The sequence below is a fragment of the Musca vetustissima genome, unplaced genomic scaffold, assembly GCF_032173495.1.
Source record: "Musca vetustissima isolate MV318-11 ecotype Yass unplaced genomic scaffold, APGP_CSIRO_Mvet_v1 utg978, whole genome shotgun sequence".
Classification (NCBI taxonomy): Eukaryota; Metazoa; Arthropoda; class Insecta; order Diptera; family Muscidae; genus Musca; species Musca vetustissima.
Window position 1 is genome coordinate 77,031 of NW_026882773.1, and position 72,089 is coordinate 149,119.

A 72,089-nucleotide genomic window follows, 5' to 3' on the forward strand; every position below is an offset into this window, starting at 1 on the left:
CTATCGAAGGAGACGAGCCTATGAAGGAAAATGTACCTTTGAAGGCAGTAATACATTCTCGCATCCTGTATATAAACATTATAAATTTATTTTGATTTTCGCAAAAATTACAATTCCTTCTTAATTGTGGAGATGATATAATAAACGTTGCCTCTCGGAATTCAGCTAGAAAACGCATGGAAAAATAAGAAATTCAACTGTTTGAAAATTAGCAACAGGCCGAAATTGCTTTATAATAATACTAGCAAAGTACCCGCTACTTCGTATGCGGAAAGGGAATAAAAAAATATTTCATATGGAAATCGTGAATACCGTATAATTAGTTGTACTATAGTTCTGAATTCCACCTCTATTCCTACATTTAATATCAAGTTTATTACCATTAAGTACTCTTCATACACATAAGCACTATTTTCCGAAATCCACACTTTAGCAAAAACGTACAGGTTCCACATGTTATTCCATTTAGAACTTATATACATTTTCAAGACTACCTCTATACCGTCACATCCACTAAATTTAGTACCAAAAACCCTTTGGTCCTTCTTTCTAACTCTCTGTCAATGACCAACATTCAAAATTTTAGGTTTCCAGCTCTCTCCGTTACCCAAATTCAAATTATTCCAATTTTAGAGAATTTTCTATTCTATTTACTATTGGTACACATAAATTCGAGTTTCCAAAGTTGACTCGATAGGTCAATACTACACTTCAACAGTAATCTAAGTTCCAAATCTCAAGATTCAACCAAATCCAAATTGTTTCATATTTGGTACCATTTAGTAATTCCCATACTCATTGGTAAGAATTTCTAACACTACATCAATCCTACACTCTAAAAGTAATCTTACTTCCACCAAAGTCCAAATTTTTCCAAATTTAGTGATTTTCGTACTCATAAGTACAAATTTCCAACTGCACCTCAATCCTTCTTTCAAATAGTTCAAATTTAAGAATCTCAGCTCTGTGTGAAACTATTCCGCACTTTTCGTACCCATATACCAAACCAATCTCAATATTCCAAACCTGCTTTCAATTGTAAGTCCAAATTTAAGAATTTCAGCTCTATCTGTTCACTAAACTGTACCATATTTGGTACTATTCTGTACTTTTCCTACACTCCCAGAGTAACCTAAGTTGCAACTTTCAGGATTCGAGTTCTACCCATTCACCAAAGTCCAAATCCAAATTGTACCAAATTTTTTGGTTATCGTACCCAAAGTACAAATTTCCAAAAATACCTAAGTCATGCACTCCAATAACAACCTTAGGTCCACATTTAAAGATTCCAGCTCTATTCGTTCACCAACATCCAAATTGTACCATTTATTACTTTTCGTAGACGTAAGTATGAGTTTCTAAAACTGCCTCAATTTACCACTGAAACAGCAATTTTATTCATTAATTTCAGGATAACAGCACTTTCTCTTCACATAGATCCAAATTGTACCATATTTAGTACTTTTCGTACTCATGAGTTCGAATTTCCAACACTGTCCCAATCCTTTGCTTTAAGACTAATTTTATTTTCAAATCCATCCATCTCTATCCTTTCACTCAAATCTAAATTGTACTACACTTAGCACCATTCAGTACAGATAATTACGTATATTTAAAATTGCCTCATCCTACACTCCACTAGGCTTCCCGAAATTCCAATACTTCCTTAATCTTGTAATTTTAATTCCATATTTACGTTTACTATCTCTATCCGTTAACTCGAATCAAAATTGTACCAAATTTAGTACACATAATGACGAATTTTAAAAAATTACCGACATATCTCAATTCTGCACTCAAACTGTAATATTAATTCAAAATTTCGGAATACAGCCCTATCCGTTCACACATTTGTAAGCTTTTCGGTACCATTTAGTACTTTTTGCTTCTATAATTCAAAATTTCCTTAAACTATGTCAATCCTACACTCCAACAGTAATTTTAATTAAAAAATTCGGGAGTCCAGCTCTATCCGTTCACACGTAATCAAGTTGTACCAAATATAGTACTATTTAGTACACATAGATATACGATATGCTTCCATATCTCAATTCTATATTCAAACATCAACCATTGGTCCAAATTATGGGTTTCCAGCTCTCTCCGTTCACCCAAATCCATCTAGTGCCGTTTAGTACTTTTCGTACACATAAATACGAGTTTCCAAAGATGTCTCTATAGCTCAATCTTCAACAGAAATCTTAATTCCAAATTTCAGGTTTTCAGTTCTATCCTTTCAAGCAACATCCAATTTGTACTAAATTTAGTACCATATATACATTTCGTACCAATAAGTACGAATTTCATAATCTACCTCAGTCCTACACTCCAACAGTCATTTTAATTCCCAATTTGAAGACTTCAGCTCTATCTGTTCACCTAAATCCAACTTCCACCAAATTTAGTACCATTTAGTACTTTTCGTACAAATAAGTACGATTTTTTAAAGCTAATTCCGATTATCATGATTCCATCTCTACACACTCACCTGAAGGTAAATAGTACGGAATTTAGTACCATTTTACACTTTTTATACACATAAGTACGAATGTCTTAAACCATTTCCGTACATCAACACCACTTCCCAACCTGTATTCCATTTAAAATGTCAAGATTCCAGCTATATATGTTCAATATATATACAATAGGAACTAAATTCAGTAAAGTTTAGTACCTTTATTACACTTATAGGTCGAATTTCCAAAAACCCTTTTGCACATCTTTCTAACATTCTATCAGTGACCAACAATCCAAATTTCAGAATTCTAGCTCTTCCCGTTCGCTAATAAAAAGGGTACCATATTTGGTACATTTTAGTACTTTTCGTGCCCTTCTACTTCTACCATAACTTCCTGCATACCCCGATCCTACACCCCCATAATGATTCCAAATTCAAATTTAAATGTACCAAATTTAGTACACAGTAGTACAAATTTCCAATACTTCTTACTAAACCCACACCCCCACAGTTATCCTAAATCCAAGAATTCCAACTCTATCCAAGAATTCCAACACTATCGGTTCATCCACAATTCATTTTGTACACTGTAGTACGAATTTCCAAAACTTCCTACTTAGCCCAAACCTACACTCCACTGTGATCCTAATTCCAAGTTTCAGAATTCCAACGCTATCGGTTCACTCACAATCCAAATTGTACCAAATTTAGTACACAGTAGTATGAATTTCCAAAACCTCCAACTTACCCTAACCCTACAACCCCACAGTGACCCTAAATCCAAGTTTCAGGATTCCAACTCTATCGGTTCACCCTCAATTCAAATTGTACAAAATTTAGTACATAGTAGTACCAATTTCCAAAACTTCCTACATACCCCAATCCTACACCCTCATAGTGATCCTAAATCCAAGTTTCAGGATTCCAACTCTATTGGTTCATCCACAATTAAATTTGTACCAAATTTAGTACACTGTAGTACGAATTTCCAATGCTTCCTAAATACCCCAAACCTACACCCCCACCGTTATCCTAAATCCAAGTTTCAGGATTCCAACTCTATCGGTTCACCTACAAATTGTACGTTATTTAGTACACAGTAGTACGAATTTTGAAAACTTCTTACTTACCCCAAACAGAGATGCTAAATCCAAGATTAAGGATTCCAACTCTATCGGTTCATCCACAATTCAAATTGTACCAAATTTAGTACACATTAGTAATAATTTTTAAAACTTCCTACATATATCGATCTTACACCCCAACAGTGATCCTGACTCCAAATTTAATGATTCTAGCTCTATTGGTTCGCATAAAATTCAAATTGTACCAAATTTAGTACCATTTAGTACCCATGAATATAAATTACTGAAACTGGGTAAAAAGAATTCCAAAACTACGTACATTCCCAATTCTGCACTCCGACGGAAATGTTAATTTCAAATTTCAGGACTCCAGCTCCATTTGTATCTCCAAATTAAATTTGTACCAAATATAGTACCATATAGTACTTTTCGTACACATAAGTACACGCTTTCAAAACCATCTCCTTAAATAGACTCTACATCCCAACCCTAATTCGCATTCCAAATTTCAAGTTTTTAGCTCTATCAATTCAAATGCTACAAAATTGTACCAAATTAAGTACATTTTAGTACTTTTCGGATATATATAGTTCGAATTTCCAAAAACACTTTGGTACATCTATCCTACACTCAGCGACCACCAATCCAAATTTCAGAGTTCTAGCTCTACCGGTTCGCCAAATACAAATGGTATGAAATTTAGTACTTTTTAGTACCTTTCGTACCGTTCTAGTACGAATTTCCAAACACGCTTTTGTACATCTTCCTAACTTTACATCAGTGACCCACATTCCAAATTTCAGAATTCTAGCTCTTCCCGTTCGCCTAATACAAAGGGTACCATATTTGGTACATTTTGGTACTTTTCGTACCCTTCTAGTTCGAATTTCCAAAAACCCAGCCTTATCTCACGCCTACACACCAACACCAACCCACACTCAAAATTTCAAGCTTCTAGCTTTAGCCGTTTCGTCTGGGCGATGATCTGTCAGTCAGTCACTCACTCACTCACTCACTTAACACTAAGCTCTTATATATATATATAGATATTAAAGATGATTTCAGCAGCTGGCAATGCAGAAGGAGTTAAACTGGCGAAAGCAATGATAATTATAGGAGAAGGTCTCAACATTGCAAATTGTATTATAATATATACAGTAGACCACGGATATAAGAACATCCAAAAAAAATCGAGAAATTTGTTCTTATAAGCGGGTTTTTCTTATATGAATGTAATTTATATAACAAACTGTTTTCATTTATGGGTGAAACATTTTCTTATATCCGTTTTTTTTTTCTTATACAAGATGTTCTTATATCCGTGGTTTACTATATATATTTTTTTCTTATTGAATAAAACATTTTCAAAATGTTTTATTAATTTTTGATTTTGTGAAGAATATTGTTGATTTGCAAATGCCAAGCTTTATTAATCGATATCCGATTTCATATTTTTATGTATGCTCTCGTCCTCCGTCCCCTTAAGGTGTTTAGTGTTTCTCAAAAAAAAAAAAAAAAAATGGAGGGGAGATGCTAGAGGATACATGTATACGTTGTTTTTGCGATAAAATGACCAACTATTTGTACAGATTTATTCACAGAAATATAGTATCGACATCATTGAAATTATTACGAAAAAGAAGATAGAAGATGAGGTGAATACCACATCGGTCACCTGTAGTCAAACTTTTCCAATTAACTTCGTTAGTGTTTGTCTGTTAAAGTGTAAGCTTCAAAATTTGACTTCAGTGAATTAGAAGTTTTAAATTATAGTAAAAAATGCCAAAAAATTGTGTTTTCAGTGCAAGTCTTAATTTTTTATATATTTCTTTCCAACCGAAGATCATGAATATCCGTTGAGGCAAATAAAAAAAAATGTGCAAAATAATACAAATATATAATTAAAAAGTTAATAAAAACCTAAGAATTTGTGACAATAATTTTTGTCCGATTGTTGTGGTAAAGTGAGATTGAAATTATCATATCTTATCATTATCTGTTCCGAAATATAGTTCTCTAATTATACATCTGTCAATATACTATGAATTTGTATAAACATTTTGCGGCCAATAAATGTTGATCGTGTTTTTGAAAAAAATAACAGAATCCAACAAAAAGTATTTGTCTATTTTTTATCAAATTTAATTTTTGGATATTCTGGGTGCATTTGTTTTGAAATTATGCTTTCGATTTGACAAACGTTTTGTAATAAAGTTCAGCAATTTAATACTGTTACGAATATAACTTTAGATTTAAGTTAATTTAGATGCATTCCGTTAATTTAAGAATTTGAATTGTAACGTAATTTTCTACTACGCAGTTTATTCCAATAACTTCACAACAACAACTACTGTATAGATTTTTCTACATCCTTCCATTTCCTCTCTCATTTTCTATTTTGTTATTGACGTACAATTCTTGTTAAACATCATCATTGAAGATCGCTTAATTCCTCTTTCTTTGTTACTCCCTCGCCTGTATATGTGTTGTTGTTATTGTTCACTCAATGTAAGTTTGTATGTGTGTGTTGCATTGGTAGATTGTTCGTAATCTAGGTGTAAAATCGTTGTAATATTCGTAATCAGAAAGAACCCGCGTTTTATTTAGTACGAACTGTATTGGGAAATAAAACAACGTCTACACGGGACTAAGTAAAATCCAAGAACGTAACAATACTTTACTAAAAAATTCAGAAGTATCCACTCAGGTGCAATATCAGTACTGAAACCTACATTTAAGAATATGTCCTCAGGAAGCCAGTACCAATAATGTTGTAGGCACTGTTCCTGAAAAAGAAAATTTTTCAATACCATTGAAACTTGAATCCTTGACTTCGTTATTCGATTTCCGTAAGAAAAGTTGGCATCAGCCTTATTGTTTCCATCTCAGGAAAATAATTCACTATTCCGTAAGCCTATAAAGTGTTATGAGAGGAAACGTTGTGATCTGCCATATATCGCAAAGCAACATAAAATCACTAAATAATGACTTATTGGAAATCAACAAGAATTTGAAAAAGGAAATTTAAAAGCATGAAAACAGATTGGAGGATAATAAATAAAACAATTCACTGTTGTAAAAAACGAAAAACTAAAAGAGGTGCTTCAACAAAATATCGATGGCTATGTCTTTGAGGCAATCAATCAGGGTGTGCAAGGTAAGAATTCAGCTTATTTCCCAAAAATAATATGTACATTATTACTAAAAAAATATTGTCCAGTCGCTATACCCTAGTTCCTGAAAGATCTAACATTTTATGAGAAATGAGCTGAATTTTATGCTTCTGCTTCTTGAATGTTTTTTTTTTTAATTGGCGTCTAATAAGAAGGGTAGAGTTGGGTATTAACCACACACTAAAGAAAATTTACCGAAAGTAAATAGAAGTACGCAAAGAATTAGAACTCAACAAACCGAATCTTCCTGTGGATGTTACCAAGATTTTAAAGTCTAGTCTTCATAATAAAATAGTCATAAAAGGGTGCTACAGCAATTGGGAATATGTTTTGTGGTTTTAATCCTTCTCAAATGCCGTACATTCAGACAAACTGAAAATATATTGTTTGAAAACCTATACGCTGCCAACGATATTGGTATTGTGATGTGAGGCATATCATCCAATTTGAAAAGATACGGGAAGATCTGTACGAAGAACGGCCACTTCTTCTACTGTTGTAAAAAAGCACGAAAAACTGAGAGGAGCTTCGAATAAAAATGTATGATATGGCCACATCCCTTTAGGCAATCCAAAGTTTATTGAATTGGTGTCCCATAAAAATAGTAAAGTTGGGCATTGTTCTGCAAGAAAATTTAAGGAAACTTGTCGCAACATGAACGTCGAATAATTATAGACTTTGACGAAATGGAAGTACACAAAGAATAGGAATTCAACAAAGCGGTTGAGATTTTAAAGCATTTAAAGATGGTCACCAAGATAATGGAGCTATTGCTTCAAGAGTAATATGGAACATGCGAAACTTTTAGTGCATTTACATGTGACAATAAGCTGGGAATGTTAAAAATACTTTTAAAGAAAAAAATCTTATATCGGCACAACTATATAATAGACTAGTGGAGCAATGTATCAACATCTCATATAGAAATGAAGCACAACACAAAACAAATGAATTTTCAGCTGCCCTAATAATTATTATTATGCTGAAAATAACCCATATCGCGAGTCATCAATAAGCAATATAGATGGTAAAGTCATTGGACAGCAAATTTTGATTTGAATGTTCCATAATCTCTTCTTAATATTTGGCACACAACCAAGTAAACAGTTTCACAAGAATCTAGCCAACATTGCATGGTATAATAATAGAAGGTAACAGCAAGTGTTGTTGTACAAAAAACGATACAACAACCACATGGAAATTTGTTGTTGTAAGTTCTACTAGTGTCAACTCATTTGACAGAAAAATGTAAATAAACATACAAATTATCATCAAATTATTTTTATTTTGAAAATGAAATATTTTCGAATCCTCAAAATAAAAATTGAAAAACATGAATGAAAATCTATCAAATTTATATTTCTATCGCTTCCACATCTTTCTTATAATTGAGCCATTGCCATATATATGTGTAACACATATGAAAATGCTGGGAATAGCGAGTTATTCCTTGAAGAATGATTTGCTTCCTCAAACTTTCCCAGCAGGCAGATTGAGTAAATTGAATTCAGGAGCACATTTAATAAAGAACAATTTTAAATTGTATGCGTTCCCAATTTTCCTGTTGGGTTATTTTTAAAAACATAATTTGTCAAATTCATATTGACACTAGTACTACGTTGGAATCAAATCAGCTGGGATTTGCTGTTACCTTTTATAATTGTACCATGCCAACATTGTTTGAAAGATATTACTAAAGTGGGTGCTTTGAGAAATAAAAATTATGAATTTGTTTTTTTCAGTTATGAATGAGGACAGTAATATAAATTTCAACAATATAATTTCAAGTACTTATTCGCATAATCTAACTACCTTGCAACCAGTATTTAATAATATGGGTCCCGTATGTCAAATAGGAATGGAAGTAAAGCTTGTGACTCTAGAAGGTAAATATATCGATGGTATAATGGATACTAATTGACAATGTTTTTTTACTTCTTTTTAGGAATGTTGGCAAAGTTTTCAATAGTAATTTAACCCATGTTCATTAGGCTTATTAATGAAGTCGCTTCATTACAAAGTTAAAGAGTTGAAGAAGAAGAAAACGCTTTTTGAGTTTTTGATTCCTGAAAGCCCGTATAAAAATATAGACGAGTTGATGGATTTCGAAAAAAAAATGGCAGGAAGACAACCATTTTTTTAATATACTTGTAACAATGGCGAAGTAACCACAGGCGAGTAATAAGCTATTTTAAAAAGAGCTGTTAATAGTTGCAAAAACTCCAAATGTCCCGAAAAACTGTTGGCGAAAACTACTGGTAGACGAACTGGCGCAAAAGATGTGTTGGAAGTGGACAGAGGAGAAAAAGTGTAGTCATCCTCAGTTCTACAAAAGCAAAAAGAAGCAATTTACACGTGTTCTTAACTCACATACAAATTCACTTGATTTTAAAATTTTATAGATGGTGCAATTTCTATTGGATTGTGAGAGGATAAATATATAAAAAGTGCAAAAAATAGACAAGAGTCGAAACAAAAATATACCCCAAGGTGAAAAATCATAAAATATTTTTTTCTAATATTAATAATACATCTATAGGCCTATTCTGTAACTTTTAACAACATTCGATATGGATAAAATTTCTTTTGTTATTGTAAAAACAAAAGAAACAAATTGTTGTAAAATTAAAAAATCGAATGTTGTTAAAAGTTACAGAATATGTCTACTGATTAAAATATGTACAAAATAAATAATAAACTATAAAAAATAATAAAATTTAAACGCTTATAAAACCATTACGAAGATAATATAATATTATACATTATCAGAAAACTATTTTCCTTGTTGCAAACTATACAGCAATATTTATAAGAATTTAGTACATAAGCACAGACGTAAGAAAACTTAGACTGTGACGTTAAATTAATGTAGACGCTTTTCCTCTACAATAACATAAATGTCAGATTGGTGGATTAAAACAAATTTTCGTTTATCAATTTATAACTAACTGTATTCTTTGTAACAGATTCCTGAAGATGATTGTCGATGACAATCGAAATATTGGAAAAATAAATAAAAAACAAAGCTAAACAGAAACAATTTTTTTTTCATTGGCCTTCAGCCGAACTATCATCAAACAGAATTAACAATTTCCAGGTCAACTATAAACAATAACAGCATTTAAATTTATTTCTATAAATTTAAATGCTCCTGTCAAATATTGGTAGTAAATAATTATTTGCCTGAAATGGGTGAAAATGTGTTGAAGCCAACAAGTTTTCTTTCCTGATTTGTGGCTAAACTACACAATGCACGCACATGTGATCAGTGACTATGTTGAAGAATACCCCTTGGACAATATGGTTCTAATGTATGATATTTCGGTATAATCGCTGCATGTACCCAAAACGGATGCTGACATTTTGAAGCCGAACGCGGAACCAGATAATGGATTAAACTGATTATAGGATTGTAAAACTCTTGATTTTGCTTCGTTTAGTGTATATCTCATGAATGTGCCTACCGTAGCTACTTTGCAATTGGATTCTAAATACGAACATTTTTATAAAAAAAACTTATTTTTTGAGTCTAAATTTAAGAAAGTCCATTCAAATGTCGTGAAAACACACGTAGATTTAGTTTTTTTTTAAGTGCCGAATTTAATGAGCCCAGCCATGTTCAATTCCGCCCAATAAAACTGCGATTATAGGTACCTTGAATGTAGGGAAAACTGCAAAAACTAATTTTGACAAATTCGCGTATATAATCGCGGTTTTCTTCGATTTGTTTTTACATACATTCATGTTTGTATTAGCCTATTCGTGAATCTGTGTGAAAATAGGTCAAAAATACACGGATGCGTATGCGTATTTCATCCAAAATTGAATGTGGCGGCACATCCACCGTTTTTAACCATCGATCGGCACACTTTGGCCGCTAAATGACACATCAAAGAATGAATGATTCTTTGCGTGTACCGCAAATTCTGAACAGGCAAAGTTTTGTTTTTCTTCCTCGCACTCCTCTCGCCTACAAACTCAGAGTTTGCCAAATAAAAATTTGCCTGTGGAAAAGCAGACTTTGTAAAGAAATTCGCGATTTACAACAAATAGAAATTCCTTTAATTTATATTTGAAATACAAGATTTAAAACCGCTATAACTTTTGTGCGCAGCATCCGAATTTGTGAACAGATTTCGAATCAGCATATTTTCCTTCACCTATGTACCAAAAATCATGAATGAATTGAAATTTTCAAAAATTTTTTATGGAATTATAAAAAAAAATTATAATTTCCCATATGTATTTTCGTATTACATAACCAATAAACCAAACGACACCTTAATTTTGTATTTATTTTGCTTATTTCGAATTATATTTTTCAAATTTTTTATGGAATTATAAAAAAAATTTATAATTTTTCCATATGTATTTTCGTATTACATAACCTATAAACCAAACGACACCTTAATTTTTTCAACAACAAAACATACTTTTTTCATTAGACTTCTAAAAATCAATTTATAATTTATTAGTTTTCATCCTTTTCTTTGATTTTCAATTCAAATTTTCAATTTTTCCAGCAACACATTTCTTTCAAACAGCTGATTTCTCTATATTTCAGATACAAAAATAGAGCGGGTCCTATTCGGAAAAAAATACATACAGTATGTCAAGAATGACATTATTAAACATATTCAGATGTAGAAGCTTGAAATAACACTTATTATATTATTTTTAATATTTATTGGTTATTTATAATAATTGTATGCTGCACTTCATCAACGAAATTAAAATTGATTGAAAAATAAAAGAACAGTACAACAAAAACAAATATGGATCTGTTTTACAAGTGTCAAATAACTCTTTACACATCTCGTGCTTTTTTCTTATGGTGAGCACTGTATGAATTTTAACGGTACTCTGCCGTTAGCTTTTGCGTGTTCTACTGTTTTGTTTTATATTGGGAATCATTTGATCACAAAATTTTTAAGTGTGCGCAACATACCTTGAAATATTTTATTAAAAAATGCCAGGCAAAAGGTTATCCTTTGATGTAATTCAATTGGGAAAAGGTGTGATCGAATTGTCCGAAATGTTTTCAGGTACACGAAAGACAATTTACAATGTATTAAATCGAACAGAAAACGAGGGAAGACTGGAGTTAAAGCAATGTGGTGGTCCGAAGCCCAAAATTAATAAGCGTACTGAGCGCATAATTATTAGAAAAATTATGCAAAACGGGAGATCGAGGGAGATCGAAGAAGAGTGTGGTGTTAAAGTTTGTCACGAAACAGTTAGACAGACAATATTAAAAACAAATACTCATCAAGAGTAGCACGCAAAAATCCCTTACTATATAGAAAAAAGATTTTCCTTCTCCAATACGAACGTCTCACACCCGACTGAATATTGGGACAACGTTATATCTTGCGATGAAATTAAAATTATGTTATATTATAACGATGGATCAACCAGAGTATGGCGTAAGCCTTTAACAGCAATAGAAAGGCAGAACATCACTCCAACAGTCAAATTTTGAAAAATGTCAATAATGATTTGGGGTACATATCAAGCAAAGGCGTGTGAGACTTAGCTTTTATTGAAACAACTATGGACGAACAACAATATTTAGATATTTTAAAGAAGCACTTGGTAACCAGTGTTGTGTTCACCAGGGATAACAAGCCACATTTTAAATTTTATCAGGATAATGATCCTAAGCATAATGCAATGTGTGGTAGATGCAAAGGGAGGCCATACAAAATATTAAAACTATGGAAATGTGTGTTCAATAATATTATTATTGACATTTACTTCTTGTGAAAAGTGTTAATTGACAATGTTAAAATTGAATATTTTTTGTTTTTGTTATATTTTTTAATGTTTTTAAACTAAACTTGCTATTTTTTTGCATTTTATCTCTGTACATATGTATACAATTATAAAAAAATAAGTTTAATAAAAAATATTTTATGTTAATTTCTAATTAAGTTGAGAAAATTGTGTATTTATTCAATGCGTAAACTCATTCTTGACATACTGTATGGAATTACATATTACATTGACACGTTGGAATTTCCTTATGTTTCACACAAGTACATATGTAAATAAAGTGACAGCACAAATGTAAAAACATATATGGTCTGTTCCCGTACTGCAAGAATCTACTAATTTTTACTATTTTTTCCGATTTCATAAAGGAAAAATTGTTATCGTAGTAAAAAATTGTACATTATTGCAGTTTCTGGAACAGACCAATAGTATAAAACCATATTTTACTGAGTAAATGCTATTGGCAATTTTTCTATTTGTTGTTGCATTTTATTTGTTGTAGTTTTACTGTTACCTTGTATAATTGCACCATGACTTCTTTTCTGTCTGTCACTTGTCTTATGCTACGTTACGTACATTACGTTGCCAACTAACTGAAAAGACAAGTCGGGTCGGTCGGTTGATGCAATATTAATTATTATTATATATGTATTTATTTTGCTTATTTCGAATTATATAAACGAAAGAAAAACAAAAATACTAAATAAAACGAATATGAGGAGTCATAAAGGCAGTGAATAAAGAGATTTGTGTGTATAATTTGTTGTTGTGCAATTAGAATTGAGTGACAAGCATATGCCGGTTGTGTGGGTTTTCCAATTGGATATTCCTTTTTCTTGTTAGCTTCTTGGGGTTCTTTACGACGGGGAGTTAGGTTACGTGATTTGTGTGCTTAACGATTGACAGAAGCAAAACAAAACATTCGAATGCCTTTTGTCTGTCGATGAGAGGAAGAGAGTAGCCAGAAAGGCACACGCTTAACTCCAGCGATTGCGCAGTACGTGCATGTTCCAATGTTTTGTGCCCGTCGTCCGTCTGTTCATCAGCCACCAGCAAAAACACGCCACAGAGAACAACAACAACGCCAAGCAAGGCAACACAAAATATTTTGACATTAATTGTGGATCTGCTTTTTCGTTTTCCACAAGAGTAGAGAAGAAATATCAGCAGTAGTAGTGAAGTGAATACCTCGAGTACTTGTGAAGAAGAAAAGAAAAAAAAAAATATTGAAGAAAAAATCCAAGCAAGTTAGCCAATTCAACCAGCCAGCCATTGGCTAAGCGAAAAAAGTGAAAATTAGGCAAAAAAGAAGCCTAGAAAAAAGTTATTAAAAAATTATTGTTGTTGTTTTTCTTCTGAGGAAAATACCCATTGCAAAAAAGAAAAAAATCATAGATGCATTGAAAAAATAAATTCTTGTACTTCTATTCTGAAGAAGTATATTATTGATTATTTAATAACGTTACGTGCGTGCGTGTGTGTGTGTGCGTCCGTGTCTCCATAGAAAGAATTCGAAAATTTGTAATAATATTTTGAAGACGTAGTCCTTGTCGCCGTTGTCGTCCTTAGCACCCAGCACCAGCACTTGGTTGCACCATCAAGCAGCAGGTATGGGTGAGACAACTCCTCATACACCAGCTCCTTCTCCAACTGAGGAGCATGCTGCTGCCATGGAAGCAGCAGCAGCTGCGGCCGCTTCCAGCTCTTCTCAGCCTACCAATTTTAAGGTAATCATAATTGGAGCTGGTATGGCTGGTCTATCGGCTGCCAATCATCTATTGCAAAATGGCTGTGACAGTTTTTGCATTTTGGAAGCTCGTGGTCGTATTGGTGGTCGCATTGTATCCATACCATTGGCCCATCAGAAGGTAAGTTCCGTCCCGACGAAGACATCATGTACTTATGTAAGACATCGTAGAATGTTTGTTTTGTTTTTTCATATTTTCTTTTAATTTTCCTCTTCTCTTGAAGCAAGGATGTTGCATAGGAAGAGATGTGGGTGGAAAACAAAATAGAAAAGAAAATACCTACTATATATTTGGATAAATATATATGAAGGAAAAGGAAATGGAATCTGAGTATTGTTGAATTTCAAATCACTAGGGAATAAAATAAATTTATTTGTTCTTTTTTTTTTGTAGTATGGGGGTACACCATATATGACCATTATCAAGTACTACACATGTACCTACATAGATTGATATATGCATACATACTATATAGGGTTAAGATAACGCAAACATTGCAATTATCTACATTGCGATTTGTATAAATGAAAGATAGCAAAACAATTTGTTTACGGCCATTGGCTGCCATATATCGGAATGGAATGCAAAAAAGATTTACAGGTGGTCAAAAGCATGTGGAGGAATTTAAAAATTTCGATAGGTATTAAACTTTGAAATACCATTTATTTTAACTGTTTTAAAAGTTCGTTTCTATTTCAGTTTTGAAGAGTTAATTTTTCATGGGCTGTAATCTCTAGCGTCTTATGCGAATAAATTCCATTTGCATTTCGTTGCAGCAAAAAAAGGCCATGACATCATTATCATTATTTTGCAGGAAGTGCATACAAAAAGGCCTTGCTTGAAAATTATTCTGTCCATTCATTCTATATCGACATGCCCACATTCTTTCAAGTAAATAATTATTAAATACTGTATACCGAAGAGATAAGCTCGAATACACCCACTGGAGAAATGCATATAATGGAATTAAAGACGACTAGAGATTAAAAATTGCATATCAAATTTAAGCTAAGGGGGTTTAAAGCGGGAAATATATAAAAAAATGGATTGTGATCGAAATTTGTGCACCATCGATCATAAGTTTCAATGGTTGTGCAATTTAAGAAAGTAAGAAATTTGAAAGTTTCGGAGATATAATATCTACTTGGGGAACTCCCTTTTTTAATCTACTGGTCTTTGACTTCTGGTTTCTGAATTCCAAATATGACATGCTATCACACATATAATTTCGTTTAGGGTAAAAGTGTTCCTAATGTCGGCATGTACCAATAGTCGGCATCTGTTGCACTAAAAAAATAGGTCGTTTCAACACTAACGATAATTCATATTTTTAAGAAAGATTTGAATCTATATTAAAATTATATATTTTTTATAATAAGAAATTTAACCGGTTCAAATGCTATCTTAGGACTATAGACCCATTAGCCTATTATCATTTGTGCTCATGACTCTCGAGTGACTGATCGACCGAGATTAGGAGTCGTATAGACACCACCTCTCTTAGCAATTCACAACACGCATACATAAAGGGCAAGTCTTTAGAATCTGCACTGCACAAGGTGGTAAGTAATATTGAGAGGAATATGGAAAATTCGAACTTTATGTTGGCCGCCTTCCTAGAAATAGAGGGATCCTTTAACAGCGTTAAACTTGAGTCTGTAAACCACTCACTTAAAAAATTTGGTACTCCTGAAACCCTTACTTGTTGGATAGATAAAATGCTAAACAGTAGAATTATAAATTCAAAAGTGGGGGATACAAAAACAGAAAACAGTAACTAGATGCACCCGTCAGGGAGAGATGCTCTCACCGTTGCTATGGCTATTGGTAATTAATATCATACTGATGGAACTGGACGGAAAATATATCAAAGTCGAACGACGTGATATTTATTTCTGGAAAATTTCCGTCAACAATCTCGGAGCTTATGCAAAGAGCCTTCCTGACACTGTCACGCTGGGCCAAGGCGAACGGCCCTGGTGTAAACCCAACAAAGACGGAACTGGTAATGTTCACTGGGAAGCTCAGCTTCTTTGCTGCAACAACTCTAGATGGAGTGCAGCTTCATCTGGCCCCCGAAGCAAAATACCTTGGCACAATCCTGGACTGTCAATTAGGATGGAACAGGAACGCCTAGGAACGGGTGAAGAGAATTCAAATTGCACTCTATGCATGTAAGAATTCCATTGGGAAAAGTTGGGGGCTAAAACCATCGACTATACACTGGTTTTATAACACCGTGGTAAGGTCCATCCTTTCCTATAGTTCTCTTGTCTGGTGGCACTGCCTGCGCCACAAGTCAACATCCAGCAAACTAGACAAGGTATAAAGAGCCGCCACGGTTCTAATAACTGGAGCACCCCACAAGCAGCTCTGAACGCAATGATGAACTTAAGGCCTCTGGGTCTCAGCATTAAGTGTCAGGCAGCGCGTAGGCTGCATGAACAAAATCTATGGCGAAATTGTACCTACGAGCATGGATGTGCCCTGAACGAATTAGGTATGACATTGGACCAACATGTAAAACTAAGCGACTATATATCACCAGTCCTGAGATTTGACAATTTAGAAGTCGTTATCCCTATTAGAGACGACTGGAAACGTAGCAACCCTCCACTGGATGGTCTGGCTTTCTATACAGACGGATTCAAGATGGAAGAAAGTACGGGGGCAGTCGTCTACTGTGAAAGGCTAGACCTTGAGCTTACATACAAGCTGGCTGGATAGCAACTGTAGTGTTTTGATATCTTCGCGATCTGGAAGGCAGCGGAATTGATAAAAAGCCTGGATGCAGCGATCGTTGAACCGGTGACTATCTTTGTGGACAGTCAAGCGGCTTTTAAAGCCATCAAATCTGAGGTCGTCCTCAAGTGTAGAACAGTTTTAGAAGATCTTACTTACACAGCCGATATCTGTGTTGGGTACCAGGACACCGTGATATCATGGGTAATGAAAAAGCAGACGAATTAACTTGACGCGGATCTCAATCTACAGATCTAGCAATGGATAGCTTAATCAAACCACCCAACTGTCACCTTTTTTGGAACTTTGATGCGTTCTTCGACGAGCGAGCCAATGAACTCTGGCACAACGAACCTAGGTGCAATGTCTGAAGATCTATTTGGCCGAATCTGCCAACCAAGAGAACAAACTCACTGTTGTACATGTTTAAAGCTGAAGTCAGAGTAATGACAGGAGTCATCATTGCAATATCAGGACCTTTACCAGTAAGTGGGACCATGATGTTACTGACTATTGCAGACTCTGTGTTGACGAGAAGGAAGCGGAGACAACTGAGCATCCCCTGTGTCGCTGTTCAGTTCTGGCCTACAGACAGCACAGATTGGTGGGTGCTTTCCACCGTGTCTAAGCTTCTATTCAACTATGGAACCTGCTTTGATCTACAGCATCATTAGAAACCTTAAGAGGTTGGGAAAGTGCAACCTTATGTAATATGTCTTCTGTCCGAATTTCTTTAGCCATCCAAACTACTTACCAACTTCCACATACTCCCTTGGTTCTTAGCTTCTTCTTTTTTTTCTTATCTTTTCTATACCACCCCCTTTTCTTCTCCCCTAAACATATCTCCATATCTTTCGTGCATGATCATAATGGACCAGTTGGTCTCAGAGTGCAGCAGCCACTAATGTGGCTGTGTACGAAGATTGTACGTCTTCTGGTACCTCCAGCAAATCCGAAAATGCGGTCTATAGGGCATCTTCGTCTGTTACTTTTTTTATTACAATTTTCATTAGGAACGATTGGTGAGGAATGTTAGATTATATGGCCACAGAGGTATCTTTGAATTATTATATAGACAATGATGTGTCATAGTAACGTTTTAGAATATTTGTAGTAACGTTTTAGAATACATGTAATCGGAACCGTCTAGCACGCGTGACATATTAACACATCATAATATTTCAGCCACTCTATTTTTGGCACCTTTGTTTATGTTTATTATGTTTCTGTTTTTTCTGTATTTTAACAATGTGTATAGATTTCAATTTCATAATAGAAAATGTTTTTAAAAAAAACATTTACTTTCTGCTTTAATGGATTTTTTATCTCAGTTCAATTGCTGTTTTTTTCTAATTGCCTACATCTTCTATACGGCAGAAAAACAAATTCCCTCCTCCATCATATAATAATATACAAGTGTTACCCACTTGTATATCACAATAACGCAAAGTAATATTCCATTTATGCCGCCTCTTCTCCTATATGTGTGTTTGGGTTTTTTCACTTCGATTATATTGTTGTTTTGGTTTTTTTCTGCCTCTTCTCATTCTGATACCGAAAAATTTCTTTATGCCAAGTTTTTCTATATCAGCGTAAAAATGCCAGTAAACATTTCATAATTGCAATAATTATATAGATGCTATTATTATATACGAAGAAAGATATTGAATTCGAATTCAAAACAACAAGGGGTAAAAGTAAAAAACACGATTAATCTCACTTTACATAGTTGGTAATTTAATTAAACTCGATTCGATTAATCACACTCTTGTTAACAGCGTTTTTAAATTATAATAGGTTTGTGTACGTTTTTTTTGTTACACCTGAGATATTGAAATGGAAAATATTATTATTCTTATTTTTATACCCTTCACCACACTGTGGTACAGGGTATTATGTCTTTGTGCATATGTTTGTAACAGGCAAAAGGAAACGAGATAGACACATGGTTCCTTTTGAGAACATGCATAGAATCACTTTCTAAGTCGATTTATGCATGTCCGTCCGTCCGTCCGTCCGTCTGTCCGTCTGTCCGTCTGTCCGTCTGTCTGTCCATGTTAAATTGTAAACAAAGTACAGGTCGCATTTATGATCCGAATTGGATGAAATTTGGCATAGGTCACTTATTCGGCCCAAGGACGAACCCTATTGAAATTGGGAAAAATCGGTTCAGATTTAGATATAGCTCCCATATATATATTTAACCGATTTAATGTAAACGGTCCCTATATATCTTCCGATTTGCACGAAATTTGGTACAGCCTAATCATTTAGGTCTAGAATGATGTCTGCCAAGTTTCGTGAAAATCGGTCCAGATTTAGATATAGCTCCCATATATAGTTTCGTCCGATTTCATGTAAATGGTGCCCCAAAGTCCCTAGATATCCTTCGATTTGCACGAAATTTGGCATAACGTACTGAATTGAGCCTAGAATAATGTCTGCCAAGTTTCGTAAAAATCGGTCCAGATTTAGATATAGCTCCCATATATAGTTTCGTCCGATTTCATGTAAATGGTGCCCCAAAGTCCCTAGATATCCTTCGATTTGCACGAAATTTGGTACAGCGTAATCATTTAGGTCTAGAATGATGTCTGCCAAGTTTCGTGAAAATCGGTCCAGATTTAGATATAGCTCCCATATATAGTTTCGTCCAATTTCATGTAAATGGTTCCCCAAGGTCCCTAGATATCCTTCGATTTGCATGAAATTTGGCATAACGTACTTAATTGAGCCTAGAATGATGTCTGCCAAGTTTCATGAAGATCGGTCCTGATTTAGATATAGCTCCCATATATAGATTCGTCCGATTTCATGTAAATGGTGCCCCAAAGTCCCTATATATCTTTCGATTTGCACGAAATTCGGCGTAACGTACTGAATTGAGCCTAGAATGATACCCGCCAAGTTTCATGAAAATCGGTCCTGAGTTAGATATAGCTCCCATATATAGTTTCGTCTGATTTCATGTAAATGGTGCCCCAAAGTCCCTACGTATCCTTCGATTTGCACGAAATAGGGTGCAGCCTAATCATTTAGGTCTAGAATGATGTCTGCCAAGTTTCGTGAAAAACGGTCCAGATTTAGATATAGCTCCCATATATAGTTTCGTCCGATTTCATGTAAATGGTGCCCCAAAGTCGCTATATATCTTTCGATTTGCACGAAATTTGGCATAACGTACTGAATTGGGCCTAGAATAATGTCTGCCAAGTTTCGTAAAAATCGGTCCAGATTTAGATATAGCTCCCATATATAGTTTCGTCCGATTTCATGTAAATGGTGCCCCAAAGTCCCTAGATATCCTTCGATTTGCACGAAATTTGGTACAGCGTATTCATTTAGGTCTAGAATGATGTCTGCCAAGTTTCGTGAAAATCGGTCCAGATTTAGATATAGCTCCCATATATAGTTTCGTCCAATTTCATGTAAATGGTTCCCCAAGGTCCCTAGATATCCTTCGATTTGCAGGAAATTTGGCGTAACGTACCTAATTGAGCCTAGAATGATGTCTGACAAGTTTCATGAAAATCGGTCCTGATTTAGGTATAGCTCCCATGTATAGTTTCGTCCGATTTCATGTAAATGGTGCTCCAAAGTCGCTATATATCTTTCGATTTGCACGAAATTTGGCATAACGTACTGAATTGAGCCTAGAATAATGTCTGCCAAGTTTCGTAAAAATCGGTCCAGATTTAGATATAGCTCCCATATATAGTTTCGTCCGATTTCATGTAAATGGTGCCCCAAAGTCCCTAGATATCCTTCGATTTGCACGAAATTTGGTACAGCGTAATCATTTAGGTCTAGAATGATGTCTGCCAAGTTTCGTGAAAATCGGTCCAGATTTAGATATAGCTCCCATATATAGTTTCGTCCAATTTCATGTAAATGGTTCCCCAAGGTCCCTAGATATCCTTCGATTTGCAGGAAATTTGGCGTAACGTACCTAATTGAGCCTAGAATGATGTCTGACAAGTTTCATGAAAATCGGTCCTGATTTAGGTATAGCTCCCATATATAGTTTCGTCCGATTTCATGTAAATGGTGCCCCAAAGTCCCTATATATCTTTCGATTTGCACGAAATTTGGCGTAACGTACTGAATTGAGCCTAGAATGATACCTGCCAAGTTTTGTGGAAATCGGTCCAGATTTAGATATAGCTCCTATATATAGTTTCGACCGATTTCATGTAAATGGTGCACCAAAGTCGCATAACGTACTAAATTAGTGGGTTAACGTACTGAATTAAGCCTAGAGTGATGTCTGCCAAGATTCAAGAAAATCGGTCTAGATTTAGATATAGCTCCCATATATAGTTTCGTCCGATTTCATGTAAATGGTGCCCCAAAGTCCCTATATATCCTTCGATTTGCAGGAAATTTGGCATAACGTACTTAATTGAGCCTAGAAGTACGTTATTGCCAAGTTTTATAAAAACCGGTCCTGATTTAGATATAGCTCCCATATAATGTTTCGTGCGTTTTCTAGAAGTACAGACATAGCCCAACGGATGACCTATTTATATTTGTTTGAAATCGATTTACATACTTTATGGATAGATCTAGGTAGACTCACATTTAGATAAATATCACATATATTATTTCATCCAATTTCATATTAATAGTCCTGTTTATTATACCCATAGTGGTGAAGGGTATCATATAGTCGGCCCCGTCCGACTTTACTACTTTCCTTACTGGTTTAATTTTACTTTTTAATGTACAGTGGTTGTTGTGAAAATTGGTTTTGATCAAGGTTGTTGTAAATGCATATACATATGCTAAATATGTTGGTAGTATTTTTTATTTACTCGGGGTTTACACATGCAACTTTTGTAAACAACTCGGTCCAGTTCTTAGGAGAGAGAGGTATGAAAAGTGACAAAGAAGGAGAAATTCAAAATAGAATCGTAAAGACATGCCCTTATTTGAAGTGGAATCGTTTAACAATGGTTTTAATTTTTTAAAGTTTTCGAAAAATGGTCCAAGATTTTGAAGACATTCCCTACGATGATATCTGGGACCATCCAACTCTATACGACGAGAAAATTGCTATCACATCGTTCACAAAAATAACATTCCAGAGGTTTCTTAAGAACCACAAGAAGTAAAAAACCGCAGAAAGTCATGTATTCAAAACAATAATAACTGGCAGACGTTTAACCATTGCCAGACTTTATTTTTCCCCCACCTGGTTGAGAGAAACGGAGCTGACCTAACCACAGATGGCGTTTTGGGCTCTTATGGTTGAAGGTTGAGCAGCTCTAATGATTGGTTTCGTTTCGTTTGGTACAGCTGTCGCTGAGTTGACAATCCCTGGATGAGTCGAACTCGGGTCGCTCCGAAGTGTAGATCCGATTGTCGTGGGAACGCTAAGGATTTGTTATTGTTGCACCCCAATGCATTTACACAATGGTCGGAGGTGACCGACGTTTCCGTCGTTGTTTCCGATCGTAGTCCCTTCAGTTTTTGGAGTAACTGAAATACATGAAGGGAATTAATTACGTATTGTCATGTTCTGGCTCCTCTGTATCAACATTCAGGAAGGTTGCAACCTGTATATTCCATTCGATAGGGAATTCTGAGACTGGTGAGTGCGCTTAGCTGGTCTGTAGAAATTGAGGAGGTTCCAACATCATAATCTTAGCTGTCTGAGCCTACTTGTGTCTGTCTACGCAGATGCTGTATGGTCGGGATTCTCTGTACCAAAATTCAGAAAGGTTGCGACCTATATGGCTTGTTTCGATAGGGAATTCTGAAACAAGTGAGTGGGCTTAGAAATTGAGGAGGCTGTATTAACTTGATCTTAGCTGTGTAAGTCTGCTTGTGTCCGTCTAGGCAGCTCCGAGTATAGTATTCGGAGGACCTTGTTCCTGGTTTTCGCAGACCACTTCAAAGGCTTCTATGTTTAGCGGTAACTGCATTTCAGTCGTCCAAGTTGCGAACAGTGCGATTGTGTATTTGGTGACGGATATTTTCATATTTCTCAAATGGAAGCAAAGTACGTTTACTCTCTCACATATATCATCAATAATAGGACCCGACTCCATGTGCTATCATCAGCTTACATCGAAGATAAGTAATGTTAAAATCTATGCCGTCCGGTGATTGTGGAATATCAGAAAGGTAGATATTGAACTGTTAAAGAGAAATTATCCCATATTGGGGAACTACCTATTTCTCTCTACGGATCTTCGACTTCCGGTTTCTGAATTTCATATATGACAGGCGTCCACACCTGTAGTTGATTATCCAATGTTTCAAACTATGCAGGGCGTTGGTCTTCTCTATGTCCTCGAACAGTTTGGTATGTTGAACGTTATTGAAGGCCTTCGATAATTCGAGGGCCACTATGACTGTACGATCCTCTACTACTTATCTCGTCGATGGGAGGAGGAGTAGCGACCAAGTGTCTTTGCTACTGACAACTTAAAAGAAATATCCAACCTTCCTTGCCAGGATATAGTTGCGGGACCACCCTGCCTATTTCCCAGGCCTAAGGAAAAATGTGAGTGGCTAGCGACAAATTTGATGTTCTTTACTAGATTAATGTTGCTAAGGCATTACCATGGAAATTCCGTCCTAGCCGAATACTTGATGACATCTGCAACATCTTGCTTTGTTAATTGTGGTGGAACTCTTATCTGACGTAGCACAATCCCCTTCGCCCCGTCACTCTTAGTATAATCTATTAACTGCCGGATAAAATAACAGGGGCACATTTACTTTGTTAAATGTGCCAGCCGTCCTCCATTCCAGCGCTCTAGACTGACTACCGGTTGCCCACAAATTACTTGTTCCAGACACAATGTTGCACTGTTCCGACCACAATGTTTGGCTAAATAATCATTTCCGACCCTATAAAGTATTTATATTCTTGATCAGGGTACAATTATATGTCGATCCAGGTCCGCCCGTCTGTCGTAATCACTCTAGCCAAAATTTAGCATACAGTCGTCTTTTGTCTGCGGGCAGGCCTATATCGCTCCAGTTTTAGGCATAGCTCCCATATGAGGGTACACCCAAATTTTCGGTATTTTGGGCTTCTTTAGCGTATTTTTGATCCGAAATCGGTGAAATTTAGTACATTGGATTCTTATTGAATACCAAATTTTCCCAATAAAATGTATAAATATAGGTCCACTTTTTCTGGTAACCCCCATATAACGGTAGTCCCAATTTTCAGAATTTTTGGGATTTTTTAATGTATTTTTCGATTGAATTGGTATAATAAATTCCACGCACTTGCACTTAGGTATCAGCTTTTTTTTTATAAAATGTAACAAATCTATGTTCGAATAATGTTTAACATAATTTACATTTGTTAAGCAATAATTTATGAGTCACAATTTCTATGCTATTATCGGCCGACAATCAACATTTGCCACTTCCTCTTATGGTGGTGGTAGCCTCTTTCTGTCGTTCCCTGAAAAATGCATTGCATGTTTTGGCTTTTGCCTTAGCTATCCCGAATGGTTATTTTTACACAGCTGTCATACACAGACACTTATCACTTTCACCAAAACCGAACCAGACCGAAATTGGGGACATCAGTGGTCCCTAGCGAAGAACCACAAAAAATGCATAATCATGCAAAAGGCTGTTTTTTGCTTTTGTTTTGCAAAACAACTGACCACAGTCCCAAACCAAAAAATAAATGATAAGCAGAGGCAGCAACAGGCATGCATACAGGCTCTCTCTGTCAAGAATCATATGTTGCATTTAGCCAGCCAGTCAGTCAACCAAGCAGAACGCCAGTTGTATGACGTGTTTATTTGGTGCCAACATAAACATTTACCTTGTAATCTTTAGCTTCCGCATGGTGAGTTAATCGTCTTTGTAATGTTTTTTATTTGTTTATTTATCATTTCTTTTGTTTATTTCATTCTAGATCAGGGGTGTAGCTAGCCTTTGAAAATACTGAAGGAACTCCATGCAAATTTTCGGTCGATCGCATATAAATTAACGAGTCACCACATAAAGTCTTTGAAAGTGTTTCAAAAATGAAATTAGTCAACCCAGTACGAACCCCTGCTTTTTCTACGCCCCTGCTGACCCCCAATCAATATACTTTGCTTTCTCATTTCATGTTTTGTTGCCATGTTATTGGGGGCTTGATTTCCTTCTCAGAACATCCATCTGACCATCACATGTTATTTGTTTGGTGGCTGCCTTCAATGCGTACGAACTTTGCCAACATCATCATTCATCCATCTATCGCAATGGGATGATGATGAAGTGGAGGTGTGTGTGTGCGTGTTCGTTTTTAAACGTCCTTGTGGTAGGTTATTTTACATTGTTGCCTGCAGTCGCAACATTTCGCGAGTGAAATAATATGTGTGCAAATTTCATTTTTGATATTGCGTATTTTGTAACTGACAGCTGATGATGTTAACACCCTACTTAATGCTTTGTGGATCAGACAGGTTTTTGTGTTTTGCTCCTTATTTGTTTAGTATGGGGGACGGGTCAGACAGGTTCATCAACCTACCTTGAAGTGAAATTTTAATTTGCTTAAATAAGTTGACATTTTTATTGTTTTTCTTTTTAACTGCTGTTGTTGTTGTTAATTGTTTTAAATTGTGTTTCTAAGCATTTTATTAAATTACACAGGTCTACAGGGATTTTGAAAATGTAGATAGATTGGATATGGGTATGGGTCCCTGGGGAATACATAGTTTTATGGCTTACACGTGTCACAATATGTGAAATGACAAATTTCTGATAGTTGCAGTGTTGGTGCCATCAAATTGCAACAGCAGTAAAGTTGAAATTGCTAAGACAAATTCTAGCGTGAATCGCAATACATGCGGTAGGAAATTTTAACAAGTACGTGGGATGTATGTAAATATTTTCCATTGCTCCCAAACAGATTCCTTTTTTATACCCTTCACCACACTGTACGTGGTGAAGGTACGTTGTAACAGGCAAAAGGAATAGAGATAGATAGACCCATGGTTCCTTTTGAGAATATGTATATGCCCGTCTGTCCGTCGTCCAAGTATTTTTGTGAACAAAGTATTTATGATCCGATTTTGATGAAATTTGTCACATGTTACTTATTTGGCCCAAGGTCGAACCCTATTGAAATTTGTTCAGATGTAGATATATCTCCGATATATAGTTTCGTCCGATTTTATGTAAATGGAGCACCATACTGTCAATATTGGTCCGATTGAGACAGAGTACAGACTTGAGTCCAAATTGATGTATGCGAAGTTTTGTTGAAATCGGTTCAGATTTAGATAAAGCTCCCATATATATGTTCGTCCGGTTTTATGTAAATGGAGCACCAAAGAGTCAAATTTAGGCCGATTGGCACAAAATTTCGCACAGCGTACTGAATTAGGTCCAAATTTATGTATGCGAAGTTTCGATGGAATCGGTTCAGATTTAGATATAGCTCACATATAAAATATTGCTGGGTTTCATACAAATGTTACACCAAAAATTCAAGTATGCCCGATTGACATGCATTTTTTTATAGATTTCAGAATGGTATGTGTATGGTTTTTTATTGGTTCAAATATCTATGTATTGGTTCAAACATCACATTTGTTTTCATCCGTTTTCATGTCAATGACCTACAGAGAGAATTTTATTCAAAGGACATAATTACGACCCATTTTGATTTTCTTGGATGCTGGAATTTTATCCATAATACAATGGCAAGCACTATCCTGGGTAGAGCACCCATGCAGCATATTGGGCGATCATTGCCCACATGCTGGGAATGTGTCAAGAATCCGCATCAATTCGTACTAAATACGATCTAAGGCCACAACGCTATCCACTATGCTGGCCTCCTGTTCGGAGCACAGCATTCACATATGCAGTCTTTTCTTTAGAGATTCCACCGGTAATGAAATTTTATAAATCAAGTTTTAACAATCTTCCATTTCTGCGATACGCTTGATTGACCATTGTTTGTTTTGCTTTGGCAATTTTAGTAGTTAGATTTCGGTGAGGTATCTACTTTTGATTGAGGAATCCCATCCGATATCATCTTCTCCATCTATCTGCCCGGAATACAATGGAGTTTCGCTGTCTATATGTGATATATCCTTTGACTAGAGTGCTAGTCAATAATTAATAGTACTAAGTAGCAAACTAGTCCCCCGTTTAAAGCTTTCGTTTATAGTGTAACAGAAGGTAGGAGAACAATAGTTTCTACCTACCTCGCGTACTGTGGTTATCTCAGCCGGAATCTCCGCCAAGGTGGTGGTAAAGGATATCCACTGTTAAATAGGGGACGGAAGTCAGGAGTTAAACAAGATTGCGAAACTGTATTCAATAGGAATAGAACCACTTGCGAATAAAACTTTTTTCAGGCTTCGGTACGTCTGGTAGTTGTGAAGTCTTCTCCATAACCTTCAAGGTTTTCTACGAAGGAAACGACAACACGGCAGATGGTCTCAGATAACCAAAAAGTGGCCATGTCAAAGCTGACCCCTATGGGAGTATAAACGGGAGTCAACGGCTACACTTCGGTGGTAGTTTATAAGCTTGAAGCTATCGGCTGCATTCTTTGATGTAATCCCGTGCGGAATTATGATCTTTGTATTGTTTTTATTTCCTCTCTTCGAACTGGAGTTAATTCAGAGGTTAGACGAAAAGCAGAGCACCAGTCTTCATATGGATATTTGGTGCAATCTCAATACTTGAAAGAAGAACGGTTGTAAATATTTCACAAATAAGGCGGGAGAGGATTTTTCGAGGAGTAATAGCGGTTGTGTTATGGATTGGGATGGATTCATTCCACCTCACCTCTCTCCATCAATACAAAGACAAGGTAAATTAATTCCAACAGTTTTTGTTACTGACGACCGAAGTAAAATTGTCTTGGTTTTAATACGGATCAACCCCGACGATTTTCCACATTAGGGAACTATGACGGTGGTAATAGGGAGGATGATGTCATTTAACGACAGAACTGTGTAGACACTAGTATTATAACGGGCAGTTTAAGTCTACCAAAGCATTGGACACGAACGGAATATCTATGTTAATACTAAATAACAGGATGAGACTGGAACTTAATATCGGCCCTCAATGTGTCGTTAGACACGTACATTGTTTCTGAAACCTGGAAACTAAGCATGCTGGTATCGCATCTGAATTCTGCCAACAATGCCTGCAAAGACCGATTTAATTTCTATCGCCAGTTGCAAAACATTCCAACATCAAAATATATTCCGTAAGGCGGTATACTCTCTATAAAAAATTTGACAGTCCGAAATCCTGCATCCCGGTTCTGGTGATCATCTGTTGCCGACTTCCTCGCAGTAGCTCAAACGGATTTTGCCAATAATGTAGTTAATAGGAGGTTGTAGAGATATCTCAAATGGTAGATTTGATGACTGCGACCCCCCTCGAGCAAGCTCATCGGTTATCTCATCCCATTCTATATTACTATGTCCTGGAACCCAACATAATTTAATTATCTGTCGTATATCTTGAAGAGCATCCTTGCATCCTTGAGTGCCTCAAGGACCGCCTGACCATCCACATATAGTCACGGCCCTATGTTGTCGGCAGTAAGTGTTTTGACTGTCTCCGCCGCTTTTATGATTGCCAGGATTTCTGCCTGCCCGGTATATACAAATTCGGCTCTATGGAAAGGACTCGGAAACTAAGCCTGAACAACTTGTTGAGGTGCCCAGTTATCAACAAGACCCCTGACTGCAAACCGTATACACTGATGGACACGAGGTCGCCTAACCGTTGATTATGACTACCCTCATCAGGAACCACCTGATCGATTTCAAATATTTAAAAGATTTTAGTTATCCTCATACTGGGCGATATAACACATTCGACCTGATTGAACTTAAAATACAATTTTTTTACTTGTTCGTGCTTGCACATGCTGCATAAAATCTACTTTTTTGTGCTTGACCGGCATTTTAACCTCACATGTGTCTGCTGTCATTTAGTTATGGTCTCATGATCGATTAGTTTTCATTATTAATATGGATCGTTCGTTCGTTTTTTGGTTTCTTTGTAATGGTTTTTCTTTTTTGTTGTAGTTGTTTTCTTGACCAGACTTTTTAAAAGGCTTTTACACATATCAAACATAACACCTTTAAAGACATTTACTTTGTAATGTCATTGTAAACGGTGCACCAAACATTTGATTTTCTCATTAACGCTTTTGTTTTCCATTACTTGGTGCGCTGAGTTGCGCTGCGCTTCGCTTTAAAAAATATGACTATTTAATTGAAACCAGCAACAACAAACACTATTGTGTTGTGTCATATTTAGAGGTGGAGGAGAAACTGACATAGGCCGTTGTCTGCAGGTTTTTTCTTTTCTTTTTTAAATTTATGTTGTCTTCAAAATTTTTTATTTGCTCTGAGGCTAAGTGCATTTTAATTTGTGGTTAATGAATGAATGGCTGACTGACGAATGGTGTGTGGCTTTTCGTTGATAACGAACATACAAACAATATGTTTATTCAGAAGACAGAAAAAATTTTCATTTCGAAACCCTTTTGGGATTTACTTGGGTTTTCGTATTTTCGGAAAACAATTGTTGGGAATTTCAAAGTAATGATGTATCGCGTTTTAAACACACATGTGAATAGACGACAGACAGGTTTTTGTTTGTTTTCGCCGGGTGTCAAAACGAATTAGAAGTAGTTTAAAAATAACCCAAGTAGAAAATAATAATAATGTAGGTTATAAAAATACTAATTTTTTAATTAAACAAAAAGAAAACTACTGATGGCTTGAAATATTTCGTAGAATGTGTTAGATCAACTGGAAAATAAGAAAAAAAAACCAGTAAGGAAAGTAGTAAAGTCGGACGGGGCCGACTATATGATACCCTTCACCACTATGGGTATAATAAACAGGACTATTAATATGAAATTGGATGAAATAATATATGTGATATTTATCTAAATGTGAGTCTACCTAGATCTATCCATAAAGTATGTAAATCGATTTCAAACAAATATAAATAGGTCATCCGTTGGGCTATGTCTGTACTTCTAGAAAACGCACGAAACATTATATGGGAGCTATATCTAAATCAGGACCGGTTTTTATAAAACTTGGCAATAACGTACTTCTAGGCTCAATTAAGTACGTTATGCCAAATTTCCTGCAAATCGAAGGATATATAGGGACTTTGGGGCACCATTTACATGAAATCGGACGAAACTATATATGGGAGCTATATCTAAATCTAGACCGATTTTCTTGAATCTTGGCAGACATCACTCTAGGCTTAATTCAGTACGTTAACCCACTAATTTAGTACGTTATGCGACTTTGGTGCACCATTTACATGAAATCGGTCGAAACTATATATAGGAGCTATATCTAAATCTGGACCGATTTCCACAAAACTTGGCAGGTATCATTCTAGGCTCAATTCAGTACGTTACGCCAAATTTCGTGCAAATCGAAAGATATATAGGGACTTTGGGGCACCATTTACATGAAATCGGACGAAACTATATATGGGAGCTATACCTAAATCAGGACCGATTTTCATGAAACTTGTCAGACATCATTCTAGGCTCAATTAGGTACGTTACGCCAAATTTCCTGCAAATCGAAGGATATCTAGGGACCTTGGGGAACCATTTACATGAAATTGGACGAAACTATATATGGGAGATATATCTACCTCTGGACCGATTTTCACGAAACTTGGCAGACATCATTCTAGACCTAAATGATTACGCTGTACCAAATTTCGTGCAAATCGAAGGATATCTAGGGACTTTGGGGCACCATTTACATGAAATCGGACGAAACTATATATGGGAGCTATATCTAAATCTGGACCGATTTTTACGAAACTTGGCAGACATTATTCTAGGCTCAATTCAGTACGTTATGCCAAATTTCGTGCAAATCGAAAGATATATAGCGACTTTGGAGCACCATTTACATGAAATCGGACGAAACTATACATGGGAGCTATACCTAAATCAGGACCGATTTTCATGAAACTTGTCAGACATCATTCTAGGCTCAATTAGGTACGTTACGCCAAATTTCCTGCAAATCGAAGGATATCTAGGGACCTTGGGGAACCATTTACATGAAATTGGACGAAACTATATATGGGAGCTATATCTAAATCTGGACCGATTTTCACGAAACTTGGCAGACATCATTCTAGACCTAAATGAATACGCTGTACCAAATTTCGTGCAAATCGAAGGATATCTAGGGACTTTGGGGCACCATTTACATGAAATCGGACGAAACTATATATGGGAGCTATATCTAAATCTGGACCGATTTTTACGAAACTTGGCAGACATTATTCTAGGCCCAATTCAGTACGTTATGCCAAATTTCGTGCAAATCGAAAGATATATAGCGACTTTGGGGCACCATTTACATGAAATCGGACGAAACTATATATGGGAGCTATATCTAAATCTGGACCGTTTTTCACGAAACTTGGCAGACATCATTCTAGACCTAAATGATTAGGCTGCACCCTATTTCGTGCAAATCGAAGGATACGTAGGGACTTTGGGGCACCATTTACATGAAATCAGACGAAACTATATATGGGAGCTATATCTAACTCAGGACCGATTTTCATGAAACTTGGCGGGTATCATTCTAGGCTCAATTCAGTACGTTACGCCGAATTTCGTGCAAATCGAAAGATATATAGGGACTTTGGGGCACCATTTACATGAAATCGGACGAATCTATATATGGGAGCTATATCTAAATCAGGACCGATCTTCATGAAACTTGGCAGACATCATTCTAGGCTCAATTAAGTACGTTATGCCAAATTTCATGCAAATCGAAGGATATCTAGGGACCTTGGGGAACCATTTACATGAAATTGGACGAAACTATATATGGGAGCTATATCTAAATCTGGACCGATTTTCACGAAACTTGGCAGACATCATTCTAGACCTAAATGATTACGCTGTACCAAATTTCGTGCAAATCGAAGGATATCTAGGGACTTTGGGGCACCATTTACATGAAATCGGACGAAACTATATATGGGAGCTATATCTAAATCTGGACCGATTTTCACGAAACTTGGCAGACATTATTCTAGGCTCAATTCAGTACGTTATGCCAAATTTCGTGCAAATCGAAGGATATCTAGGGACTTTGGGGCACCATTTACATGAAATCGGACGAAACTATATATGGGAGCTATATCTAAATCTGGACCGATTTTCACGAAACTTGGCAGACATCATTCTAGACCTAAATGATTAGGCTGTACCAAATTTCGTGCAAATCGGAAGATATATAGGGACCGTTTACATTAAATCGGTTAAATATATATATGGGAGCTATATCTAAATCTGAACCGATTTTTCCCAATTTCAATAGGGTTCGTCCTTGGGCCGAATAAGTGACCTATGCCAAATTTCATCCAATTCGGATCATAAATGCGACCTGTACTTTGTTTACAATTTAACATGGACAGACAGACGGACAGACGGACAGACGGACAGACGGACAGACGGACGGACGGACGGACGGACATGCATAAATCGACTTAGAAAGTGATTCTATGCATGTTCTCAAAAGGAACCATGTGTCTATCTCGTTTCCTTTTGCCTGTTACAAACATATGCACAAAGACATAATACCCTGTACCACAGTGTGGTGAAGGGTATAACAAGATTTTAACCCGAAAAACACTTGGGGAAAATTGAAAGTTATGACCACCATGGTAGTCGATCTGAATACAGGTTTCTATAATCTCCACTATAAGGTGTAGTGTATATTAAATGTATCCTTATATTTGCTACACCTCGAAATACGCTATTAGGATGAAATATATCAGTTCATGTTTTAATTTTGGCTTCTCGTATTTTACCCACAAACTTTTCAATAAATCTTTAATATTTTAACATTTGATGGAAAAATACTAATCAGACATTATAATCTGGCTGCCACCTACTTTTATTAGTAAAGGTCAAGTAATAAAAATCTCCAAGGATTGGTTGGCAATGAAATTTCAGTCGTTTGTACGCCAAAATTTCAAGGCCAAATCAATTTGTGTTCTTATTGATTTCACTACACCCATAGTTCCAACAGACAGTTAGTAGATAGAGGTTGACTACACCTCGGTATCTACATATATGGATGAGTAATACATTGTTTTACCATTTAGCAATGGAAAGGAAGTAATAATGTAGACAAAGAAAAACAAATAAACCATTTTTGTTGTAAAATAAAGAAAATCTGAACTAAAGCAATGGAGAAGAAAACAAATAGAAGGTGTGGGATTTGTAGTTGTTTTTGATTTAATGTTCAACGTTAGTCAGAAGACTGTTTTAAAGAGTGAGAAGTGAAAAGGGTGTTAAGTTTAACCGGACTGAACTTTGGATGAAATGAAAATATAGGGAACATACCAAAAGTATACCTATAACAACAATTGTTTTTGTAAACCATAATGTATAAAAAATACAAATTTCAGCAATTTTTTATGGAGATTTTTCCTAAAACGCAAAATCTCAATTGTTACCTTATACGGCTAAAAAATACCAAATTACAGCGAATTCGTTTGAAAACACTTTCAAAGAACCCCAAGATAACAAATTGGAGAGATTTGTTACCCAATAAGAACTGAAAGTACTAGATTACAGCCAATTCGATTGAAAAATATGTTCAAATCCCCAAAATACCTAAAATTGGGCGTTATATGGGGGCTACCAGAAAAAGTGGACCTATATTTATAATTTTTAGTCGTTGTTATTGTAGCAGTTTATATGGATATAGTTTTCCTGTTTAAATTCAATCTGGTTCTATCTCCATGTTAAGAAATGCAACTACTTTCACTGGCTGCAACCACAGATCTTCAGGATTAAGATGAGTAGATTTGGCTGGGCAATTGAATAAGTGCAGAGTGGTATGAGGCCCGTATAACATGCTGGGCAGACATTCTGCACCTGGTCATCAATCCGTGTCCAATACGAATTGGGACGACTGCACGCACCATCCTGAACGTAATTGGCCCAAAACTACTGTGGTTTGTCTTTGCAGCTCCGAGGACGGCATTCATTCTGTATCGTTTAGCGCTGCGGCAAGTGCATCAATATGAATGCTATTCTCCATCTAGATCATGCAGATTCTTCCTGACACGACTGGGTGGGGAAGTCTTATCCACCATGGTTGGGATAATTGTCCCTGAAGCACCCGAGCAGGTACTGCAACGAAAGCATATTGCTATGCTGACGTAATGATCTTCGTCTCCTCATGAAGATGGTCCACTGGTGTCATGAGGAGGCACCATGTCGCAATTCTCAGGTCGGCGTTCTGACAGGTCTGAATACTTCTCCATTGCGTATTACTACTGTTCGCACACCACACTGGAACCACATAGCTTACCACAGACCGACCTATCGCTTTGTAAGAGACTTCAAACCGTATAACACTGATGGGCAAGAGGTCACCTAATACCCAGTGTTATGATATTACATTACGAATAAAGCCTCGTCAATCTTCAGATCATATGCACTTGGCCATTTCCTCCGAGGCTCCCCCCAAGACCCACTGATTGTCTGTGACTGTTTATTTAAATTCACAGCTATTCAATGAATGTTATTATACTATCCGCAAGTAAGGTTAAAAATAATCTTCTCCATCCGATGGTTTAGAATGCTCAACAGTTTTCGGAAGTGGTTGAAGAAAACGGGAACACAAGATCTGGAAATGTTGCCTGTATGAAACAGGGGTGCTCGTATCAATTCTACTGATGTAATAGTATGAATAATGAGATATACTGAAATTTATGTAGAGGTATCCATATTATAATATGGTTTAAGGGAACCCCCCACCATTCTCGATTTTAATTTTTCAAGATTTTCAATGGGCTGGTATATCAATACCAATGCTTGTTAAGGTTTGTAACTTTGCACATATATATTAAAAGATTTAAAAGAGAAGAAAAATAATTTACAAAACAGAAAAACGTGTACAAATTTGGAATCGATTAGGTTATTAGTTTTTGAGTTACCGTGCCCGCCATTCGCAAAAGAGAAAAACGCGTTTAAAGTTTGAGAAGCCCTTTAGCCGTCACTTGATGCTGACACAATAAATCGGCTATATCTTCAAGAGTTCTTGAGATTTTCACTTGAAATTTTGTAGGGACATTCTTGAATTAGTGTAGATTCGAATTTAATCAAAAAAAATTTTGACCCCGAGAATGGGGGGTCCCCTTAATATTACCACGCTAGATCACGAAACTTTGCCCAAATTCCGTCAAATTCTTTGTTGTTGTAGCAGCTTATACTGCTGTGTATTTTCTCTTTAATTTTTAATCTTGTTATACTTCTAACTCCAAAGGCTGCGACCTGTATAGGTTGTGTCCAAAGTGAAGATGGGGTTAGATGAGCGGGTTTGATTGGACAATTGAAAAGGTGAAGCGTGTCATGTCGGGCAGATATTTTTCACTGTGGCATCAATTCGTGCACAATATGAATTGAGGCGGTTACACCATCCAGATCTCACTTTCGCCAAGACAACTCTGGTTTGTCGCGTTAGCTGCTGCTATCTTAGGTGGGTGATCTCCGAGGATAGTATTCACTATATTTTCTTGAATTGCTTCCTCAACTGCATCCGTGTGAATAAAATTCAATCCTGCTTGATAGACTTGTTATACCTTTGGTCATCTCTCTCCAGATCATGAAGAGATGCCTAAGTGGTGAGTGCCTGACATGCCTAGGCGTATGGATGAGGAAAATTATGATAAGGTTATGGTTTGGGTGGCAAAATGTTCTGCTGTAGTTGTGTAGAGTATCATATGGTCGACAACGTCCTACTATACTAATCGTCTTACTGGTATATACATTTATTTTGAAAAACCAATTTTTATTATGTTACTGTGTATTAAACATAACATCAGGAAAAGATTCATTATACTGCAGTTCAAAATTACCATCTATAAAACGAAAAATTACCCGCACAAATAGAAAACGTATGGATGAGGAAAATTATGATTATTTATCTTTCCAAAAATGTTTATATAACAGCAACAGCAAAGAGTTCATGAAACTTATTTCACCCATTTATATTCAGTTACTGTTCCCCACTGTTTGCCTCCACTGCCACCTCCAACCATTCAGAACATTAGCAAATAATTAAAGTCATTAGAATTCTAATTGTTGTTGTCGCTGTTGCTCTGCTCTCTTTAATTCATTTCTATGTCAAAGAAACGGTTTCTTGTTTTGTTTGTTTTGTTTGTTTTGTTGACGATGTCGTTCATTATTCCATGACATTTGACTGAGAACAAGCAGACAGACAGTGAGATGAAAAGAAGATGAATGTGTAACCAGGTTGGCCTAACCCAACAAGCATCATTGTAATTATTGTAAAATTGTTTTAGAAAAAAAAATTCAAATGCGAAATGAAAACACACATAAGAATAAAAGTGGCAGTAGGGCATTCCAAGCCAAGAGATCACCTGTTATCATCTTGAATGGGAAACCTTCCCTAACATGATTACAACGAAATGCCTGAACAGAAAAAATAATTATAAAGCCAAGAAAAAAATCCAAGTCAAAGATCACACGAACAAATATCACCTGTTATCTTTTTGGGACCGGAAAACACAGATCATGTTTATAAAGAAAAAGAAATAATAAGTAATTACAAAGGGCAAACATGTTACGCATTTTAAACATTTAGGTCTGGAGAAACTTTATTACTTAGTCCCAAATGAAAAAAATCAATTTACCTCTAACACTTCGTGTAACAGCTTACAATGTAATCTGTAACACCACGAATGTTTACACGATCACGTTCGTGAACACAATATCGACATTGACCCAATTTCTGAAAAACAATTGAGAATACCTTTTTTGATTTGAAATTATGCTTGTCATTTTCAATTATAGAGGGATTGATTAGGTTGAAAATGTTGTATGCCAATTATAACAGACTCGTTTGCCTTATAAAGATTGAAGAATAACTTACGAATTTCCAGAAATGCAATTATTGTAGTAGTATATATATTATGTAGTATTATGTATATTATGTCTGACAAAATTAAATATGAGAGCTGTATGTAAATCTGTAAGAGCTATGTATATCTAAATCGTTAATATTGAATCTATATATAAATCTGAACCGAGTCTACTACCTGAGCGACTCAGTCCTGCTTGATAGGCTTCTTGATCTACGGGTTCACACTTATACCTTTGGACCTCTCTCTATCTAGATCATGAAGATCTTCCCTGATGTGCCTGGGCGGAGGAGTCCTGTGCATAAGACTATGGCAGGGGTGTTCCTGGCGATAGCACCCTTGCAAGTACTTCATCGATAACATGTAATTGTGTCGATGGACGGGTAAGATATTCGTTCCTCATGAAGATGGTCCACAGGAGTCATGAGGAGACACCCTGTTACAGTTCTCAGGGCAACATTCCGGCAGGTCTGGATATTCTTCCCCTGCATATCACTAACATTCGCGAATCACACTGGCGCCGTAAAACTTACCACTGACCGCCTATTGCTTTATATGAGGTCAACAAGGTTTCTTTGTCAGCGCCCCAAGTGCTGCCGGCTAGCGACTTGAGCACCTTGTCCCTACTTCTCAGCCTGCGTGGCTTGCGCTGGCGACTTGAAAAGGCTTTCGAACGTTATTTCCAGTATCTTGGGGTAGTTGGTGATCGGAATCAGTTTTCCATCGACCAGCATGTTCAGTGGGAGCTTCAATTCAGCCGCCCATGTGGTGAACAGTGTGACTGTTGATTTTGTGGCGATTTCCATATTCCTCAGATGGAAGAAATTTACAAGATCAGCTATGTAGTTTAACCTCTCATATATGTCATCAATAATGGGACCCGACGCCATGATCGTACAATCATCCGCATACATTACGATCTCTGCGCCGTCCGTTGGTTGTGGAATATCAGAAAGGTAGAGATGTTTCTGAATTCCACATACGACTGGCGACCTCACATATAGTTGATTATCCAACGTTTCATACACGGTCTTCTCTATATCTTCGATAGGTCAAGTGCCACCATAACTGTTCGGTTGCACGACCTAAGTCGTCGGATATTCCGTCCGAGCCCAACGCTTTGGATGACTTAGAGTTATTAATGACATCCGCAACGTCCTCCTTCGTAAATTGTGGTGGTACCTCCTCGGCTCGGAGTGCTCTTATGCGACGTAGTACACTTCTTTTCGGCTTGTCACTCTCATGGTGCTCTATGAATTGCCGGTTAAAATAACTCGGGTTTGTCACAGTTACGTCCTTAAATGTGATAACCGTCCTATCGTCCTTCCTTCCAGGATTCGAGAGTGACTTAACCGTTTCCCACAATTTACTTGTTCCAGTGCCAATGTTGCATTGCTTTAGGTGGTCTAGCCACTTTTTCCTTTTGTGCTTGACTTCAAGGGTAAGTTCTCGCACCCTTGGGTCTTCAGGGGTCTTACGACGGAGCTCATCACGCTTATTACCAAATACCTTTGCTTCTCCTGGGAAGTTTGGTCTCACTTTGGGTATTATAGCAGGTTTGAAGCAAGCGGCAGCAGTAGCGATGACTTTACGGATATTCCTCTCAGCTACCCGCGGTAAACACTCTGTAAGTTGGTAAACAATCTCACGGCGGTTGGTTCTATGTACCGGACCAGAGGCTGCCATCTCAACAAATACATCTTCGTGTACGTCATTTTTGTCATCGGAGCGTCATTATATCCCGGAATTCCTGCTCCGAACCCTACTGGTCCGTGCAGGGATCCACCATAGATCAATCTCGGTGAGATGCAATGGATGTAGAGATGGGTGCATTTCGAGATTGCTCTGGACCGGATCCTGGAGTATTGCGAAAGGAATCGCTCCATGCCGCGCTAGCACGTCTCCCAATGTGTCACAGGAGTCGTCGTCCGATTCGTCATCTGAATCGTCGTCATCGAAATACAAGACACCTCCGCAGTCTCCTCGACAAGATCATCGAAATTGTGGAGTTTATGAGTCGAAGAAGAATAATGGTCGGTGCCTAGCCGTTGCAAACAGTTTTCTTCACACCGGTTCCAATATTGCAACACTTCAGATTCTCTATCCATTTATCCCAATTTCAATTTATTTGCTTTCAATATAAAGAAAACCATTTTAGGTTAATTATACATGCATTGGGAAAATATAATAAAATAAAGCTCCGAGATCAATCTATCGACCTCAAACTTGAATCTAAGATCTCTTATGGGTTTGATTGACGTAGCTCATCACGCTTACTTGCTGAACAACTGGCTCTCATCTTGGGTATTCTAGATCAGCATTATAGTTCCCTAGTACTCTAAGGAAAATTACCACCGATTTAAAATCTTGTTGCTCCGTCTTATTTTAACTCAATTTAAATTTATTTTCTTTCAATCCAAAGACAACAAAATAAAATGATGATCAAGAGAATGTTACATACAAAAAATGTTTAGCCCTCGAAAAAATATAATAACTAGTATCAAATAGAGGTTAAGGTATTAACGAAATAACGATCATTTTATACGATTATTTTGCAATTAATTATGCAGTTGCGGCAAGAATTAAATACAAAATAAATACAACAACAGAATGCAAATTAATTGCTACGACTAACAAAAACTCGAAAGAGAACCAGTAAGGAAAGTAGTAAAGTCGGACGGGGCCGACTATATGATACCCTTCACCACTATGGGTATAATAAACAGGACTATTAATATGAAATTGGATGAAATAATATATGTGATATTTATCTAAATGTGAGTCTACCTAGATCTATCCATAAAGTATGTAAATCGATTTCAAACAAATATAAATAGGTCATCCGTTGGGCTATGTCTGTACTTCTAGAAAACGCACGAAACATTATATGGGAGCTATATCTAAATCAGGACCGGTTTTTATAAAACTTGGCAATAACGTACTTCTAGGCTCAATTAAGTACGTTATGCCAAATTTCCTGCAAATCGAAGGATATATAGGGACTTTGGGGCACCATTTACATGAAATCGGACGAAACTATATATGGGAGCTATATCTAAATCTAGACCGATTTTCTTGAATCTTGGCAGACATCACTCTAGGCTTAATTCAGTACGTTAACCCACTAATTTAGTACGTTATGCGACTTTGGTGCACCATTTACATGAAATCGGTCGAAACTATATATAGGAGCTATATCTAAATCTGGACCGATTTCCACAAAACTTGGCAGGTATCATTCTAGGCTCAATTCAGTACGTTACGCCAAATTTCGTGCAAATCGAAAGATATATAGGGACTTTGGGGCACCATTTACATGAAATCGGACGAAACTATATATGGGAGCTATACCTAAATCAGGACCGATTTTCATGAAACTTGTCAGACATCATTCTAGGCTCAATTAGGTACGTTACGCCAAATTTCCTGCAAATCGAAGGATATCTAGGGACCTTGGGGAACCATTTACATGAAATTGGACGAAACTATATATGGGAGCTATATCTAAATCTGGACCGATTTTCACGAAACTTGGCAGACATCATTCTAGACCTAAATGATTACGCTGTACCAAATTTCGTGCAAATCGAAGGATATCTAGGGACTTTGGGGCACCATTTACATGAAATCGGACGAAACTATATATGGGAGCTATATCTAAATCTGGACCGATTTTTACGAAACTTGGCAGACATTATTCTAGGCTCAATTCAGTACGTTATGCCAAATTTCGTGCAAATCGAAAGATATATAGCGACTTTGGAGCACCATTTACATGAAATCGGACGAAACTATACATGGGAGCTATACCTAAATCAGGACCGATTTTCATGAAACTTGTCAGACATCATTCTAGGCTCAATTAGGTACGTTACGCCAAATTTCCTGCAAATCGAAGGATATCTAGGGACCTTGGGGAACCATTTACATGAAATTGGACGAAACTATATATGGGAGCTATATCTAAATCTGGACCGATTTTCACGAAACTTGGCAGACATCATTCTAGACCTAAATGAATACGCTGTACCAAATTTCGTGCAAATCGAAGGATATCTAGGGACTTTGGGGCACCATTTACATGAAATCGGACGAAACTATATATGGGAGCTATATCTAAATCTGGACCGATTTTTACGAAACTTGGCAGACATTATTCTAGGCCCAATTCAGTACGTTATGCCAAATTTCGTGCAAATCGAAAGATATATAGCGACTTTGGGGCACCATTTACATGAAATCGGACGAAACTATATATGGGAGCTATATCTAAATCTGGACCGTTTTTCACGAAACTTGGCAGACATCATTCTAGACCTAAATGATTAGGCTGCACCCTATTTCGTGCAAATCGAAGGATACGTAGGGACTTTGGGGCACCATTTACATGAAATCAGACGAAACTATATATGGGAGCTATATCTAACTCAGGACCGATTTTCATGAAACTTGGCGGGTATCATTCTAGGCTCAATTCAGTACGTTACGCCGAATTTCGTGCAAATCGAAAGATATATAGGGACTTTGGGGCACCATTTACATGAAATCGGACGAATCTATATATGGGAGCTATATCTAAATCAGGACCGATCTTCATGAAACTTGGCAGACATCATTCTAGGCTCAATTAAGTACGTTATGCCAAATTTCATGCAAATCGAAGGATATCTAGGGACCTTGGGGAACCATTTACATGAAATTGGACGAAACTATATATGGGAGCTATATCTAAATCTGGACCGATTTTCACGAAACTTGGCAGACATCATTCTAGACCTAAATGATTACGCTGTACCAAATTTCGTGCAAATCGAAGGATATCTAGGGACTTTGGGGCACCATTTACATGAAATCGGACGAAACTATATATGGGAGCTATATCTAAATCTGGACCGATTTTCACGAAACTTGGCAGACATTATTCTAGGCTCAATTCAGTACGTTATGCCAAATTTCGTGCAAATCGAAGGATATCTAGGGACTTTGGGGCACCATTTACATGAAATCGGACGAAACTATATATGGGAGCTATATCTAAATCTGGACCGATTTTCACGAAACTTGGCAGACATCATTCTAGACCTAAATGATTAGGCTGTACCAAATTTCGTGCAAATCGGAAGATATATAGGGACCGTTTACATTAAATCGGTTAAATATATATATGGGAGCTATATCTAAATCTGAACCGATTTTTCCCAATTTCAATAGGGTTCGTCCTTGGGCCGAATAAGTGACCTATGCCAAATTTCATCCAATTCGGATCATAAATGCGACCTGTACTTTGTTTACAATTTAACATGGACAGACAGACGGACAGACGGACAGACGGACAGACGGACGGACGGACGGACGGACATGCATAAATCGACTTAGAAAGTGATTCTATGCATGTTCTCAAAAGGAACCATGTGTCTATCTCGTTTCCTTTTGCCTGTTACAAACATATGCACAAAGACATAATACCCTGTACCACAGTGTGGTGAAGGGTATAAAAACAGAATTTATTCGACATCACGCAATTTTCAAATCAGCAAAGATAAACAAGAAACAACTGCTGACACCAAATATAGATCGCACAAGCTTCATTTTTTTTCTTTATATAATTTAAATTTTATAGAACAAAAAAAAAACAGATTTTTTGTTTGTTGTTTGAATTTTTTATCGATTGCACTGCATGGAAGCTCTACAACCAGAATAACTATTCTATGCAAAAAAGAAAGAGAACAGAGTAAAAAGAAACGCGGCAACCTACATTCTGTGCATAATATATGGATACAAAATACAAAAATTATATAAAAAAATGCATTTGTCGATCTGCACAGCGGCAGCTGTTTATTTTATGGACTCGGTTTGATGTTGTAATGTAGAGCGCAACAGCAACAGAAACAAAACACGTCTCATTTAAAATCACTGAAGCGATTACAAATTCAATGTAATATGCATTGTGGTGTCACTTGCAAAGGTGACTTCATTATGCCACTGCATGAGATGCGCTCTAATGCATGTGGGCGGAGGTGTTGTTTACAATGGTTGCAATCACTGATATTTAACGAACGATAAGATCTAAAATTTCATTTACTTGTTTGTTGTTCGGAAATGTGATCATGACAGTGATCATTTATCCATGCTGAACGTCAACAGAAAAAAATTCCTTAATGCAAATGTCAACGTTTCAAGAGCACCGAGTGGAAAACCAGAATATATGATAGCCTACACCATTTTGGTTACAGTAGATGTTTCTTAGATTCTTATTTTAAACTAGCATAAAATTTTCATCTATAATGTGTTTGATGGTGTGTGTATAATGTCCTGTCGATCGGACATCTTTGCTTTTGGTGCACCATTTACATAAAATCGGACGAAACTATATATGGTAGCTATATGTAAATCTTGACCGATTCCAACAAAACTTGACACACGTTAGACCACATTGACTTCAGTAAGTTGTGTAAAATTTTTCGACAATCGTCCTAACTTTGGATCTTTTTTTGCACCATTTACTTAAAATCGAACGAAACTATATATGGTTGACCGATTTGATTTAGGCTATACTATTTGGGTCTTCGGTGCACCATTTTATTAAAATCAGGCGAAACTATATATGGGAGCAATATGTAAATCTGAACCGATTTCAATAGCGTTCGTCCTTGGGCCAAATAAATGATATGTGCTAAATTTCATCCAATTCGGATAAAAAATGCGACAGATGGCGGTACGAACATACATAAATCGACTCAGAAAGTGATTCTATGCATATTCTCGAAAGGAAACATGTGTCCATCACAAGACATAATACCCTGTACCAAAGTGTGGTGAAAGCTATAACAATGTTTAGCGTAAAACACGTTTAAAGTTTAATAAACACTTCATTCGGATCATAGTTACGACCTGTATATTGTTATACCCTTCACCACACTGTGGTACAGGGTATTATGTCTTTGTGCATATGTTTGTAACAGGCAAAAGGAAACGAGATAGACACATGGTTCCTTTTGAGAACATGCATAGAATCACTTTCTAAGTCGATTTATGCATGTCCGTCCGTCCGTCCGTCCGTCTGTCCGTCTGTCCGTCTGTCCGTCTGTCTGTCCATGTTAAATTGTAAACAAAGTACAGGTCGCATTTATGATCCGAATTGGATGAAATTTGGCATAGGTCACTTATTCGGCCCAAGGACGAACCCTATTGAAATTGGGAAAAATCGGTTCAGATTTAGATATAGCTCCCATATATATATTTAACCGATTTAATGTAAACGGTCCCTATATATCTTCCGATTTGCACGAAATTTGGTACAGCCTAATCATTTAGGTCTAGAATGATGTCTGCCAAGTTTCGTGAAAATCGGTCCAGATTTAGATATAGCTCCCATATATAGTTTCGTCCGATTTCATGTAAATGGTGCCCCAAAGTCCCTAGATATCCTTCGATTTGCACGAAATTTGGCATAACGTACTGAATTGAGCCTAGAATAATGTCTGCCAAGTTTCGTAAAAATCGGTCCAGATTTAGATATAGCTCCCATATATAGTTTCGTCCGATTTCATGTAAATGGTGCCCCAAAGTCCCTAGATATCCTTCGATTTGCACGAAATTTGGTACAGCGTAATCATTTAGGTCTAGAATGATGTCTGCCAAGTTTCGTGAAAATCGGTCCAGATTTAGATATAGCTCCCATATATAGTTTCGTCCAATTTCATGTAAATGGTTCCCCAAGGTCCCTAGATATCCTTCGATTTGCATGAAATTTGGCATAACGTACTTAATTGAGCCTAGAATGATGTCTGCCAAGTTTCATGAAGATCGGTCCTGATTTAGATATAGCTCCCATATATAGATTCGTCCGATTTCATGTAAATGGTGCCCCAAAGTCCCTATATATCTTTCGATTTGCACGAAATTCGGCGTAACGTACTGAATTGAGCCTAGAATGATACCCGCCAAGTTTCATGAAAATCGGTCCTGAGTTAGATATAGCTCCCATATATAGTTTCGTCTGATTTCATGTAAATGGTGCCCCAAAGTCCCTACGTATCCTTCGATTTGCACGAAATAGGGTGCAGCCTAATCATTTAGGTCTAGAATGATGTCTGCCAAGTTTCGTGAAAAACGGTCCAGATTTAGATATAGCTCCCATATATAGTTTCGTCCGATTTCATGTAAATGGTGCCCCAAAGTCGCTATATATCTTTCGATTTGCACGAAATTTGGCATAACGTACTGAATTGGGCCTAGAATAATGTCTGCCAAGTTTCGTAAAAATCGGTCCAGATTTAGATATAGCTCCCATATATAGTTTCGTCCGATTTCATGTAAATGGTGCCCCAAAGTCCCTAGATATCCTTCGATTTGCACGAAATTTGGTACAGCGTATTCATTTAGGTCTAGAATGATGTCTGCCAAGTTTCGTGAAAATCGGTCCAGATTTAGATATAGCTCCCATATATAGTTTCGTCCAATTTCATGTAAATGGTTCCCCAAGGTCCCTAGATATCCTTCGATTTGCAGGAAATTTGGCGTAACGTACCTAATTGAGCCTAGAATGATGTCTGACAAGTTTCATGAAAATCGGTCCTGATTTAGGTATAGCTCCCATGTATAGTTTCGTCCGATTTCATGTAAATGGTGCTCCAAAGTCGCTATATATCTTTCGATTTGCACGAAATTTGGCATAACGTACTGAATTGAGCCTAGAATAATGTCTGCCAAGTTTCGTAAAAATCGGTCCAGATTTAGATATAGCTCCCATATATAGTTTCGTCCGATTTCATGTAAATGGTGCCCCAAAGTCCCTAGATATCCTTCGATTTGCACGAAATTTGGTACAGCGTAATCATTTAGGTCTAGAATGATGTCTGCCAAGTTTCGTGAAAATCGGTCCAGATTTAGATATAGCTCCCATATATAGTTTCGTCCAATTTCATGTAAATGGTTCCCCAAGGTCCCTAGATATCCTTCGATTTGCAGGAAATTTGGCGTAACGTACCTAATTGAGCCTAGAATGATGTCTGACAAGTTTCATGAAAATCGGTCCTGATTTAGGTATAGCTCCCATATATAGTTTCGTCCGATTTCATGTAAATGGTGCCCCAAAGTCCCTATATATCTTTCGATTTGCACGAAATTTGGCGTAACGTACTGAATTGAGCCTAGAATGATACCTGCCAAGTTTTGTGGAAATCGGTCCAGATTTAGATATAGCTCCTATATATAGTTTCGACCGATTTCATGTAAATGGTGCACCAAAGTCGCATAACGTACTAAATTAGTGGGTTAACGTACTGAATTAAGCCTAGAGTGATGTCTGCCAAGATTCAAGAAAATCGGTCTAGATTTAGATATAGCTCCCATATATAGTTTCGTCCGATTTCATGTAAATGGTGCCCCAAAGTCCCTATATATCCTTCGATTTGCAGGAAATTTGGCATAACGTACTTAATTGAGCCTAGAAGTACGTTATTGCCAAGTTTTATAAAAACCGGTCCTGATTTAGATATAGCTCCCATATAATGTTTCGTGCGTTTTCTAGAAGTACAGACATAGCCCAACGGATGACCTATTTATATTTGTTTGAAATCGATTTACATACTTTATGGATAGATCTAGGTAGACTCACATTTAGATAAATATCACATATATTATTTCATCCAATTTCATATTAATAGTCCTGTTTATTATACCCATAGTGGTGAAGGGTATCATATAGTCGGCCCCGTCCGACTTTACTACTTTCCTTACTGGTTTACATTAAATACATGAACACACGGACATGTATAAATCGACTCTTTCGTTTCCTCGATATTTATGACCTCATAAAGTTCCTATGCTTTGGGATGCCCTTTGTCTCGAAATGACATCCTCCTCAATATCAGAATTGTCAATAACTGCAATCAAAAGTCCTGGGATGTTCTCTTTTTGTTTTTCAAAATTCCAATTTTAACTGATTTCTCCTCATTGTCCGAACCTCTGAGACTCTCTTATTGTTACCAGTTAAAGTGCGTAGTTATCTCCGAGCGGTTTTTTCAAACCCTTCTCAAAGACTGTCTCCCAACAGATAAGTTTGGCCCTTTTAAAGAGTTTCTGCACTTATGGCAAAATTTCTTAAATTTTTTTAGCCAATCTACCTTAAGATATAGCGCCGGTAACTCGCATTGGGGATTATGATAACGATTTTCAATTGATATATTTTCCGTAACATAATATTTTGGAATTTCATTGGATAGAAAATCTTCTTCCTTTAGGTATAGTGGCTCCTAATTTTCTGTATTTGAAGGATATTGTGTGAGGGTGAGGTTATATACTTCATTTCAAATATATGTCTGCAATCCCATAATGGAGGGCATAAGAAGTTCGACACGATCCGAAATAACGACTCTTCACTAAAAACCTTTCTAAATTTCCAAGACCCAATCACCAAGTTTTAACTTCAAATACAATGTCAAGAACTCTAGGAAAAAAGTTTGGGGAATTGGCATGCGGCTGTATTTAATCAAACCACAAGTTCTACACTCACTGCCACTTACTTCAGACTGTTTGAAATTTTAATACCTGTTTACTTTAAACTTGTCCTGATAAGAATTATTTGTGATAAACATAACGTACCGCCAATAACATTATAGATACTACAAGTATAGCGAAAAAAACATTTAGTTTATGCGCACAAGAATTCCCAACTACTTGTCGTTCAACATTCTTGGCTATCTGCCCGATAGTTCTTGTTGACAATAAAAAACAGTTTGTTTACGGATATTGTTGCAATTATAAAAACATTTTGCGTAGGCTTTATCAATGTCAGTGCGTAATAAAATGCAATATTTGTTTTATATATCTTACTCTCTCTCTCTCTCTCTCTCTATAACATTTTTTATTTGCACTTATATCTCTTTACTTTTTTCTCCTTTCCAGGTTGAACTTGGCGCTAATTGGATACACGGCGTTTTGGGTAACCCGATATTCGAAATAGCGGTACAGCATGGTCTAGTCAGTGTTGTTAATATACCAAAACCCCATAAAGTGGTGGCCACCACCGAAGATGGCCAGCAGGTTCCTTTTAATATACTACAGGAAATCTACGAGGCGTATGTATGTTTTTTACGCCGCTGTGATGAGTATTTCCTTTGTCAGTATAGTCCACCGCCGGACATTAATAGTGTTGGAGAACACATCAATTTCGAAATACAAATCTATTTGAGTTCTGTCGAGGATCCCAAAGAGAAACGCTTGAAGCAATTGATTTTCAATTGTTTGTTGAAGCGTGAAACATGTATTACCGGCTGCACAGATATGAATGAAGTAGATCTCTTAGAATTAGGTGAGTCGGATGGGAACAATAAATATAATGTGATATTAACATAATAGTTGTTTTATTTGTATTTACAGGTAGTTATACAGAATTACAAGGTGGCAATATTGTATTGCCGGCCGGTTATAGTTCGATTTTAAGACCCCTTACAGCACAAATACCCAAAGAGGCTATCATTACCAAATGTCCCGTCAAGAAAATCCATTGGAAACGAAAAAAGACTTTAACAGGCCTCGACACTGTGGATGAGAATGATGAAAACGATTCGGATGATTCCGAAAAAACCGTTACAGAATTTCCCACAGCTGGTGGAGGAGGGGTGTCAGCCGGCCCCGGTAGTAGAGAAAGTACACCCTCATCTAGCAAAAATAACTCACGTTGTGGTTCTGTTGAATCAGACACCGCCGCTGTAAACAGTGACTATCCTGTACGTGTAACGTGTGAGGATGGTCGTGTTTTTAATGCTGAACATGTGATATGTACCATACCGTTGGGCGTTCTTAAATCATGCCATAAAAATCTATTCGATCCGGAGTTGCCCCACTACAAACAGGAATCCATTGAACATTTAATGTTTGGGACAGTGGATAAAATCTATTTGGAATATGATCGACCGTTTTTAAGTGCTGATATATCGGAAATTATGTTACTTTGGGATGATGATAAATACGAAGAACATGCGTCCGATGAAGAACGTGCTACACCTGAATATTTAAGTAAACATTGGTATAAGAAAATCTATTCATTTGCAAAAATTTCCGATACTCTACTGTTGGCATGGGTATCGGGTTTAGAGGCTGAATTTATGGAAACCCTGCCATCGGATGTTGTGGCGGAAAAATGTACAGAAATCTTAAGAAATTTCCTGCAAGATCCGTATGTGCCGAAACCGAAAAGATGTGTGTGGTAAGTGAAAAAACCATTAGTAAAAACGTCCTTAAGTTCGGACAGCATGGATTAAATCCTGTACTAATTTATTTTTATATTACAGCACAAGTTGGAAATCTCAAACATATACTATGGGATCATATACCTCAATACCAGTGGGTGCTTTACAAGAAGATATAGAGAATTTGGCTCAACCACTCTATGCAACTCCTCATGCCTTCAAGGTAAGTTTGTAATTACAAAAATATAATAATGAATTGGAAAAATAAAATACAAAATTGGGACAAACACATAATTTTAAAATACAGTAGCGAGCCATAAAAATGCAACGCTTTGGTCAAATTCCGCATTAGTTTTTCAATTTATTTTACTCTTCGAAGCCTACAAACGGCATGATTGTGTTGTTCAATCATCATAAAACTTTTCAACACACACACACATAACTTTCTGACGAAAATCCCCAGAGATCTAATTACGACATTTAACATTAAGCTTCTCAAAAGACAAATAGCCAGACAGTCTGGCATGCTAGCATCTAATAATTAGGTAAGAGGGTGAAGGAACTATGTATAAATTTAGAAACAAATGTTCATTTGAGTATTTGATGCCATATGTTTATTTTGAAAACATGTTCGAATTTATTTATAGCACATCACATTATTAATCGATTTCAATGTCATGGATTTAATTTTTTTTTTAAATTTTAAAGCAAAATAGACATTTAGCGGAAGTCAGGGAGATGAACTTTTCAATTAGCAGCTAATTTTGTCATAAATGTTTTAAAAGTGATAATATGTGGTAATAGCAAGGTGCAAAAAGAAAAAAAATTCTAAATAGAAAAATTAATTTAATTCTTCGGGACAGAACGCTATAAATTTGAAAGATGCTCTCAAAGCACACGATTGTAGCTTTAAGAGAATCGATAGCTGGTATAATGAAAATCCAAAATTCCATTGAGATTATTACAAACGGTAAAACGCATGCAAAGTGTGAAACAAGAGTCGGCTATAACAGTAGAATCAAAGTGTCTATTAATAACGATCGTTCGTCGAAGGACAAAATTGCAAAATAGAAGGACACGCATTTTAAAGTAAAAAAGTGCCTTTTCTCAAGAACAGTATAATGAATCTAGTCATTTATTTAATTCATTCATTGGGTTTCTGCGGCCACGGACAATCAGCGGGTTTTGGGGGAGAGTGTCGAAGAAAATGACTGAGTCTATGATCCCTAGATAGGTGCCCCTAAATAATAATTTCCAACACAACTATATGTTGTATATACGGTCCACATGACAGTTTTAGGTTAGGTTAAGGGATGTACGGCTGTCGTTCACAGCCGTTCACTCAGATGCGTTTGTTCATTGTTCTCATCCTTATTACCTGAAAAGAAAGGCTTAGAGGAAAGTGGAAAAGAGGGAAGGTAGAAAGTGGAAAGAGGTACTGCTTATTTTAGTTATGTCAAAATCTTAACAAAGCTTAGGATCTAATTGGGGTTTATTCCGGAGAACAATGCTAGATTATCAATTGCATATTTGCCGAACTGTCTGTGCCTTCTGCCACTAAGCGATGGGTGGACCTACAGAGTATATGTTCAATTGTTTCCAGCTCTTCGTAATCTTCACATAATCAACTCCGTTAATGTCCCATTTGGAAATGAGAAATCTAATCATGCAGTGACCTGTTATGACGACCACAACGATTTTTATCTCCCTCTTACTATGAGAGAACATCGAAGAAGTTCTACGGCGAGAGAATTCCGGGCAGATGGTTTTTGCAATCCTGCATCCAGGTTCTGTTGACATTCTGTTGCCAACTACCTCGCTCATACGGATTTTGGCAATAAAGTAGCCAATAGGAGGTTGTACAGATCCCTCAATTGGTAGATTGACTGCTTCTCTAAAAAGTCACAAATTGGCGCCGTGTTAAGGATACTAGCGTGGCCAAAATTCCAATTCAAGACTGCATTTAAGGCTGCCTGTGGTGTGTTTCTTAGCGCTCCGGTAGTCAGGATCAACGCCGATCGCTGTACCCATTTTAGCCAGCAGTGTCTTCTTGTTGACTCCTTGCCGCCATACAAGGCAACCATATTTAAGTATGGGGAGTACAATCGTTACAGTCAGTGTATGATATCTCGTTTTAGTCCCCAACTCTTACCTATAGAGTTCTTGCAGGAGTACAGTCCTATTAGACCTTTATTAGCGCGTTCCTCAACATTCCTTTTCACCTTAGTTTGTGGTCAAGGACTCTATCAAGGTATTTTGCTTCCAAAGAACCCTGCATGATGTCAGAAATAGTCGGCAGAAACTTCCCTCCGGCTAGCAAGACTACATCATCGGCATAGGCTACAACCTTTATACTAAGGTGGTCGAATTTCTGCTGCATCTCATTTATCACCAGTAGCCATAGTAGAGCAGATAGTACTCCTCCCTGTGATGTGCCTCTGTTGACAGATTTCCTTAATGAACTCTCTCCAAGGGAATAATTAATATTTCTAGGATGGTTGGCACTGAAAATGGGATCGATAATCCACGTTAAGCAATATCCCCACTTAAAGGTACCCCCAAATGTTCATAATTTTGGAGATTTTTGGCAGGTTTTTTATAACTTTGAGTTAATTTAAAACTTTGAGTTTCCATTTAGTAACAGATCTCCCTACCAAAAATTATAAATATTGGTTCACTTTTTAGGATGGAGTGTTCGGGCAAGTTTTTCACCAAATTGGCATTAATTTATTATTTTGAATTATCATTGATTAGCAAATCCCTCTACCAAAAATAACGGTAACCCCATTATTCGGTATTTTGAAGAGTTTGGACATGTTTTTAATTGAATTGACTGCAATTTGGTACTTTGAGTTGCCATTCGGTAGCAAATTATAAATATCGGACCATATTTTTGGTAATTCGAAATTTTGTGGGCACTTCTTTTAGCCGAATTGGCTCTAATTTGGTTACCATTGATGGTCAATTTTCATAAAATTGGCATGGCTTGGCGCCCCATTTATAACGGTCTCGAACGCGAATACAGGTATCTTAAATGACAACCTAATAGTGAATGGTAGAAAAAGTTTGTTCTGGCCGAATTTAATGCCGTTTTTGCTTGTTTATTCTAAAAATTTTTAATGTTATATTTTAATTCATAATTTCTTCATTTTCATTTCAGCCTGTTGTTCTATTTGCCGGCGAACACACCCATTCCAATTTCTATTCAACTGTACATGGTGCCTATTTGAGTGGTCGTACTGCTGCCCAATATTTGGTGGGCAATGATGAACCCGATGAGATTACCCTAGAATCGGATGGAAGTGATTTAAGCGCATGGATACAAGGCATAGCTTTAGATTAAGTGTTGTTGCTTGTTTTTCAACTTTGTTTTTGTACAAAAAAGACACAACACACGTACTCATTCACAAAATTCTATTAAGATACAGCGAATGTGGCGATAAACCAAAAAAACAACAACTCTTTAACAACGTCAAAATGTAGCACAAAATACAAAAAAGAAAACACAATTGGATGTGCTGTGTGAAATCACTGGCAGCAGCCTATTTTTCAGCTACCACGCCCAAGCCCATGAGACCATGCTCCTCCTCTGCCTTCTACCCCCTTTTAAATGAAATATTAGATTTTTATTTTTTTATTAAGAAAAAAACTTAAGTAGTGGCTATTTTTATATTTTATAAAACAAAATATTTGTTAGTATATTCCCAAAAAAACTGCAACAACAAAAAAGGGGAGCAAAAGTTAATTTTATTAATGTTAAACGAATTTTGTTTTTTGTTTAAAAAAAAATTAAAGTTAAAAATAAAAAAATGTTTCATTATCATGACATGTATAATAGTTATGTGTATTTAACAAAAAAATAAGCAACTATACAAATTGTACGTATGTATGTATTTTTTGAGAAAACCCTTAAAAATTATTGTTAAAATATTTCACATTAAAAAAACTTAAATCTCCATTTTTAAAAATTATGCGAAAGAAAAAGTCACTATTTTTTAGAAGAAACGAAACAAAACACAACTAAATTTGTTTTATATAAACTAAACGAAAATCTAGTTAGTTATGCTAAGCGAATGAAATTATATTAGTTTTTCTTTTTTAAGCAATCATCGAAATTTTTTGTATTTTCAAAGTTTTCTATTTGTCATGTGAAATTAAAAAACACACACATTTGTTTTGTAATATTTATTAGTGCTTTTATAAAGTGCATTTTTTCTTCTTGTGGAACGACATACATATGTTTATTCAATTTCAAATCTTGTCAATTTACCAATTTGTATTCTCTTATCACTTTTGTATTTTTCTGCAATATTATTATTTTTTTTATTTTATTTATAACATTGTGTTATTAAACTTAGGCCTAATTATTTCACTTAAAAATGCAATGCAACTAATATCCACAAAACTCAATTTACAGTATAATATTTTTAATTTTGCCAAAAATATTGTCTCCTTCTATTTAAATATAGACACTCATACCATTAATTATACCCTTCACCACACTGTGGTACAGGGTATTATGTCTTTGTGCATATGTTTGTAACAGGCAAAAGGAAACGAGATAGACACATGGTTCCTTTTGAGAACATGCATAGAATCACTTTCTAAGTCGATTTATGCATGTCCGTCCGTCCGTCCGTCCGTCTGTCCGTCTGTCCGTCTGTCCGTCTGTCTGTCCATGTTAAATTGTAAACAAAGTACAGGTCGCATTTATGATCCGAATTGGATGAAATTTGGCATAGGTCACTTATTCGGCCCAAGGACGAACCCTATTGAAATTGGGAAAAATCGGTTCAGATTTAGATATAGCTCCCATATATATATTTAACCGATTTAATGTAAACGGTCCCTATATATCTTCCGATTTGCACGAAATTTGGTACAGCCTAATCATTTAGGTCTAGAATGATGTCTGCCAAGTTTCGTGAAAATCGGTCCAGATTTAGATATAGCTCCCATATATAGTTTCGTCCGATTTCATGTAAATGGTGCCCCAAAGTCCCTAGATATCCTTCGATTTGCACGAAATTTGGCATAACGTACTGAATTGAGCCTAGAATAATGTCTGCCAAGTTTCGTAAAAATCGGTCCAGATTTAGATATAGCTCCCATATATAGTTTCGTCCGATTTCATGTAAATGGTGCCCCAAAGTCCCTAGATATCCTTCGATTTGCACGAAATTTGGTACAGCGTAATCATTTAGGTCTAGAATGATGTCTGCCAAGTTTCGTGAAAATCGGTCCAGATTTAGATATAGCTCCCATATATAGTTTCGTCCAATTTCATGTAAATGGTTCCCCAAGGTCCCTAGATATCCTTCGATTTGCATGAAATTTGGCATAACGTACTTAATTGAGCCTAGAATGATGTCTGCCAAGTTTCATGAAGATCGGTCCTGATTTAGATATAGCTCCCATATATAGATTCGTCCGATTTCATGTAAATGGTGCCCCAAAGTCCCTATATATCTTTCGATTTGCACGAAATTCGGCGTAACGTACTGAATTGAGCCTAGAATGATACCCGCCAAGTTTCATGAAAATCGGTCCTGAGTTAGATATAGCTCCCATATATAGTTTCGTCTGATTTCATGTAAATGGTGCCCCAAAGTCCCTACGTATCCTTCGATTTGCACGAAATAGGGTGCAGCCTAATCATTTAGGTCTAGAATGATGTCTGCCAAGTTTCGTGAAAAACGGTCCAGATTTAGATATAGCTCCCATATATAGTTTCGTCCGATTTCATGTAAATGGTGCCCCAAAGTCGCTATATATCTTTCGATTTGCACGAAATTTGGCATAACGTACTGAATTGGGCCTAGAATAATGTCTGCCAAGTTTCGTAAAAATCGGTCCAGATTTAGATATAGCTCCCATATATAGTTTCGTCCGATTTCATGTAAATGGTGCCCCAAAGTCCCTAGATATCCTTCGATTTGCACGAAATTTGGTACAGCGTATTCATTTAGGTCTAGAATGATGTCTGCCAAGTTTCGTGAAAATCGGTCCAGATTTAGATATAGCTCCCATATATAGTTTCGTCCAATTTCATGTAAATGGTTCCCCAAGGTCCCTAGATATCCTTCGATTTGCAGGAAATTTGGCGTAACGTACCTAATTGAGCCTAGAATGATGTCTGACAAGTTTCATGAAAATCGGTCCTGATTTAGGTATAGCTCCCATGTATAGTTTCGTCCGATTTCATGTAAATGGTGCTCCAAAGTCGCTATATATCTTTCGATTTGCACGAAATTTGGCATAACGTACTGAATTGAGCCTAGAATAATGTCTGCCAAGTTTCGTAAAAATCGGTCCAGATTTAGATATAGCTCCCATATATAGTTTCGTCCGATTTCATGTAAATGGTGCCCCAAAGTCCCTAGATATCCTTCGATTTGCACGAAATTTGGTACAGCGTAATCATTTAGGTCTAGAATGATGTCTGCCAAGTTTCGTGAAAATCGGTCCAGATTTAGATATAGCTCCCATATATAGTTTCGTCCAATTTCATGTAAATGGTTCCCCAAGGTCCCTAGATATCCTTCGATTTGCAGGAAATTTGGCGTAACGTACCTAATTGAGCCTAGAATGATGTCTGACAAGTTTCATGAAAATCGGTCCTGATTTAGGTATAGCTCCCATATATAGTTTCGTCCGATTTCATGTAAATGGTGCCCCAAAGTCCCTATATATCTTTCGATTTGCACGAAATTTGGCGTAACGTACTGAATTGAGCCTAGAATGATACCTGCCAAGTTTTGTGGAAATCGGTCCAGATTTAGATATAGCTCCTATATATAGTTTCGACCGATTTCATGTAAATGGTGCACCAAAGTCGCATAACGTACTAAATTAGTGGGTTAACGTACTGAATTAAGCCTAGAGTGATGTCTGCCAAGATTCAAGAAAATCGGTCTAGATTTAGATATAGCTCCCATATATAGTTTCGTCCGATTTCATGTAAATGGTGCCCCAAAGTCCCTATATATCCTTCGATTTGCAGGAAATTTGGCATAACGTACTTAATTGAGCCTAGAAGTACGTTATTGCCAAGTTTTATAAAAACCGGTCCTGATTTAGATATAGCTCCCATATAATGTTTCGTGCGTTTTCTAGAAGTACAGACATAGCCCAACGGATGACCTATTTATATTTGTTTGAAATCGATTTACATACTTTATGGATAGATCTAGGTAGACTCACATTTAGATAAATATCACATATATTATTTCATCCAATTTCATATTAATAGTCCTGTTTATTATACCCATAGTGGTGAAGGGTATCATATAGTCGGCCCCGTCCGACTTTACTACTTTTTTTTTTTTGTCTTTAAGGGTTAAAACAACTCTCTCTTTCTCTTATAGTCACTATTATTTTAAAGTCTGTATCTAATTTGTTTATGCAAGTTTTTTTTGTAATATTCTCAAACAACAACAACAAAGTTCTAATCATACATCTGATGTAAAATCTGTTAAGAAAATTTATAAAATATATAAAACAAATAATAAAAATAAAAGAAATTAAAATGCATAAAATTTATATAAGACAATTATTTTATTTTAATTTGTGAACAAATTTTTATAACCTCCACCATAGTATGGATGGTATATTAAGTCATCGAAATAATCTCATTTCTAACCCTATGAAGTATATATATTCTTTATCAACGCAAAATTCTATGTCCATGTAGGCATTTTTAGCAGGCTGATCAAGTTCGAAGATGGCCTATATTCGTCCACGTTTAGGCATTGCCCCCATATAGCTAAACTGAATTAGCTGTAATTTTGTATTTTGGGTTCGTATTGGATAGGAATTATTCCTGCCAAAAAATATACTTATTTTAGGGAGATTGGTTCCATGAATATGTAACACTGTGAAGTGTTTAGTGTATATCAATTAACTGAGTCGATGTAGTCATGTGTGTCCGACAGTCCATTACTATTTGTAAACAAAGTACAAGCTATAGTTATGGACCCATGGTAACGAAATTTTGCATGGTAGTCCGGTTCTAGCCAAAGGACAGCGATATGTTAGTGCTTAGGTCGCTCTAGATGCCATAATTATGACCCGAACTTCTTGAAGTTTACGTGGGGAAGGGGTTTTCGTCAAATAGTAAGTATGAATGATTTGATCAGGAAAAATTGCCAGTGTGAAAAGAGGAACTGGGTGGGAGTAACACTGTTTAATCCAACCTTTTGCAGTAATTGCTAGCCAAGGATTGTAACCAAATAATTGACTTTCGAAAGAAAAGTTAAAATATTACGCCATTGAAAAATTATAGAGGGAAAATAAGCTAATTGATCAGTTTTTACAAGGTCTGATAAATTTCACAACAATTTTCTTTATCAGCTGGAACCACGGCAGATGTGAGAGTGTTCTATCGTCTAGGACACAAACATTTATTGTGCTAATCCTAAGTTCAGTCAATTTGTAAATGTTCGGCCTCCTCCATGTTGTCATCTGGTAGACGAACTTGATCAGAACTTTTTTATATGTGGCTATAAAATTAGAAATTGTTGCCAGGAGAAAATGCCATACACTAAAGTTGGAAAATTGGACAATTTACCGAAAATTACTATCGAGCTTTGTATTGCGGCTATGATGAAAAAAAGATTTGAACATTTTATGGAAAAAATTTGTTTACCCAACAAGATCTTGGAATGTCCAATTATAGCTGCATTGTAGTGCTAAATTATAGTACCTTTAGTGGGAAAATGCGACCAGGACCACCAAAATGCCAAAGCTACCGACATATATTTATTATTTTTGATAGGTAGATTTGGCACCAAATGAGATCTCAAAATTTAAAACGCGAGCCTACTCGGCTGAAAAATATGTCAGAAATTCACCAATCCATAGTAACGACATGTGAATGCGTAGTTTAGTACCGTTGAATCCAATTGTTTATACCGTAAACCATGAGGACAGGGACATTCAAAGTACCCAAAATCGATCGGAGTTTTCAGTGGAACTTAAACATACGCCTGACCGTTTAAAAATTGGTCAAAATACCGACTATATTAAGGATTTTGCCATACTAAAACAAAGATCGATATTGGTAATTTTTGGTAGGAATATTTGAGACCCAAGGGAAAACGAAAAAAAAATTATAGCAAATTTGCTTGATAGACGTGCCCAAACCAATCAAATACCGACATTAAAGAGGTACCGGTATTGAGGGCCACCCTATAACTGATAATGTTTAGTAAGAAGATTTGCTACTCAATATTATCCTATTTGGAGGTATATCGTAATTTCAACAAATCGATTAGTTCATTTTTTCATAAATGGAAGAAGGTTTTGACGGTTCAGTTGTTTTTGTTTTGTACTTTGGTAAAACATTTAAATAGCTTTTTAAATTGTAATATATTTAAGTTTTCTTATCAATAAGAAATATTTAAATTTAATATGAATATTTGATATTTTAAATTTAATAATAAATTACAGAAATTGTTGCCTTTATACAATGTCTAGATAATTCCGTTATTAGAGAATATTTAAAATATAGTTGCAAAAAATTGTATTTTATAGATTTTCAATGTTCAAATATAACTTATAGCACTTTAGACGATGAACATTTCGGGTCTAGATTTTGCTTGGAAGTTTTCATGTTTAAACCTTTTAGAAATCGTTTTAAATAAAATAAAATATTTTCACAGCTATTAAGGCCATGTGAACATACATTTTCGTTTATATATTTTTTACGAGTTAAAAAAAAAAACTGTATATTCAATTTAAAAATAAGTAACAACTACGCTGGTTACATATGCCATTCTTTGCTACCTATGAAATAAGGTGTCTCGAGAATAAGTTCTAATAACTTCCCCAATAATGCGACAGACAGCTTTTGAATGTCTTCTTCATTGCACCATAAACCCTAAGTACTGTATAGTAATACATAAATATCTAAAATATATTTTATATAATATTTGTTAAATAAAAATAAAAAATTATATATGATTTTGTTGAATGCTTAACAATTTTTAATGGTGATATTCGAACAAATACAATTTTATATAGAAACTAGTATTTAACACATGCATACTTTATTTGTTTATTCAAAACACAAAAGATATGTATTATTTATGTATGTACAAAAAATACAAATATTTATTTTAATTAAAAAAAAACATAATTATTTTAACTAGCAGTAAACTTTACCAAAGACAAATTCTGCAGCTAATCAAATAAAGGAAGAAAAAAACGAAATACACGCTGATAAATTATAGTAATTATTATTATTATTATTACAAACAAATATTGACAAGTTTACATGCAGAACTAAAAAAAACAAATCAAATACAATTTAATATTTTTATTCGTTGAACAAAATAAAAAATAAATAAGAAATGTGGGCATTGTTGTTTGATTTCATGTTAACGCCCTAAGGTATGCTACATTTTTGAACATTTCAATGTGAGAGGTGCCAGATTTGACAGCAAAAATTATTTTAAAGTTTTGGGATCAAATTCGATTTTGGGTCAAATATTAATCGCAATTATGGATTCTTGACCTAACAAGGCTCGGATTTTTTAAGAATATTTTTCCAAGACCTATAAAGGCGTGTATTGTTTAAAGACCTGACAAGGCGTGCATTTTTTAAAGAATATTTTTTCATAGACTAACAAGGCGTGGATTTTTTAAAGAATATTTTTTCATAGACTAACAAGGCGTGGATTTTTTAAAGAATATTTTTTCATAGACTAACAAGGCGTGGATTTTTTAAAGAATATTTTTTCATAGACTAACAAGGCGTAGATTTTTTAAAGAATATTTTTTCATAGACTAATAAGGCGTGGATTTTTTAAAGAATATTTTTTTCATAGACTAACAAGGCGTGGATTTTTTAAAGAATTTTTTTTTCATAGACTAACAAGGCGTGGATTTTTTAAAGAATTTTTTTTTCATAGACTAACAAGGCGTGGATTTTTTAAAGAATATTTTTCAACAACCTAAAAAGGAGTGGATTTTTTAAAGAATATTTTTTCAACAACCTTACAAGACATTAATTTTTTAAAGAATATTTTTCAACAACCTAAAAAGGAGTGGGTTTTTTAAAGAATATTTTTTCAAAGACAATGTTTTGCATATAATCATTTTATTTATTTACATTTTATAAAAAAAATAGTAATTATATTTTTTTTGTTTACTAACTTAAAGACAATTTTAATCATTATACATTGGCATATCACGTATGCCCAGTTGTTTTTTTTTTTTTTTTTTTTTTTTTGAATATTGAGAAAAAATATATTATATAATACATATGAAAATAATAAAGCTATAATCACAATGACCAATTAGGACCAAACAGACTACAAATAAAAATAATTTCCGCACAACATTTATCAAAAAATTGTTAAATTTTGTTAATTTTTTAATTTGCTTCTTCTTCGTAAGTGTGTATTTTTACACGGGGAACAATTCATTGTATGTGAAATTTTCAATAATTTTACGTGATATAGCTAAGAATTTCTTCTCTAAAGCCCGTTCAATGGGTCCAATCAGCTCATTTGTAAATACTTCGAAATTTTGATTGATGGTATCGTTGACAACATCACCCAAGGCCTTGTCACCATTGAAGAGATTCTCCAGACGGATACGTCCCTTGCCGGTGCGGATTTTCACTTCCAAATTATTGATTTGTAGATATTCTTCACCATTCACTACCTTGACATCGAAAAGGATTTTCACAAAGGCATAAAAGTTGGCTAAATTAAAAAAAAAAAAAAATTTTATAATTTCAGAATTTTAAATTTGAGGCTCCAAACATACTGAAATTGCCGGTAAAAGGTCCATTGCCTCGCAGTGGTAGTGTTAAAATTTGACCATTGATGTCGTAATTGCCTTCTCCCTGCAAACGTGGTAGATTTATTTCGAAATCGTAGCGCATGCCATTATTGGAGTTTCTGGAATAAGAAAAATAATTCAAGGCGTAAATTTCTGTTCTGAATTTATAAAAAATATTTTTTGAGATACTAAGATGCCAATATTTTTTCAAAGAATACCAAGTCCTGGATTTAAAAAAAAATTTTTTTGAAAGAATACAAAGGAGTGGATTTTTAAAAAGTATTTTTTAAAAAAATATATAAAGTCGTGGATTTCTTAAAAATTCTGTTTTTCAACGAATACCAATGCGTCTTTTAAAAAATACTTTTTTTCAAAGAATACCAAGGCGTGGTTTTTTTTGAAATATATTTTTTCAGAGGATTTTTAAAAATATTATTTTTTCAAAGAATAGCAAAACGTGGATGTACTGCTTTTTTTAAAAAAATATTTTTTTTAAAGAATAGCAAGGCGTGGATGCACTGATTTAAAAAAATATATTTTTTCGAAGAATAGCAATTCGTGGAGACACTGATTTTTTCAAAAAATATTTTTCCAAATAATACCAGGGCGTGATTTTTTAGATTTTATTTTTTTCAGAGAATACCAAGGCGTGAATTTTTTAAAAAATATTTTTTCGAAGAATATCAAGGCGTGGATTCACTGCTTTTTTTAAAAAAATATATTTTTTCAAAGAATATCTAGGCATGGATGCACTGATTTTTAAAAAAAATATTTTTCAAAGAATACCTAGGCGTGGATGCACTGATTTTTAAAAAAGAAATATTTTTTAAAGAATACCTAGGCGTAGATGCACTGATTACAAAAAAAAAAAAACCAGTAAGGAAAGTAGTAAAGTCCGACGGGGCCGACTATATGATACCCTTCACCACTATGGGTATATTAAACAGGACTATTAACATGAAATTGGATGAAATAAAATATGTGATATTTATCTAAATGTGAATCTACCTAGATCAATCCATAAATTACGTAAATCGACTTCAAACAAATATAAATAGGTCATCCGTTGGGCTAAGTCTGTACTTCTACAAAACGCAACTACGTAATTCTATGCTCAATTTTGTACGTTGTGCAAAATTTGATGTCAATTTGACTAACATGAGCACTTTGATGCCAAATTTACTTAAAATCGGGGGAAAATATATATGGAAGCTATATCCAAATATTAAGCGATTTCAAACAAACTTGTCCCAGGTTAGGTTATACTAATTTAAGAACGTTTTGTTCCTATCAGCCTATTGGTTCCTTGGTGCGTCAATTACTTAAAATCAATATATAATAAAAGGGAGCTATATCTAAATTTGGACCGATTTTCTCGAAACAAGGCAGTACGTTATGCCAAATTTCGTGCAAATCGAAAGATATATAGGGACTTTGGGGCACCATTTACATGAAATCGGACGAAACTATATATGGAAGCTATATCTAAATCTGGACCGATTTGCTCGAAACTTGGCAGACATCAGTATAGGCTTAATTCAGTACGATATGCCAAATTTCGTGCAAATCGAAAGATACATAGGGACTTTGGGGCACAATTTACAAGAAATCGGACGAAACTATATATGGGAGCTGTAACTAAATCTGGACCGATTTTCTCGGCACACATCATTCTGGACCTAATTCAGTACTCTGTGCCAAATTTTATGCAAATCGAAAGATATAGAGGGACTTTGGTGCCCCATTTACCTTAAATCGGACGAAAGAATATATGGGAACTAAATCTGAACCGATTTTCTCGAAACTTGGCACACATCATTCTTGACCTAATTCAGGACTCTGTGTCAAATTTCATGCAAATCGAATGATATATAGGGACTTTGGTGCACCATTTACCTTAAATCGGACGAAACTATATATGGGAGCTATATCTAAATCTGAACCGATTTTCTCGAAACTTGGCACACATCATTCTGGACCTAATTCAGTACTCTGTGCTAAATTTCATGCAAATCGAAAGATATAGAGGGACTTTGGTGCCCCATTTACCTTAAATCGGACGAAAATATATATGGGAGCTATATCTAAATCTGAACCGATTTTTCCCAATTTCAATAGGGTTCGTCCTTGGGCCAATAAGTGACTTGTGCCAAATTTCATCCAAATCGGATTATAAATGCGACCTGTACTTTGTTTACAATCTAACATCTACAGACGGACAGACGGACGGACGGACATGCATAAATCGACTCAGAAAGTGATTCTATGCATATTCTCAAAAGGAACCATGTGTCTATCTCGTTTCCTTTTGCCTGTTACAAACATATGCACAAAGACATAATACCCTGTACCACAGAGTGGTGAAGGGTATAATAATTTTCAACCTATGGTGGAGATTATACAAAGTTTGTCCCGCCAGAACTTAATGACTTTTTACTTGTTCAGTTATTAGATCTCCATAATGATGGTGGCCGACTGTTAAATATTAAGATCTGATAGGTTTAGATATTATTACCAATCGGATTATATTCGATACTTAATAATCTTCATATGAAATGAGGGTCATGGCGGGTTATTTGGGATACCATCTGTATTTTGTTTTTGCAAAATAGTCAGGCTGAATTCCAGGCGTGGATGCACTGATTTTTTTAAAAGAATACCTAGGCGTGCGACAAAATTAAATGTAAATATTTTTTCAACAAATATCATTGCGAAGAATTTTTTAAAATCAGTATAGTGTGTGGGGCCATAACAAGGCTTTCATTTTTTAAGGATTAATTTGTCGACAACTATAAATTGAGGACTTTTAGAAAAACATTTTTAAAATCGATGACTTTTAATTTTTTTTTTAATAATGGACTTTTAATAGTTTTTTTAAATCGTAGACATAAAAAAAATCTTGGATATTTGAAAAATATTTCTATGTGGCTTACTTCAGTTTCTTAATTTCAAAATTCGATGCTCCATAGATGTTCAAATCTTTCGCCTTAACATTAATACCCGCACTGCCACCTTCCAAGATATTGAGATCACCGATGAATAGCGGCTCCATGGCGGGGACATTCAATTCTTTGATACCATCCTTGAGGTAGGGTCGCATATCGTGAACAGTATTCTTAATACATTCGTTTATCTTTGGATCATTGCGAGAGCAAACCTTAATGTAGTCAGCTGGAGAAGGAAAATAAAACAACAACAAAATTCAGTTAATACAAATATTATTTAAAAATATAAATAATATTATGATGTTAAAAAAATAATTAGGATGTTAGCTCTTCGAAAAAATTTAAATAAATTGAAATTTGAAAATAATTGAGATTTGTTTTTTTTTCTAAAAATTACCCGATGTGAATATTTACTATTACCTTTTTCACCGCAGATGCTTTTTTTTTAATTACGATGCTTATAATTCTATATTATTAAAACTTACGCATTGTGACAGCACAAATAGTTGTCGTCATTTGGGCAATGATCAGAAACAATGCAACGGTTGCTAGTGTTGACTTCATCTTGACTTAGTGTTGAGGAGTGGCGTTTCGTGTGACTATAATTAAAAAAAAATTTTTGTAAAATATAGAATTATTATCTTAATTATTTTTTTATCGATTAGATTTTCATCACTCTTTATAAAGTGTTAATTTGAAATGGGCAACAAACTTCTATTCAAATTAATGTCAGATTATTACTATCATCCATTTATCGGTTTAATGGGAAAACGAACGAACGAACGAACACTGGCAGTCATTAAATTTAATTACTTTTGTTTCATTACTATTCACAATTGTAGTAGAACACTGAATTGAGCTTGCAAAACACTTCCCAGTACAATAAACGTGATAAGCATGTGAATTTTCCCATCAACACTTTCTTTAATTGTTTTCTTTTGTTGGTTTTGGTTTACTGAATTGTTAGAATTTGATTTACTGAATTTTTTGATTTTGTGCCAATTTTTATATTCACTTCCTTTCTAATAGAGGAGAATTATAATTTATTTATACTGAATATTTATTATTAATAATAAGCATATAATTTATATGAGAAATTTGTTGTGAAACAAAAGACTTAAGAAACAAACATTTCTACCGAAAGTGAAAGGGAGGTATCAAGAAAATTTACTCCACAAACATAATAAAGTTTCGGAGATATTGAAGTAGGCTACAATCCATATTTTATGCCAATAATATTATGTTACACATTTCATAGCCACCGCGAAGCAAGTTCAAGACTAATTAGGTAAAGTTCGAAACTGGCATCACAACTATGACATTCTAAATACTGAAGACATAGACAAGAATACCAACAAACTAACGGAGACAATAGTCAAAAAGTTGCCCTCTTCGATAGAGGAAATCTGCCTTTGAAATATCCTGGCTTTACAATAGAGCACTCAGCGAAGAATAAACGTAGGGTCTTTGGCGCACCATTACATAAAATCAGATGAAAATATATTTTTTTTTCATCCTCGAGCGGAATGCATTCAAAAATGCCTTAAATCTCCTGGATGTTTATATGTAATAAGTTCTTTAGGCTCTGAGAAAATAAAATACAAAATGACAAAGACTCAGGTTGGAAAACTGGGCTAGAAACGTCAACGTAGCGAAAATAAGTGTGACCATTATACGGGCTCTATTAAATAACAAGGATCTGTATTGGTATAGGAAATTCAAAATTGCGGTCACATCGGTGGGAAATTCGGTTAAAGCTTTCAAAATACCGAAAATATGGCGGATACTATGCCAAAAACGAATGTATATTGGATTTTTTAAAGCTTAGGTTGGGAAATTCGACTAAAACTTTCAAAATACCGAAAATGGACGGGGCCTTTATAGGTCTATGTAAAAATGTGGATCTATATTGAAAGATGTTGCAAAGATGTTTATACCTCTCCGAAAACCCGATCGCTACAAGCGATATTAAATGTATGGCACACATTTTTTATTCGTAATTTTTGGATATCGTCGATGACTCTACTTTGATTGGAAAATGCTGCCAAAAAACGCTAAAATACCGAAAATTGCCTTGGATTACGCATAGGAGCTATGTCAAAACGTAGAGCGATTCTTCTGCGGTTAAAACCTTCATAATACCTAACATGTCGTGGTACAATTATAAACATGGACCTATATTGCTATTTTTCAGCATAAATGTATAGCCTGATATTGGATTTATAAATATTGAAAATTTTGACCCTCTGTGGGGGAGGTACCACAAGAAGTGGACCAATAGATTCCATCTTCAAACTTGATGTAAGTTTGATAAAGGTAAGAGCTTGTGCAAAGTTTGGTTCAAATCATTTCATTCGCTTGATTTTGGATTTATAAATATTGAAAATATTGTGGGAATATCGGTCTACTCCTTCTGGTAACCCCCTTAGAAGGAGTGGACCGTTATTTCCCATCTTCGAACTTAAATTAAGTTTGGGAGAAATATCAAAATGTGCAAGGTTTGGATGAAATCGATTATTCCCTTCAAGAGTTATCGAAATTTTCTGAAACGGAATTGGTCCAAAGAAACACGTGGTCTAAAACCAATATGTATTTCGAGGAGGCACATTCACACCGTATCAAAGTGTATATACCCTCATTAGCCATAAGGCAACATGATTTCCTGGAGTTTTTAATTTAAATATTAGTTGATCAGATGACATTCTACATAGAAAATTTGTAATGTTCGACTTATCATTGTGGCGTTTAGAGCGACCAGAAAACCAGACAAAAAGAACATTTTCAGCTCTCTAGTGCGGTAATGGTAATACTTCAGGAGTAAACACAAAATTCTGGATCGATAACTATAACTTTCACATCTAAGCACAATAAAATTGGTATCAATTGAAAGATCAGTAATTCCTCTTGGATATACCAACAACTTCTACGGTATATGTTCTACAGGTGTAAATATATGCGCCAGGGAATGTAAATTTTGTCGTTCACACAAAAAATCTTCGCCCATTTGACCCACTAAATATCCGATCTCCATCAAAACGATCATGCGTATCCTTTGGCTAAATCCTCTTCCCATGTAAAATTTCGCGGTGCTCGGTTCCTCTAGATCGACCAAAAAACCACTTCAACCATTCATCTAAATATTAACGGATGGGTGCCACAACAATACCTCATTCATCGTGACGATTCGTCTATAACTGTGGCCTATATCGTGCCGGACACACATGTCTAGATCGACTCAGCTCGTTGAGATATGACAATCGGTATACTAAAAGGAGGGTCTAGCACCAATATTTCGCGAAATTACAAACTCTTGGGCCATGTATATTTTGCGAAATTTAATTTGACTCATAAAAGGCGAATAATTTCCAAAAAGTGCATACGATTTTAACCCGCATCTGATTTCGGTGTACACCCTTAAAAATACATTCATATATACCTATTTAAATGCGTAACATCAGGAACCGTGGATGTAGTAACGCACACTATATTTGTAATGAATTGGATACCGCTCGCTTGTGGCTAAATATTTTGAAGTTCTGTTTTCACAAAAGTTAAAAATCCATATCAGGTTATTTATTGAAGATCGAATGATCCACAGAGACAGCAAATTTATCCGCGATATTTTAGAAACATTTTTCTCTAATTTAGTGTTTCTAGCAGGCTAGTTCCCACCGATCGAGTAGGAGGAAAAGTCGAATGAAAACAGATATAATTTGGTTGTCCGGTTATGATACCAGGGATCTTTGTAAATGTTTATACCCTACACAACTATGTTGTCAGGGTATTATAGCTTTGTACAGTACCAAGAGTTTGTAACGCCGCGAAATATTGGTCCTAGATCCACCTTTAAATATACCGATCATATCTCGACTAGCTGAGTCGATCTAGACATGTTTGTCCGTCCGTCCGTCTGTCCATTATAATTTGTAAACACGATACAGTCCACAGTTATGGACCAATCTTCACGAAATTTTGCATGTAGGATGGGTTCTGTCCAATGAAGACCCCTATTGTTTATGGTAAAGATGGGTTAATATTTAGGGGATGAAATGGACAAAATACTTAATTTTTGTCGGTTTTTCTGGTCGCTCCAGAGACCGTAATTATGATCCAAACATCGCGAATTTTTACATGGAGAAGGGGATTGGGCCAAAGAATAAGTATGCCAGTTTTGATAAAGATTGGTTAATATTTAGCGGGTCAAATGGACCCCAACTTTTGTGTGAGAAAATACAAATTTTGTATTCTATGGCGTATATATTTGCCCCTGAAGGACATTGACCCGAGAAGTTGATAGTATGTTCAAGAGGAGTGGTTGACATTTAAATTGACACCAATTATATGGTCGTATGTTATATGGTCGTATGTACTCAGATGTGGGAGTTACACTTAAATATTTACAGGTGCTTACGTACTGAGATATTTTTGGTACCACACTAGAGGGCGGAAATATAGCGCAGATTGCTTTGAAAATTTCCATGAGATTCCAGTTGTGGTCAAGGACAACGCCTATAATTTACGGTGATGATCAGATAATAATATTGGGATGAAGTGGACTGAAAACATATTTTTTTTCCAGTTGATCTATAAGCCACAATTGAAAGCCGAACATCACAAAACAACCAATTGTGAAGGGAAACTGGACAAGTAATTACAAGGACTGTACTGAATATTAATAATATTTGCAAAATTTGCCAGTGTAAGGAAGAGGTTCTATTGACCTCTAATCGGGCATTGGAGTGCAAATATCACGAAATATTGGAATAAACAAATGCAAAGAAATAGAATTCCGTGGTACTTGTGTAGGCTATCCTATGGTCGGCCCCGTCCGACTATACTGCTCCGCTCACTATTTTTTTTTTAATTTCTTAAAATCGAATTCTTCAATCACTTCAGTCGTCAACAAAATTATGACGAATAAATCTTCGACATCGTCGTCGTCACACTTTGTTAACTTTGTCAATAATGTTTCAATAGTTCTCGATAAATGTCGATAACGACATGGGGAATACAAATTTGCAAAATACGACTCTTTACGACGTCGTTTTGTGTCGACGACGACATACGGAATAGGGGTGTATATTTCATATAAAAGCCAGTAAGGAAAGTAGCAAAATCGGACGTGGCCGACTATATGATACCCTTCACCACTTTGGGTATATTCAACAGATTACTCCTAATAGACGTCGCATTTTTAAAGGACCAGAAAAATGAAATTGGATCAATAAACATATCATTCTGCAACCGATACTAAATTTTTCATTTGGTCAGATAGAGAAGCTATATCTAAATCTGAACCGATTTCAGGAAACTTAATACACATCATTCTAGACCTAGTTCATTACGCTGTGCCAAATATCGTGCAAACCGAATGATATTAAGGGACTTTGGTACACCATTTACCTTAAATCGGACGAAAATATATATGGGAGCTATATCTAAATCTGGACCGATTTTCAGGAAAATTAACACACATCATTCTAGATCTAGTTCATTACGCTGTACCAAATTTCGTGCAAATCTAAAGATACATAGGGAGTTTGGTGCACCAAATACATTAAATCGGACGAAAATATATATGAGAGCTATATTTAAATCTGAACCGATTTCCACGAAACTTTGCACACATCAATCTAGACCTAAGTCATTACGCTGTGCCAAATTTCGTGCAAATCAAGAGATATATAGGGACTTTGGTGCACCATTTACATTAAATCGGACGAAAATATATATAGGAGCTATATCTAAATCTGAATCGATTTTTTCCCAATTTCAATGGGGTTCGTCCTTGGGCCAAATAAGTTACCTATGCCAAATTTCATCTGAATCGGATCTTTTATGCGACCTGTACATTGTTCACAAAATACATGGATGGACAGACCGACATGCGTACATCGACACAGAAAGTGGTTCTATGCATATTCTCAAAAGAAACCATGTGCCTATTTCGTTTACTTTTGCCTGTTACAAATATATGCGCACAAAGACATAATACCCTATACCACAATGTGGTGAATGGTATAATAAATTCCTAAGTTATTATGAAATGAAACCATGAGGCCTTCTTTTTAAATATTTTTGTTCCAAACAGAAGAAGTAAGCCGAAAGAATACACATTCGCAATCAATTAAAGTTTTGGCAGAAATATTACTATGTTAAAAGTTTGGAACAAATCACATACTCATATATGATTTGAAAATTTTTAAACATTCCTCTTTTATAATGATAAGTAAGTTTCCACAAATTGTTTTTCAACCAGTTGGATTGAACCCATACACTTCATCTTTAATCTATGTTTGAAATAAATATTGCAATATAACAAGTTTGATTAAAATGAGTACCGGCTACCCATAAAGGACTAAATCAACTACTAAATGTCCTAATAGTCCAAGGACACATGGTGTCTAAAACCAAAAATTAGTTGAGGCACATTTTAAATTGAGTTTTTTTACGATTCGTTTCGAACTGATTCAAATAACATTTTAGACAAAATTAAATAAATAACAATATAATTTTACTGCAATCACAATATGTCACTATTGAATAAGACAAACTATTAAATTTTCTCAAAATATTGTGTTTAGCACAATATTATCCTTTTGGTTTAGTAAATCGAATATGCTTTTGCATAAATTCAGGATATATCCGTTATATACCATTTTTCATATACAAGTTATTCACTTCACTAATTTCAGTACATTATTTATACTTTTTATTTTTATTTATATAAATGTAATTATTTTTTTATTAATTTTAAATAATCAATATTAAGTTTTTTTTTTCAAATCTTAATTTCATATATTTCATTTAACAAACAACATTCATTTCGACTTCACTCACTTTAAAACAAATGTAATCCTTGAATACAATTTAAATTATAAGCCGAAAGTTATTTAATTTTGTTATCCTTGAACCAAAAAAGTATTTTTTTTTTCTTTTTAGTTTTTTATCAATTTAAAGTTGTTTCTTGTCCGTTGATCGAAATCACATCGAAAGCCGAAGTTGTTAAAACGATAGAATAGAATACCGTAACGAACTGCAATGTAACGCAGAATTTCAAATCAATTTATAGAATTTTCCAAACCATTCGTTCTAAGTGATGTTGTACGTTCGGGCAATTGTAGTTGTGCAGCTGCAGTCGCGAATGAACAGTAGCCGTAATGTGTGGTGGCAGCAAGTTGGTAGTAGCAGCAACAGCTTCCAACTAATAGGTATTAATGGTGGGCCACCCAATTGGAAATTTTTGCAAAGTGAAATAAAATGTTGAAAGATTTTTGTAGTTTTTAGAAGCGTTATCTGATTGGTTACATGGTGGTGCATATCCGTCATCGGACGAACCAAGTGTAGGCGTACAACATGGTACAAGGACTTAAAAAGTAGTAAACATTTTTTCCTAATGATGAACACAGTGAAGAGAGTGTAGATTATCAGATTTGAGTACCTTGTGTTCACATTTTGGGCTGGCGCCCAACATGGGCGTTGTGCATTGATGGGTACAATGCAGGCTTTATTTGCTTTCCACTCACCTACGAGAACGAATTGCAGATACATGCACCTGTTTTTTTCATTTAGAACAGCTTTTTTCTATGTTTAGAGAACATAGAAGTCAGATAATAGAATACAACTTTAATTGAATGGCGCCCAACATGAGGAGGATCTTGAAATACAACTCGCATACACTATCTACTGATCTAACCCAATCGGATGGTAGTCCTCTCTGGATGAAGATAAACAGGAGTAGTTTGGACGATAACAGAAATTTAAAGAACATAGTGGAACTTCTATTTAAAATGAAGTTGCTCATGTGCGGCAGTTTATACAGATCCATTTCATCTGGTGCCTTCCATAAAAATTTTATAAATCATCAAATTTATTTCCGATATGATTTACCGCTACACATAATATTTTAAAATAAGGTGCAGAGAGGACGTGGCAACAAAAAACTCTGGAAAAATCCGATAGATACATTCTAAATCCTTGATGTTCGTTTTGTGTTCAACACTCAAGATAATTGCACGTTCTTGTATTTATTGGCCTTTCATAATATAAATGGTATTGGCGGTGCTGAAAGAGATGTTGAATCACGGGGTAATTCAAGAAAAAAAAAATTGGTTGCAGTTATCATGAAACCCACGATATCAAAAAATATAATGAAAATAACTTCTAGAAAATTGTTGTTGAACTCTCACGAAGCTATTGGGCTTGGCGGTGTCAAAAGTGCTGTTGGATTGAGGAAAAATCCTCGAAAGAAAA

The 72,089-nt window shown here is 35.6% G+C and overlaps 2 protein-coding genes across 2 annotated transcripts; one reads left to right on the plus strand and one right to left on the minus strand.

Annotated features, from left to right (window-relative positions):
• The first annotated feature begins 14,090 nt into the window (after positions 1–14,090).
• Positions 14,091–52,447, plus strand: LOC133329452 (peroxisomal N(1)-acetyl-spermine/spermidine oxidase-like). Its single transcript, XM_061537925.1, has 5 exons — positions 14,091–14,359; positions 47,816–48,221; positions 48,290–49,118; positions 49,204–49,324; positions 52,262–52,447. Exons 1-5 carry the CDS (start codon positions 14,102–14,104, stop codon positions 52,442–52,444), a joined length of 1,797 nt encoding a protein of 598 aa, XP_061393909.1. The 5' UTR covers positions 14,091–14,101; the 3' UTR covers positions 52,445–52,447.
• An 8,052-nt stretch (positions 52,448–60,499) lies between these two features.
• On the minus strand, positions 60,500–64,401 carry LOC133329454 (protein takeout). Its single transcript, XM_061537926.1, has 4 exons — positions 64,322–64,401; positions 63,825–64,062; positions 60,877–61,010; positions 60,500–60,812 (listed from the first exon to the last, which is right to left on the minus strand). Exons 1-4 carry the CDS (start codon positions 64,398–64,400, stop codon positions 60,511–60,513), a joined length of 753 nt encoding a protein of 250 aa, XP_061393910.1. The 5' UTR covers position 64,401; the 3' UTR covers positions 60,500–60,510.
• Positions 64,402–72,089: the final 7,688 nt, after the last annotated feature.

What these genes read in the sequence shown, in the direction of transcription:
- LOC133329454 (XM_061537926.1), bottom strand. Translation starts at nt 64,400, where the DNA reads ATGAAGTCAACACTAGCAACCGTTGCATTGTTTCTGATCATTGCCCAA. An exon ending in TATTTGTGCTGTCACAATGC is followed by an intron (nt 64,063 to 64,321) that starts GTAAGTTTTAAT and finishes TTCCTTCTCCAG; the next exon opens with CTGACTACATTAAGGTTTGC. An exon ending in ACCTTTTACCGGCAATTTCA is followed by an intron (nt 60,813 to 60,876) that starts GTATGTTTGGAG and finishes TTTTTAATTTAG; the next exon opens with CCAACTTTTATGCCTTTGTG.
- LOC133329452 (XM_061537925.1), top strand. Translation starts at nt 14,102, where the DNA reads ATGGGTGAGACAACTCCTCATACACCAGCTCCTTCTCCAACTGAGGAG. An exon ending in TACCATTGGCCCATCAGAAG is followed by an intron (nt 14,360 to 47,815) that starts GTAAGTTCCGTC and finishes TCTCCTTTCCAG; the next exon opens with GTTGAACTTGGCGCTAATTG. An exon ending in AGTAGATCTCTTAGAATTAG is followed by an intron (nt 48,222 to 48,289) that starts GTGAGTCGGATG and finishes TTGTATTTACAG; the next exon opens with GTAGTTATACAGAATTACAA.